Here is a 72,089-nt window from a genome sequence, read left to right as displayed (position 1 = left end):
AGGAACGGTCTCCAATCTTCACCTGCAACTAGCAACGCTATAAGAGGGGTTGAGCAAAGCGGTAACATAGCTAATCAACGGTTTGCTAGGACATGGTGGGTTAGAGGTTTGACATGGCAATTTGGGAGGCATGATGAGCAAGTGGTAGGCATCGTAGCATAGGCATAGCAAAAGAGCGAGCATCTAGCAAAGCAAAGATAGTAGTGATTTAGAGGGTATGATCATCTTGCCTGCAAAGTTGTCAGAGTTGACTGGATCCTCGAAAGCAAACTCAACGGGCTCCTCATTAGCGAACTCGTCTCCCGGCTCTACCCAAACAAGACAAACAAGCAACAAGGACACAATCAACCACGTGCAAAGCTCAAACAATATGATGCAAACATGGTATGCTATGCGGGATGCGATATGGGATGCATATGCAAGATTTGACAAGGAATGAATGAACCTGGCCTCAACTTGGAAATCCAAGTGTGCCACTGGAAAGGTGAGATGAAATCGCTTGAAAACGATATAAAGAACACCGGAATCGGAGTTACGGTTTGAAAATGGCATGCAATTCAAATATGGCACCGGTCTGCGATATACAGCAAGTAGCCATCTAAATGCAACAAGATGAACATGCTATAGCACTCAAACATGGAATCAAAATACATGACAGGGATTCACTCATGATGCTTAACAAAAGACTAGCACTGAGCTACGGCCAATTCATCCAATAACAGGTTCAAACAAGCATGGCAAAAATGCATTTGGTAAACAGATTTCAGACTTTGTGAAATTAACACTTGTCTGGAATTTCAGATCAGGTAGCCCACTTTAGAGCATGAAAACTATATGCTACAGGACCTGAACATGGCAAAGTAAACTATAGAATGGAGCTACTCAAAGAGCTTAACAAAAGTCCCTTAGTGACCTTGAGCCAAAAGGGATTAGAAAATACATTTGCAAGCATGTGAACATGGCAAAAACATAATCAGTTCTCAGACTTAGTGAAAACTGGAGCATGCTGAAACAGATATCAAGTAGGCATGTTTACGAGCTCGATGCACTCACTACAGAGCAAGTCATGACAATCTAAGCATACACCCATCAAGAATACACATTATACAAGCTAGACATGGCAAGAACAATAGCATAGCATGCACGGATCAACTACAACATCCTCGGCAAAATTGCTAACAAGTAGACAATCTGCCCAGATTCACGAAATGGCAAAAGTAGTGCTCGATTGACTCAAGGTAGGTTGCTCCATAATTGCAAACAAAGACATGCATGGATAGAGCACTACAAGATTAACAAAACATCCTTACTGATAATCCTCAAAAGAGGCACGGATCACTAGAAAACAACATGAACATATGGCATAATGAGATAAACAGACCAAGGACTTAGTGGAAATGCTAAGTCCCTGAAATCAGCATTAACGAATGCTCCACTTTGCAAGCTTGTGCTAGTCACCACACACATCAAAAAAATACATGGGTTGCACCCCTAGATAGATGGCAAAACATATAACAAAACTCATGTAGAGCTCAGGGGCATATCATGCACACAATAATCATGGCAAAAAATGACAAATATCTAACTGGAGCAGCAGATTTGACAATTATCTCAAATAGCATTCTTCTAACAGCATTTAGGGCATCAAGATGAACTCAAATGAAAATGATGCAATGAGATGAAATGATGCCCTCTTTGAGACGAACATTTTGATATGCTATATGTCCAAAACGGAGCTACGGATGCAAAGTTACGATGCGATGAACATAGCCAAATAATTAGGGTTTCGGGCAAAAAGTCAACCTGATCCAAAATTTCAGATCTAGATCCGGCCGGCGCGGTTTACGAGGTTCGACCTCAAGCTCGCCGGAGAGGAGGTGGGCCGCCGGAGTTGCTCGGGGAGGCGGCGTGGAGCTCGCCGGAGAGGTAGCCGGCGCGGGCTCTGGGCGCGGCGGGGCGGCGCGGCCGGTGGTGGCGTCGGGCGGCGCGGGCGAGGCCGGGCCAGGGCGGCGCAGGCGAGGCCGGCTGCAGGAGGTACGGTGGCTCGAGGAGGAGGCGGCCGCCGGCGCGGCGGAGCGGCGGCCGGAGCCGGGGAGGAAGCGGCGCGGCGCGAGGGGCCTCGGGGCCCAGTCGGGCGGATGAGAGGGCCGGCCCCGGGCCTCGCGGGCCGGCGGTGGGAGGCGGCGCGGCGGGCCACGTGGCGGCCTAGGATTGGCGGCGGCATGCGGCGGACGCGTCCGGCGCCGTCCGGACGTGTCCGGCGGCGGCGGAGATCCGATTTTTAGGGTTTGGACGAAGGGGATCCGGAATTTTGGAGGAGGGGTCTATATATAGAGGTAGAGGGAGCTAGGAGTGTCCAAATGAGGTGCGGTTTTCGGCCACGCGATCGTGATCGAACGCTCTAGATGATGGAGAGGGTTTTGGTGGGTTTTGGGCCAAAATGGAGGGGTGTTGGGCTGCAACACACGAGGCCTTTTCGGTCCCTCGGTTAACCGTTGGAGCATCAAACGAAGTCCAAATGATACGAAACTTGACAGGCGGTCTATCGGTAGTAAACCAAGGCCGCTTGGCAAGTCTCGGTCCAATCCGGAAATGTTTAATCCCCACACACGAAAGAAAGGTAGAAATGACCACCGGAGGAGAACGGAGAGCCGGAATGCAAAATGGACAACGGGGAAAATGCTCGAATGCATGAGATGAACACGTATGCAAATGCAATGCACATGATGACATGATATGAGATGCATGACGATGACAACAACACACAGAGACAAAAACCCGAACCCGAGAAAATAAAATAACTTAACGCCGGAAACGGCAAGAGTTGGATTACATATTGCGTAAATCATATCCGAGGTGTTACACACAATGTGTTGGAAAGATCCTGATATCAGTAGTAGAAAACGGAGCTTTAAAACCGGTTCGCAAGGGCCTTTAGTGCCGGTTCCATAACCGGCACTAATTAGTGGGCACTAAAGGCCCCCCCCCTTTAGTACCGGTTCGGCACGAACCGGCGCTAAAGTGCCACCACGTGGCGTGAGCTCGCGCCCTGGTATGGGGGACCTTTAGTACCGGTTGGTGTTACCAACCGGTACTAAAGGTTTTTTTTTTGAATTTTCTTTTTTGAAAATTTTGGAAATTTTTTTGATTATTTTTTTCGATTTTTAATTTTTCTGAATTATTTGGTGATTTAGTATCTAATCACCTCTCTTAACTGCTCAAGTGTGGATCAGTCATTCCAAATCATCTAACTTCTCGACCGGTCACCCATCCCTCTCACTACTCCAACCCGAGCACGCTTAACTTTCGGGTTCTATTCTCCTTCGTTTCCAAGTCTGCACTTGTTGTTTTCCTGACAATAGTAAGATGCCAATCCTATTAACCCTCAGGAGTTTAGCTTGAGCATGAAGTCACACATTTCACTGTTTGAGTTTGAAACTATTGTTCTAAAAAACAGTAATTTTTTAGTAACACTAATATTTCTTGAATAAGTAGTTTGACCATAGTTTGACCACAGTTTGACCATAGTTTGACCAGAATTGACCAAAATTTAAAAAATTGAAATAATTATTTAGTAACACTAATATTCTTGAATAATTATGTAGTAACATTAATACTTCTTGAATAAGTAGTTTGACCAGATTTAACAAAAAAAATAAAAAACATAAATTTGACCATATCTTTTTTTCCTTTTGGAATTTGAGGATTCTAAAAAATTGCAAACAGGCCGTAGGCGGTCTCCATCGGATGCAGATTTTCGTGCTGAATTTTTTGATATATTATACGCTTTTTTCCGACATTGTATGCAAAAGTTATAGCCGTTTTACATTTTCCCTACACTTTTTGCAAAACATGTCCAAATTTAAGTTTTCAAATTTTCCTAACTAGTAGATGTAGTAATATAACTACCTCTCGAAGGATTTTATTTTTTGAAGTTTTTATCATTTTCTTTTGATTTTTTCAGAACTGAAATGGCGACACACTAGGGGGGGTAGAGTTTGAAAATTGCCCTATAGTGCCGGTTTGTGTCACAAACCGGTACTATAGGGCAGACCCCTTTAGTACCGGTTCGTGGCACAAATCGGTACTAAAGGTTAGCCCTTTAGTACCGGTTTGTGCCACGAACTGGTACTAAAGGTGACCGTGGGGCCCCAGCCTGACGCTCAACACGAACCGGCATTAATGCATAGTTGTTCGAACCGGCACTAATGGTACCATTAGTGCCGGCTCAAATTCAAACCGGCACTAATGTGCTTCACGTTTGACCCTTTTTCTACTAGTGTATATATAGCTAATTGGATGTGAGTTTTCATGAACTATTATTGTTGAGATTACCCTTGAGGTAAAAGGTTGGGAGGCAAAACTATAAGCCCCTATCTTTCTCTGTGTCCGATTAAAACTTCATACCCATAAGTATTGCGTGAGTGTTAGCAATTGTGAAAGACTAAATGATAGTTGAGTATGTGGACTTGCTGAAAAGCTCTTATATTGACTCTTTCTGATGTTATGATAAATTGCAATTGCTTCAGTGACTGAGATTATAGTTTGTTAGTTCTCAATGAAGCTTATGATTCATACTTGAAATTGTGAATGAATTGTTACTTTAGCATAAGAAATCATATGACAATATATATATATATATATATATTTCTATTATAAGAATGATCATGATGTCCTCATGTCCGTATTTTATTTTATCGACACCTGTATCTCTAAACATATGGACATATTTTTTGATATCGGCTTTCGCTTGAGGACAAGCGAGGTCTAAGCTTGGGGGAGTTGATACGTCCATTTTACATCATGCTTTTATATTGACATTCATTGCATTATGGGCTGTTATTACACCTCATATCACAATACTTATGCCTATTCTCTCTTATTTTACAAGGTTTATATAAAGAGGGAGAATGCCGGCAGCTGGAATTCTGGGCTGGAAGAGGAGCAAATATTAGAGACCTATTCTGCACATCTCCAAAAGTCCTGAAACTTCACGGCAGCACATTTCAGAATATATGAAAAATGTTGGACGAAAGAAGTACCAGAGGGGGTCACCCACCATCCACGAGGGTGGGGGCGTGCCCCCCTACCTCGTGGGCCCTCTGGCAGCCCTCTGATGCCCATCTTTGGCTATATGGAGTCTTTCGCCTTGGAAAAAATCATAAGCTAGCTCACAGGACGAAACTCCACCGCCACGAGGCGGAACCTTGGCGGAACCAATCTAGGGCTCCGGTAGAGCTGTTCTGCCGGGAAAACTTCCCTCCGGGAGGGGGAAATCATCACCATCGGTCCTCTCATCGGGAGGAGGTCAATCTTCATCAACATCTTCACCAGCACCATCTCATCTCAAACCCTAGTTCATCTCGTGTATCCAATCTTTGTCTCAAAGCCTCAAATTGGTACCTGTGGGTTGCTAGTAGTGTTGATTACTCCTTGTAGTTGATGCTAGTTGGTTTATTTGGTGGAAGATCATATGTTCAGATCCTTTATGCATATTAATACCCCTCTGATTACGAACTTGGATATGATTTTGTTGGGGAACGTAGTAATTTCAAAATTTTCCTACGCACACGCAAGATCATGGTGATGCATATCAACGAGAGGGGACAGTGTGTCCACGTACCCTCATAGACCGAAAGCAGAAGCGTTTAGCACAACACGGTTGATGTAGTCGTACGTCTTCACGATCCGACCGATCCAAGCACCGAACGTACGGCACCTCCGAGTTCAGCACACGTTCAGCTCGATGACGTCCTGCGAACTCCGATCCAGCAGAGCTTCACGGGAGAGTTCCATCAGCACGACGGCGTGGTGACGGTGATGATGATGGTGCTACCGATGCAGGGCTTCGCCTAAGCACCGCTATGATATGATCGAGGTGAAATATGGTGGAGGGGGGCACCGCACACGGCTAAGATATCAAGAGATCAATTGTTGTGTCTAGAGGTGCCCCCGTGCCCCGTATATAAAGGAGGGAGGGAGAGGCCGGCCCTAGAGGGGGCGCGCCAAGTGTGGGGAGTCCTACTAGGACTCCCAAGTCCTAGTAGGATTCCCCTTTCCTTTCCGGAGTAGGAGAGAAGGAAAGAGGGGGAGAGGGAGAAGGAAAAGGGGGCTGCACCCCTTGTCCAATTCGGACCAGAGGGGGGGCGCGCGCCTCCTTCCTTTTGGCCTCTCTCCTCTATTCCCGTATGGCCCAATAAGGCCCAATACTTCTCCCGGTGAATTCCCGTAACTCCCCGGTACTCCGAAAATACCCGAATCACTTGGAACCTTTCCGATGTCCAAATATAGTCGTCCAATATATCGATCTTTATGTCTCGACCATTTTGAGACACCTCGTCATGTCCCCGATCTCATCCGGGACACCGAACTACCTTTGGTACACCAAAGCACATAAACTCACAATACAATCGTCACCGAAACTTTAAGCGTGCGGACCCTACGGGTTCGAGAACTATGTAGACATGACCGAGACACGTGTTCGGCCAATAACCAATAGCGGAACCTGGATGCTCATATTGGCTCTCACATATTCTACGAAGAACTTTATCAGTCAAACCGCGTAACAACATACGTTGTTCTCTTTGTCATCGGTATGTTACTTGCCCGAGATTCGATCGCCGGAATCTCAATACCTAGTTCAATCTCGTTATTGGCAAGTCTCTTTACTCGTTGCGTAATAAATCATCTCGCAACTAACTCATTAGTCACAATGCTTGCAAGGCTTATAGTGATGTGCATTACCGAGAGGGCCCAGAGATACCTCTCCGACAATCGGAGTGACAAATCCTAATCTCGAAATATGCCAACCCAACAAGTTCCTTCGGAGACACCTGTAGAGCACCTTTATAATCACCCAGTTACGTTGTGACGTTTGGGGAGTCCTGCTAGGACTCCCAAGTCCTAGTAGGATTCCCCTTTCCTTTCTGGAGTAGGAGAGAAGGAAAGTGGGGGAGAGGGAGAAGGAAAATGGGGCTGCACCCCTTGTCCAATTTAGACCAGAGGGGGGGGCGCACCTTCTTCCTTTTGGCCTCTCTCCTCTATTCCCGTATGGCCCAATAAGGCCCAATACTTCTCCCGGTGAATTCCCGTAACTCCCCGATACTCCGAAAATACCTGAATCACTCGGCACCTTTCTGATGTCCGAATATAGTCGTCCAATATATCGATATTTACGTCTCGACCATTTCGAGACTCCTCGTCATGTCCCCGATCTCATCCGGGACTCTGAACTACCTTTGGTACATCAAATCACATAAACTCATAATACAATCGTCACTGAAACTTTAAGCGTGCGGACCCTACGGGTTCGAGAACTATGTAGACATGACCGAGACACGTCTCCGGCCAATAACCAATAGCGAAACCTGGATGCTCATATTGGCTCCCACATATTCTACGAAGATCTTTATCGGTCAAACCGCACGACAACATACGTTGTTCCCTTTGTCATCGGTATGTTACTTGCCCGAGATTCGATCGTCGGTATCTCAATACCTAGTTCAATATCGTTACTGGCAGGTCTCTTTACTCGTTCCGTAATACATCATCTCGCAACCAACTCATTATTCACAATGCTTGCAAGGCTTATAGTGATGTGCATTACCGAGAGGGCCCAGACATACCTCTCCGACAATCGGAGTGACAAATCCTAATCTCAAAATATGCCAACCCAACAAGTACCTTCGGAGACACCTGTAGAGCACCTTTATAATCACTCAGTTACGTTGTGACGTTTGGTAGCACACAAAGTGTTCATCCGATAAACGGGAGTTGCATAATCTCATAGTCATAGGAACATGTATAAGTCATGAAGAAAGCAATAGCAACATACTAAACGATCTACTGCTAAGCTAGCGGAATGGGTCAAGTCAATCACATCATTCTCCTAATGATGTGATCCCGTCAATCAAATGACAACTCATGTCCATGGCTAGGAAACTCAACCATCTTTGATCAACGAGCTAGTCAAGTAGAGGCATACTAGTGACACTATGTTTGTCTATGTATTCACACATGTATTATATTTCCGGTTAATACAATTCTAGCATAAATAATAAACATTTATCATGATATAACAAAATAAATAATAACTTTATTATTGCCTCTAGGGCATATTTCCTTCAGATTTGTGAGTAGTTACGTTTGTTCCTGAGGACATGGGAGAAGTCTTGCTATAAGTAGTCATGTGAATTTGGTATTGTTCGATATTTTGATGAGATGTATGTTGTTTCTCCTCTAGTGGTGTCATGTGAACGTCGACTACATGACACTTCGCCATTGTATGGGCCTAGAGGAAGGCATTAGGGAGTAATAAGTAGATGATGGGTTGCTAGAGTGACAGAAGCTTAAACCCTAGTTTATGAGTTGCTTCGTAAGGGGCTGATTTGGATCCATATGTTTCATGCTATGGTTAGGTTTACCTAAATATTTATTTTCTAGTTGCGGATGCTTGCAATAGGGGTTAATCATAAATGGGATACTTGTCCAAGGAAGGACAGCACCCAAGTACCGAACGCGAATCATATGAACGTGATGTAAACTAGCTTGACGATAATTCCCGTGTGTCCCCAGGAGCGGTTTCCTTTATATAAGAGTTTGTCCAGACTTATCCTTTGCTATAAAAAGGATTGGGCCATCTTGCTACACCTTATTTACTTTTATTACTTGTTGCCCATTCCAAATTACCTTATCACAAAACTATATGTTACTGATAATTTCAGTTCTTGCAGAGAATACCTTACTGAAAACCGCTTGTCATTTCCTTCTGCTCCTCGTTGGATTCAACACTCTTGCTTATCGAAAAGACTACGATAGATCCCCTATATAGTTGTGGGTCATCAGCTAGCGTTAAACTTCAACAATCCTTTCCTATTGATGCAGGAGCGTTCTAAGTAAAACACTGCGGAATTTCAGAAGACCGCTTTACGTGTCAAAATAAAGCACCGAGTGTCATATTTTTGTGCGACAAATGTCGCTCCGTACACCACGTGGACAAGCACATGTATCCCTTTACAAAGATAGACACTACCAACCAAACTAGATAAGGGCTAGCGTTAAATTTCAATAATATATTCTCAATAATGCGAGGGTGTTATGAGTAAAACACCGCATAATTTCAGAAAACGCTTTACGTGTCAAAATAGAAAACCAAACGTCATATTTGCGTTTAACAAGTGTCCCTGCGTACTCCACGTGGAAAAGCGCATATATCCCTTCACAAAGATAGACACCACCGACTAAACAAGATAAGGGCTAGCGTTAAACTTCAACAATCCTTTCCTATTAATGCAGGAGCGTTATGAGTAAAACACTGCGGAATTTCAGAAGACCACTTTACGTGTCAAAATAGAGCATCGAGTGTCATATTTTCATGCGACAAGTGTCACTGCGTACTCCACGTGGACACGTACATATATCCCTTCATGTAGAACGACAACACGGAGTACACCGACCAAACCAGATAAGTGTTTGCGTTAAAGTCCAACAATCTTTTCCCATTGAAAACGAGAGCGTTGCGAGTAAAACCGTGCGAAATTCCGGAAGGTGGCATTACCTTACATGTTAAAATACAAAACCTAGTGCCATATTTTAGTGTAGACCGAGTCCACCTCGATTGAATTCCATCCAGATGCATAGATACATAGCGAGACGACCAAGAAAAAGAAGAGAAATACAAGCGTTAAATTCCAACACCGACCAAACTAGATAAGGGCTAGCGTTAAATTTCAACAATCTTTCCCATTAATGTGACATCGTTTCGAGTAAAACACTGCTTTGTTTTTTAAAACCGCTTTATGTGACAAGCGTCATATTTTTGTGCGACAAGTGTCCTTGCATACTCCACATGGACATGCCCATCTATCCCTTTACGAAGATAGACACCACCGACCAAACTAGATAATGGTCGGCGACATGGCGTTAAATCTCTCCAATCTTTTCCTAGTAATGCGAGGGCGTTACGAGTAAAACACTGCGTAATTTCAAAAAACCGCTTTACGTGTCAGAATAGAAAACCGAGCACTATATTTTCGTGTGGCAAGTGTCCCAATGTGTACTCCACGTGGACAATTACATGTATCCCTTCATGAAGAACGACACCACCGAGTATCGACCAAAGCAGATAAGTGTTTGCGTTAAAGCCCAACAATCTTCTCCCATTAAAAGCGAGAGCGTTGCGAGTAAAACCCTGCGTAATTCCGGAAGGCGGCATTACATAACATCACATGTTAAAATACAAAACCTAGTGCCATAGTTTAGTGCAGACGGAGTCCACCTCTCTTGAATCCCATCCAGATACATACATAGATACATAGCTAGACTACCAGAAAAAGAAGGGAAATATAATACCTTCCTCGTCTGGTCAGACTTGACACGCTTGGAGCAACAATGATTGGCAAATCGCGCACGCCATAAACGCGCTGTCACCCCGCGCATCCGCCGTCCGTTCCACCGTGCACGAATCTCGGCGCGCACCCGCCGCCTTCTCCTTCCTTTCGCAGCGCCCGGCTGGAATCCCCCTCCCCGAATCCCACCCTATAAAACCCTCGCCGTCGTCGCCCCAATCCCCCAAATCCAACTCCGACTACAGCAAAGAAGATCCATCGATCGATCGATCTTGGAGCCCGGCGCACCGCCACTCGATCCGATCACATACAGCGAAGAAAGATTAAACCGCCGCCGCCGCCGCGATGAAGTTGCAGACGGAGGCCGCCGCCGCCGGGGGGGAGGGGAGGCTGATGATCCGGCAGGTGTGGGCGAACAACGTGGAGTCGGAGTTCCAGGCGATCCGGCAGGTGGCGGAGCGGTTCCCGTACGTGTCCATGGACACGGAGTTCCCGGGCGTGATCCACTGCCCCAGCAAGCACCACGCGACGCTGACCCCGTCGGAGCGGTACGCGGCGCTCAAGGCCAACGTGGACGCGCTCCACCTGATCCAGGTGGGCCTGGCGTTCGCGGCGTCCCCCGACGCGGCGCCGGCGGTGGCGTTCGAGATCAACCTGCGCGAGTTCGACCCGCGCGTGCACCGCCACAACCCCAGCTCGGTGGCCCTGCTGGCGGGCCACGGGCTGGACTTCGCGAAGCAGCGGAGGCAGGGCGTGGACGCGCGCGTGTTGGCGGCGCTGCTCATGTCGTCGGGGCTGGTGTGCTCCGGTGGCGCGACGTGGGTGACATTCCACTCGGCCTACGACTTCGGGTACCTGGTGAAGCTGCTCATGGGGCGCAAGCTGCCGCGCACGCTGCCCGAGTTCCTGGGCCTGGTGCGCGTCTTCTTCGGCGACCAGGTGTACGACGCGCGGCACGTCATGGACAGCTGCGCCGGGCTCTACGGCGGGCTGGACGCCCTGGCGGCGCAGCTGGGCGTGCAGCGCGCCGCGGGGATGTCCCACCAGGCGGGGTCGGACGCCGCGCTCACCTGGGACGTCTTCCGCCGCATCCGGGAGGTCTACTTCGCCGGCGGCAGCAGGCAGGGCCAGGGCGTCGGCAGCTTCGCCGGCGTGCTCTACGGGCTGGAGCTGGAGCTCCACCTCGCCGCGCCCCTCGCCCCCGCACCCGCCGCCGACAACGGCAACAGGAACAATAAGAACAAGTGCGGCAACGGCAACGGCGCCGGCGGGCGAGGCAACAACAGGCGGGCCGTGGCGGCGCTGAGATGAACCGACCCGACCCGACCCGACCCGACCCGACCGATGATTAGTTGTAGAGCGGTTAACCTTGCGTTAATTGCTTATGATCTTCCGAGCCGATCCGATCCGATAGCTTAGCTCGTTCCTTTTCTGCGTGTTCTTTCTCTCTGTACATACAGCTAGCGGTTTAATCCGTGATGGTCTGATGGGCAATAATAACATGTCTTCGTTCGTTGGTTTATTAACAATTCCGTGTGTTGCATTCATAATCGTCGGACATTTGGTTTGGAGAATTGGGGAATGGCGATGGAATTCCTCAGCCGCAGAGGAGCAGAGGAGAAAATTACTCTGGTTCGCATCGCCGGCGTTGGATTCGAAAAGGGCGTCGGATCGGCACCCACACTTGAGAGTTGGGACCTCCACCTCCACTGTGGTGGAGCAGCCGGCCGCGTGCGTGGACCTGGCGTTTGACCGGCACACACTAGCTAGTACAGTAGCAATGGAAGAAGAAGAAGAAGTCGCGAGGGTGGTTGGGTTTGAACGCGTGGGGGGGAAGGAAAGAAGCCAACAGCAGGGGGGAGAAGAATCGCAGCAGCAGGCAGAATTCCACTACGACGACAAGCGCGTCTGAACTGGACACACAAAGTTGCATTGCAGGCCGACGACTCCACGGTGGTTTCTTCCTTGGTCAACACAGTGCATTTCCAGCTCATAGCCTAGTAAGAGCATCTCCCAGCAAATTTATAAAACTAGGAGATGTAGAATTTACATCATCAAAAGGTGCATTTTACATCTTCTATCTTAAAAAAGAGGTAACTCTAACGGATAATGTACATCGATGATATAAAAGTGCAACTCCAATATAGTATGATACAAATTGGAGATGTAAAAATAGAAACGGGGTGGCGGCTGGGCGGCGGCGGCGGGGGCTGTGCGTGTGTGCGGCGATCAAGGAGCGTTGGAGCGGCTAAGATGGTGAACCGGGGCGGCGGCGGCGAGGGAGCTTCAGGGTGGACGGCGGCTTTGCTTGGGGGCGACGGCCGAGGACCAACGAGGCGGCGGGGATGGCGAATCGGGGCGGCGATACGAGGCAAGGAGCAGCGAAGGGGTGGCAGGGGTGGTTGACGGCCGGATCAGGCGGCAGCGTGGTGCAGTGAGTGAGCGGCGTGGCGGCGGGACACACTCAAATCGACGGTCCTTGGCGGGCGGCGGGGATGGACGAACGGGCGACGGCGGTAACAATTCCAGCCAGAATTGTCGGCGACGGAGGCGGACGGGCGTCGGTCAAACAGGGGAATGAAAATGAAGGCGGCTGGCACACGACCGGCTGTTTTACATCTCTTGGAGGTGGAGATGTAATTTTTTTTTTACATCTACATCATCTGTTGGGATGGGTTTTTTAGCCTGGAAAAATGAAAAGGTTAGTTATTTTTGCATCTACATTATCTATTGGTGAGAGCATCTACAACCTAATCCTAAGGTCGGGCAAGCGTCTTCGCTCTAAAAAAGAGCATCTACTATCGTACCTAGCAAATTCGCCCACCCAAACGTCCGCAAACACTCCCGATTAGTGTTTGAGCGTGTCTGTTTTGAGGCCTTATTTGTTCGTTCATGCATTCATAGTCCTCATTTTTCTTCTCGTATGTCCAATCACTTGCATGTGATTGACAGAGATGAAGAGGGAAAAAGAGAAATGGTGGTTTCGGATGAGCCGCGTCCTACAAGGTGGACTGACCGGGCACGTCCACGCACCTTCATTTAGTCTGGTCACCGACCTGACGCGTCCATGGACATTTGAGGAGGTTCCCTATAGATGCTCTAATCTCTTCGTTTTCTTTTTTACTTACGCTTGTTTGACCAAGTTTGTACATAAAATTATTAACATGCACAATACATCCATTGTGAAATATATTTTTATATTATATTTATTTGACACTGTACATGTTGACATTTTTTATATAAATTTGGTCAAACTTTAGCAAGTTTCACTTCAAACAACCTAATACGCAGAGTAAAAAGAAACAAAGGGAGTACCACTAGCGGTCATCTGGAGTAGCAACAGAGCCGACCCACTCAGGAAAACGCCCCGCGTCACTCTTCGTCTATAACTTTGGGTGAGAACCCTAGTCGTCGGAAAGTCAACCCGCATGAATCCCTTCCCTTGTCACCGTGTGGGCTTTGTCCGACGGAGATGGTGGAGGGGGGCCTTCCCTTCCCACTCGTGAGGCAGGTTGCGTGGGGCATCTTTGCACACCGGTGGGCGAGGCGATGCGGCGTCGAGTCGGTGCTGGTCAGCGCAACTAGATGGCACGGTGGTGTCTACGCTCGTCGTTGGTGCATGGCCATGGGCGTCGGGCGGGAGCTATGGCCAAACATGTCCAGTGCATTGCGGGCTAGTGACCGGATGTCGTCACTCCCGCGGCGAGTTCAGCGTATATCCGCACGGAGTGGTGGGCCTGGAGGAAACAGTGGAGTGCACATGGTGGCCGACGCGGGATGGTTGCGGTAGTACAAGGGGCGGTCGCGGATGTGCCTGTTCTGGGTTGTTTTTAGCCCTGCGAGGTGTAGATTTGACAGAGGACTTGCCCTTACAATGGCGGCTGTCGGAAGGTAGTGGCGTTCGGTGCATGTGGGTGGTGTGCTAGCGCCGGAGAGCGCGATCAGACGAAGATCCATAGGTAGCAGAACCCAATCTGGGCGGAACCAGTCCAGGAGCCGTCATGGGTGGGGCGACCGTATTCGCAGGAGCCTCTCCCGCGCCCCACGTGACGACCACCGCGAGAGTACCCGGGGTGGCTGCGACGGCGACCGCGACGGGCGGCAGGGAGGCCGTGATGGGCGTCGCCACACCACGGGTGACCCTGCTGCCATCCCTCTAGTGGGCTCTGGCTCCTCATGTGATGCTGCTGCTCTGGCCGTCGAGCATGTGCCTATGGTACCTCTGGTGGATGCTGCTGTGCGTGGGCGAAGCCTGGCAAGGCTGCCCTCCCCCGCTACTGCCAGGTTGCGGTCCAGGGATGCTCTCATGCCGCCGTCTTCGCCCCCCTTGTCGCCTACATCGGTTTTGCGGACGCCCCCACCCTCCAAGCGTGATGAGTCCCGGGCTGTGCTGCAGAGCTTCCATGAGTTAAGCCCGGCGCTCATCGACTTCTGCTCACCGACGATCCTGTAGCACCCTTTGTTGTCGGCCTCACCACGACGTCCGCCTGGGTTTGATGCCTCCCCCACGCCACCCTTGGTTTGTGCTGGTGAGCTGCAGCGCACGCCCTCTCCTGCCCGGCTGCTAGATGATGGACTGCCGGCCTGTTTGGAGGGACTGGTGGTGCCTGGCGATGTTGTCGAGCCTCTGGAGCTGCTCTTTCCTGCGCGTCAGCCTGCTCTGTTGCCCTCGCCGCTGTCTGCCTCACCCAGGCAGCCGGCCTCCCCCCCACCCAGGCCGCCTGCGGCCAGACGAAAGACGCTGGCAGGGGTCAGAATCTCCACTAAGGGTAGTCTGTCGCTCCAAAGGACTAGGCCTTCTTCTGGAGCTGTTTTGGCTGCTCCTACGGCTAAGGTGGCTGAGCGCCTAGTTTGTCGCAACTTTGGCATCACCAAGGATGGAGCTGATGTTACTGAGGCCACTCTGGCTCAATTCATGGAGAAGTTCAAGGAGCAACTGCCCTCAGAAATTATAACAGCAATGAGAGATTTCTTCAAGCTTGATGACAGTGCTACTAAGGAGGCGGAAGATGCCCTGCTTGCCCATGGGGGTGTTGGCGCTATGGACCTGGGAGTGGACCAGGATGAAGCGGGGTCGTAGCTGGCCATCGTTTGAGTTGTTCCTGTGTGTGTTGCTGTAGGGCTAGTTAGTTCCATGTTAGTGCTATTTGCAGCTGTTGACCTGGGGTATGCCCCAGCTTGTATCCGGGTGTGTGCTGGTACTAATGTTGGGCATGGGCCTTGTATCAGGGGTAAAAGCATCAGACTTCAGGTCTGGAAAAATTATGTTTGTGCCGTGGATGGCCTTTGGTCAAATGCGAGGGTCGACTTTGTGTTCCCATGATAATGCAACCCATCAACACTTTGAGCTGGAACGTCCGCGGATTAAATTGTCCGGACCGGCGGGCCACGGTCAAGGCATCTCTTGACAACACCTCTTGCCACCTAGTTTGCCTCCAGGAGACAAAGCTTGCTTCGGTTGATCAGTTCATTGCTGCCTCCCTCGGTGGTACCCGCCTCTCTGGCTTCGCACAGCGGTCGGCTATCGGCACCAGAGGAGGCATCCTCATGCTGTGGGATGAAAACCTCCTTGACTTGACCAACGTAGTTGCTTCAACCTACGGCCTTTCGGCGATGGTGCGTATCCGTGCGTCTGACGTGTGCTTCAAGGCGAGTTCGGTCTATGGACCTACCGACTCATCTTGCAAAGAGGCATTCTTCGCCGAGTTGATCAGTCACAAGCCTTTGTCAGGAATGGCCTGGCTTGCTTTGGGTGATTTCAACCAAATCTACCGAGCCAGGGATAAAAACAAAAGAAACATCAACCGAAGTAGAATTACCCGCTTCCGTGCCGCTCTGCAATCCTGCGAGCTTAAGAAGATCCACCTTCAAAACCGTCGTTTCACTTGGAGCAACGAGAGGGCCAACCCAACTTTGTGCAAGCTTGATTCCTTTTTCTGCAATGCTGATTGGGTTACAACCTTTAATTCCCACGTGCTTCATGCCTTGTGTTCGTCCCTTTCGGACCACTGTCCTCTCCTTCTCGCCGATGACAAGGGTCCCAAGAGACCGCAGACTTTCAGATTTGAGAACTTCTGGGCTTCCCTGCCGGTTTTTGCTGAGATCGCGCGCAAGGCGTGGGATGAGCATGTGGCCCACTCTGAGCCTTTTCTGGTCCTGCATCACAAGCTCAAGAAAACCGCGTTTCGTTTCATCGAATGGAGCAAGCTGTTCTCCAAGGCCAAAATCCAGCTTCATGCGGCCGTGCTCATCATCCTTCGTCTTGACATTGCCCAGGAGGAGAGGCCCCTGTCTAATGAGGAGCTTGATTTGCGTTCACGGCTGAAGAGGAGGGTAATCTCCTTGGCGGTCCTCGAGAGGGCTCGAAAGAGCTAATGCGCTAGGATTGCAAACCTCAAGGATGGTGACGCTAACACAAAATTCTTCCACCGCCGCATCAATGCTAGAAGAAGAAAGAACCATATCTGCAGGATCAAGCATGACCTCGGATGGGTAACTGAGCATGTGGCAAAGGAGAAAATCGTCCATGACAACTTCTCCGCTGTCATGAGAAGGGGGGGTTTGAGCAGCAAGGATTTTTGCTGGGATGACCTTCACCTCGAGCAGCATGACTTGCAGGACCTTGATGCTCCCATCACCGAGGAGGAGGTGTGGGCGGCCATCAAGGAGATGCCGGCTGATAAATCTCCTGGGCCAAACGGCTTCACCGGATTATTCTTCAAGAAATGTTGGGGGTTCATTAAACCTGACATCATGAGGGTCATCCAAAACTTCGACTCTCTTCACACTGCCAACCTACAGTGGGTGAACTCTGCCAATGTTGTGCTTTTGCTAAAGAAGGATGGTGCAGAGGAGATAGCTGACTACAGGCCTATTAGTCTCATCCATGCTATCGCCAAAATCATCGCCAAGGTCCTCTCCTTGCGGCTTGCTCCTCGCATGGATGGCCTCGTCTCCAATGCTCAGAGTGCCTTCATAAAAAAGAGGAGTATCCACGACAACTTTATGTACGTGCGGAACATGGCTCGTCGGCTCCACAAGTGCAAGACCCCTGCCCTCCTCTTCAAGCTTGACATTAGAAAGGCTTTTGATTCCGTCAAATGGGAATACATTATGGACCTCTTGCAGCGCTTGGGCTTCCCAAGCAACTTCAGGGCCTGGATTGCTGCGTTGCTCTCCTCGGCTTCCTCGCGCATCCTTCTCAACGGGATTCCAGGCCCTCCCATCAGGCATGGCCAAGGGCTTCAGCAAGGGGACCCAATCTCGCCGCTCCTATTTGTCCTCACGATTGACCCGCTTCGTCGAATCCTTGATCTTGCAACACACCGAGGCCTTCTCCGCAAGCTTCGTGGTCGTGGTGCCATGGTGCGAACTTCTTTGTATGCGGATGATGCAGCTGTTTTCCTGGCTCCGATCAAGAGGGACATCGAGAACTTCTCTGCTATCTTAAGGAGTTTTGGCGAGGTCACGGGCCTCCACACCAACTTCCACAAAAGTTCTGTTGTGCCCATTCGCTGCAACCACCTTGACTTGGACCATATCCTTCATGGCATGCCGGCTGCAAGAGCTTCTTTGCCTATGAAATATTTGGGACTCCCACTCTCGGTCTGGTAGCTTAGGAAAGTGGATTTCCAATATCTTGAAGACAAAGCGGCTGGAAAGTTGGTCACTTGGGAGGGCCAAAATATTACCACCATCGGCCGTACGACTCTGGTCAAGTCGGTTGTCTCCTCCCAGGCGGTGTACACCATCACGCCCCTCGTTGTGCCGCCGAGCACTTTACGAAACCTCAACAAGATTGAGCGAGCGTTTATGTGGTCTGGCTCGGATAAGACGACGGGTGCCAAATGCAAGGTCAACTGGGAGGTGGTGTATCGTCCTCGCGAGTATGGTGGCCTTGGGGTACTAAACACTGACAAGTTCGCCCGTGCCTTGAGACTAAGATGGCCATGGTTTGAATGGAAGGAGCCCAGCAAGCTTTGGGTGGGGCTTGGTAACCCATGCTCAGAGGAGAACCTGAATTTTTTCTATGCCTCAACCACGATTACTGTTGGAAATGGTGCCAAAATGCCTTTTTGGGACTCTCCTTGGCTTCTTGGGCGCAAACCCAAGGACATTGCCCCGCTAATCTTGGGTGCCTCCAGGAGAAAGGATTGGAAGGTGCGTGAGGCCCTTAAAGGGAATGCATGGATACTGAAGGTCAAGATTGACACGCCCGTCACCGCTGCCATCGTTCACGAGTTCTTCTCTCTTTGGATGCTCGTGAATGAGGTCCACCTTGACGAGCATGCCGAGGATGATATCACCTGGAAGCATTCCAGCGTCGGGATTTACTCGGCATCCTCTGCCTACAAGGATCAATTCATTGGGTTGATTCTCTCCCCTATGGATTTCATGGTGTGGAAAGCTTGGGCTCCACCCAAAGTTAAATTCTTCTCGTGGCTGGCTCTACAAGACCGGATTTGGACTGCAGACAGGTTGGCCAGGCGCAGCTGGCCCAACTACGGCCTTTGTCAACTTTGCAAAAGGGAGCAAGAGTCTGGCGTCCACCTTTTCTTCAAGTGCCGCTACACTCTTAGGCTTTGGAGGATGCTCATTGACAAGTTGGGACTTGTGCACATGGACACCACCACTTGGCATCTTGCTGGCTCGGTGAAGGAATGGTGAGAGAAGCGAACTGACTTGCAGAATCCCAATAGACGAGCAATGGCCTCTCTCACTATGCTCGTCTCCTGGTCCGTTTGGAACGAGAGGAATGCCAGAGTCTTCCGCCACAAGAGTGCTCCACCGACCATCCTTCTTCAAATGGTCCTCGATGAGGCAAAGCTATGGATCACTGCGGGTGCTAGAAAGCTAGGGGACATTATATTGCGAGAATAATTGTCATGTCGTGCGTTCGGCTCTTGTGACAACTCTATCTTCTCCTTATTTAATATATGGGGCAAATCTTTTGCCTTCGTTTCAAAAAAAAATCTGGGTTCTCGACAGCCTGCGGTGGGAGGTCCTTGCTGCATGCTGTGTTGCAAGGGCGAGATGTGCACGGTGGCCGGCGTGTCATCGGGGTGGTAAGGCCGGATGGGCTGGCCGGGTCATAGAGTTGGGCGAGTGAGGCTGTCGGCGAAAGTCGTACGCTGGTTGTGGTTGGTGTCGTCGATGGCAGGACCTACAGGCACCGTCTTTGTTGGAGGCATTGGTGTTGCAATCCCCCGTCCCTACCCAACATGCTTCGGGGGAAACCCTATATTCACTCTCCTAGATCAGACGATGACGATGCTATTGTCTTTGCTCGACGCTGTTTTTCCTCTTGAGGACTTGGTATAGGAGTTGACTCGGCCACAGGGGCTCAGGGCTAACCGCAAGAAAGCGCCTCATCATTAGCAATGACTAATAATAGTCAGTAATTTAGCACCCCCTAAAGTGCTCATTAGTACTAGAGTATAATAACAAGCATTACGCACAATTATATGCAGAATTGGAGTAGTAGTCATATTATGGCATGTACAATGCATAGCTTCAAGGTGATGCCTCGTATGCCATGTAGGATCGGATATGACGTAAAATAGGTTCGGATAGGGAAGCGAGATCCTCTCCATGAGGCGGGTGCTTGAAGAGAAAAAGTGTAGCCCGGTGACAAAAACTGAAAAGATTGGAGTGAAAAGTAGAGATGCATGTATACTAGAGTCTTTATTTACTATTTCTTAATGAGGCCCACTAATGATAGCTTGCATTGGAGAAAAAAGTTAATATAGATGCGTCAAATTACTTTTTGTCATGAGACATATGTATCTATATGCCATCATTATACATGCCTTATTGTTCCGTCGACCACAACGTATGCCGCCAGCGTCTGTTTGGTTGAGAAAAAGTAGCTTGCCGAATCAAAGGGTTTCAGTCACCCATCATCAGCCTTTCTGAATTCAGGGGTGGTGGTGCGTGCTCTTCTCTTCTCCACAGGCCAGGATGGATATGTTTGGTGTTTGTCCAGGATTCTGGAACACGACGGACGCATGCATGCATGATTGATCACGAGGAGTCAATAAACAAAACCAGAAGAAACACGGCCACTCTGATTTGATCGTTGATTAAACCGAGTATACAATTTAACACCACTATCGTTGCAGACTGGAGTAGTACTTGTGTGCACGTCACCGGCCCGATTCCATGGAATCTGGAAGAAAACTGCTTATCAAATCTGCGAGCAGCTGGTTGTCTCGCCTGTCATGTCTCCTTGCTGCTCCTCGGAAACTCAATCCCCAAAACAAGTTTCTCCTGTCGCGGTAGCACCACCCATGCACAAGATTCGGTAGTTAGCTCTAGTTCATCTTTTTTTTTTGCTCACCACGATTATTTCAATTTCCAGATCGATCAATCGTTTAACTAATTAAATGAGAGACTGTTGAGTTGTATTTTGTGTTGCATGTATATTGAAGTTGTGCCCCATCTCCTAGTCTTGTATGGTTGAGGTCTTCGCTTATAATTATACTCCTCGCCGGAGTATATACGTGCACCAGCACCCCATCAATACAACGTCTATTGTATTGTAAACTTTCCTGTCTACATGGTATCATCTTGGTCGTTCCTCCCCTAGGGTTCGCCGCCGCCGCCCCGTGCCGGTGTTTTCGCTCCTCGCCGCGCCCGCACCACCTCCTGTGAATCATCGTCGACGTCAGTCATACGACCACAATCTATGGCTGCATGCATCAGTCTGATATAGAGGCCGTTGTGATCCTCCTTTTCAAAAAATAAATAAAAATAAAATACAACTGCAATCTGCAGTCTGCAGAGGAGGAAACAGAGAGAGCAGAGCAGGGAGACATCATGGCCGTTGGATTCGAAACGGGCGTCGACTCGGCAGTAGCTGGGCCTGGGCTTCCGGTGAGGTGGGGAGTGCGTGGACAAGGCAGGGCACACTATGAACTACAGTAGTGCCAGAACAAGTCACGCTAGAGAGTAGAGTAGGGAGGGAGGTTTGAAGGATGGCGTGGGGGAAAGGGGAAAGAAAAGACCAAGAAGAACCGCAGCAGGCAGGCAGAGCGCGTGTGAACTGGAGTCCGCAATGTAGTAAGTCTTGGTCAACACACTATGTTTCCAGCTCAGCTGGGAGCCAGACGAGATCAGCACTAGTAGGCTTCAGATTGATTAGGGCATGTCTGAAAACGGATCGCCGAATTTCCGTCTACAAATGTCCACCAACATTGTTCGTCTGGACAGACAGTCGGCCGGGTGGAGGAGTCCAACCAGAATCAACAAATGTTCGCATGAAATTGGGACGGAAGGAATTCAGCAAGTTTTTCAATATAAGTATTAACTACTGATTTAGTACTTGCGCACAATTAGAGAATTTCAGTACAGCAGTATTATTGTTCCGTCGACCAGCGTCTGTTTGATCGATAAAAGGAGAGGCAGCTTGCCGAATCAAAGGGTTTCGCAGGCTTTTTCTTTCATTCAGATTCAGGGGTTCGTGCGTGTACTCTTCTCGACAGGATGTTTGTATTTTTTTTTTCAGGCTTCTGGAACACGACCCATAATGAAGGACGAGTTATTATTAAACAAAACCAGAAGAAACACACTCTGATTTGATCGAATGATTAAACCGAGTATACAATTTAGCACAAGTATCGTTGCGGACCACTAGTGTGCACGTCACCGAATTCCAGCGAATCTGAAAGAAAATTATCAACTGTCTCCTTCTCGTCCTTGGAAACTCAAACCCCAAAAACAAGTTTGTCCTGTCGCATTAGCATTACCAATGAAAAAGATTCGGTAGCTAGGCGAGCCCGTTCTAGCTCCTTTTTCTTTTGTCGACACATTATTTCAGTTTTCAAGTCGGTCAAGTCAACCAGAGACAAAAGTTGTGAACCAACCAAACAGTTGTGTTCCCTCTTGAGTTGTGATCTTCCCAAAAAAACACAGGTCCTCACATACACTTACACATACAATTATATATACAAACGCATGCACACACATTTTATCCTTATGTGTGAGAACTAGGTCGTAGCCTAGTGGCAAAGGGCACAGTGGTGCACCCTTAATGCCTATGGATCTTTATTTTTATCCTTATGAGTACCTTCGTATGCAGAGTACAAATGATACGTGGTGCCTTTTCATAGGCTAGATGGATCTCCGGACGGCCGCAAAGTTCCATTTGTTTGTCTTTAGTTTGCAGGAAAACTGACGTTCAGACACGTTGGCGGGTCCATTCAAAACTGTATTGAATGACAAACTACGTCCGGACATCTACGACGCAACCAAACGACCGCACTAGACGGATGCATTGGATACGGAGGCCGCCTATGCTTCTCCACACGACCAAACGACCACACCAACACCGAGCGATCTGCAGCGACACCTCTACATCGAGCCGACCCTTTTCGTATGGACATCAAGATGTACATCAGGTCTAGAGAAAGAAAAAGAAACATCTTCATCGAGGACATCTACGAGAAATGACAACAACATGCACCAACCACACGCCAGGCCGGTGTGGAAGGATGTGCAATTTTTCATTGACTTCTCATGTACGACACGGCGTTGATGCTTTGTCGCCATAAGGGACGCCTTCAAGCGATGCATTATCATCGACATGCCGCTGCAACACCATCGTCGATACTTTATCGCCAAGATCTTCATCAATGTGGTGTTTACCAACATCTTTGTCAACACACCACTGCCACCTCGTCCACAAGTTAGACACATAGCGTCCTCTGATAGTCATTTTCGTAAGACGCGACTTCGTCGATGGCAATGACCGCGTTACGACGACGTCATTCATGACAGCACGACTGTATTGACACAGCGCCACTACAGTGTCAACACTTTCACGACCACACCGTCCTAGCAAAATCGATATGTGCTCGATGGGTTTTCTCATATCCTGGCAAAACCTGCGTTTTCATCATCGACAACACCGTCTGACGTCAATGCGTATTTTTTTTGCGCCTCAGGCTTTGTGCGGCTTAATCATCCATGACGATGTTTGACGTGTTTTTGCACTTCCTGCTTTTAGAAAATCTAAGTTCAATTTTAGTTTCTTTTTCAGTGCAAGTTATACACATCTATGATCGGGTGTACATGCACATACATATACGCAATAGGCAATCCTCGATTCGGCTGTACGTGCATGCATGCACTTTGAGTTTTGCTCACGTTACTAACTAATGTATACTTGCACTAGATACTCGGTGGTATAGTCTTACATACATGCAGGCTTACACTTTGGAAGGCCAAATCCACGTCTATACCATGCACGCGTGAGATAACTTGTAGATATATACGTAACTCTCTTTGAGTATCCGTATACGTGTATTTATACATCTCCGAATACCCGCATATTTACGCAACCAAAAAAGGAGAAGGGTAAGCAATACACGGGAGAAGATATTTGGTATGTATGTGGGGTTTTGTTTTTGCAGAAGTATGCGCCAAGAAAAATAATGAAGGGATAAGCAGCGAAGGTAGATGGATTAGTTGCAGTCCATATCCCGTCCAAGAATATCGGCAACAGCCGAACGGCCGTGGCCTTGCTGCGCGTCGCCATCCATCCAGCCATCCTGCTTCCTATATATACAGAGAGGAAGGCATCGAGAGACACGCAGGAGGAGACGCGCCCGTGCGGCAGCGTCGATGGAGTTGGCATCTTGCCGGAGGAGACGTACATAAAAGATGCTGCTGCGGCTGCGCCGGGGCCGATCAGACGACGAGAAGCGGCAACGCCCGGCAGGAGGACGACTCAGAAGCTGCCCGATCTTGGCCGGCACATCGGCAGTGGCAACGACACCCTCATCACCCTCTTTCTTTTCTTTGTCGTTGTTTTACCAGGGCTCACGGCACGGCCAGAGGGGGGAGATCCAGCCCACGAACACATCTCACGCACCAAAGCAAAGCAAGAGGCAGCCGGCGAAACCACGTGGAAGAAGACGCCCCCGTGGCGGCGGCGTCAACGACGAGACGCGCCCATCAAGCAATGACCTTTATGTTATCATCTATTTTGCAGGATGGCTAAGGACGCTAGGGGAGGGAGAAGCCAACACCAGAACCTCACACACGCAATGCAGAAACACCTGAAGAGCTCGGCGGTGATGGCAAGACGCGAGGGCACTGGCAACTCACACGTGGCCTGATCGAAGGACGCGAAGGTCGGTGTGAGACGCTCGTGGTAGCGCCATACCGGAGGCGTCGCCGACCGTGACGGAGAAGGAAGGAAAGAGATCACGCGGGGGGCAATACTCGTAGCTCTCGTAGGCAGGAGAAGCGAACCCTCGCAGGAGAGAGAGGCGCAAACACACAACACATATAAGAGAAGCCGACGAAGCGGGGATGTGTCCTGATGGCAGCGTCTCGTAGATCGGAGGACGCGCCCATGGCAGCAGCGCGTGCGTCAAGAGGGACGCAGCGACGACTACGGCAAGGACGTCACAATAATCTTTTTTTTTCTATGCGTTGTCAGCTATTTTGCAGAAATCCAGGTAACAAAGGAACCGGGGAGGGAGACACCGCAAGGCCGCCGCCATTCACCAACACACAGATCCATCCATCAGGAGATCCATCCATTCACCAACGCACACATTCATCCATCAGGAGATCCATCCATATTCACCAACGCACACATCCATCCATCACGTAGCACACATCCATCCATCATCCATCTACGCGCCCAGTACTCACGCCCGCACACCTCCTGTATCCAGAAATCGCATCTCATCCATCATCTATCCACGCACATTCAGGTACAGTGCAGGCAGCCGTGAGACGACGCACGCACGCAGATCGCATCAGGGAAACCACGGTTCATGCAAGCACACAAGGCCGGTGGCGACGCACGGACCGTCCACAACGACTACATGGAGATGAAGCTGATGTTTTCAGAGGATCACGATGCACAAGTTACAACGAACAGGACACCGGTGCACAGGTCCATGGTGTTCCAATCGCGGTGCACAGGTTTGGTGTCTTGCTTACCGGATGAGACGGCGGGGCGGAGCTGGAGCTTGGTCATGACGTGGCCCAAGACTCGCTTCCCCCTTCATGGCGTACAGATCTTTGGTCGAACCAAAGTTTGCAGCGACATAGTACAAGACCGGTCCCTCCTTCGAGAGGTGCACCTACCGTGGCGAACAGGTCCATGGCGTTTCTATCGCGGTGCACAGGTTTGGTGTCTTGCTTCCCGAATGAAACGGTGGGGCGGAGCCGGAGCTCGGTGATGACGCGGCCCGGGACTTGCTTCCCCCTTCATGGCGTACAGATCTCTGGTCAAACCAAAGTTTGCAGCGACACAGTACAAGACTGGTCCCTCCTTCGAGAGGCGCACCTACCGTGGCGAACAGGTCCTTGATGTACATGTCCACGGCATCGACGGCGTACAGGTCACCCTTTGGCGTAGCACCAGCCCAAGGCGACGCGGCCTCTACAACGCTACCTTTCCACGGCATCGTGAGGCGGCCCCCTTTGTCTTGGCGGACTGCCGAATACTCGGCGTCTAGCCGAGACAAGGTGCCAACCACCCCGGCCACGCCCATGTGAGCGTGTGTTAGTGTTTACACTGACGCCGGTCTCCCCAAACCAGTACTCCCGCAAGGTGTAGCCCCTCGCACACCCTGATGAAGTAACCGGTCGTCGAGAAGTCTAAGCTGAGCATGAGCCATGCTACCCCAACACCAACTACTCTAACGCCGCCAAGACCGACGAGGCACGACGGCGAGGGCGGGCGCGGCCACCGCTAAGGCCACGCTACATACGGCGCGTGTACCGACGAGGACACGGGCTCTGCCGTCGCCCATACACACCACCATCATCATGCATGAAGAACGCGAAGCGAAGACGATGAAGACGACCACACGGCTTAATCGAAGGTATCCCGTGGAGCAACCCGCGGGAGTAATTAACCGGGAGCCTTCCGAGGCTCCGGGAACCAGGAGACCGCAATCGCCACAGTCAGGCCGACCGCGCGCACTTTTTGTTTATGGGATCTTGTAATTTTGTTTCTCCAAAGAGATTAATGAAATACTCGTTTCCCGTACCTTTTTCTTTGTGTACTATGGTACACTGGCACGTCCGCAAATTTTCTTTTCTTCTTTCCCTGGCGCAAGAGAGAAATATGCTCCCCTTCCCTTCTCGCGGAGTCCTTAGATATTTTTCTCGTGTCAAACAGACGACTTACACTACCGACCACAACTACCTTGATTACGGCTACATCACCATGATCTGCTACCACGACATCAACATACAGGGCTACTTGTACAGTTACTTATCGGCAGCAATTCCAGTGAACAATGTCCACGTCGTCACTAGCGTACTCATGGGCGCGCCGGATGTGGACAGGAAGGACCCACCCGTGAGGTTCATTCAGACCCAGTCCAGTTGCGAACCAACGGACGTTCCTCGTAGTCGTAGTCCCAAGCCGAGCCAGCGCCGTTGTTTTTCCGGCCGGGCAATTGTCCGTCGGCAGGATGCAGGAATCATACGGCTACGTAACGTGCCGACAGCCGAGAAGATGGGTGGTCGAGAGAGCTGCACGACTCCATCGTCTCCGGTGAACTTGGCCGGGTGGAGCCACTGGCGTACGTACGTGCCACGCGCCAAACCTCGATGTGCTGGCCGGAGGGTGGAGACCGATCGGACGAGTCGTCAGCCAAGCAGACGCGGTCACCACACCAGCCCGTGCGTGCCACGGTGCCGCCTGGAGAGTCTGCACGCGTCGCCTCCGTCCTCAAGTCACACGAGGTGGCCGCGGTGAAGAGACGACGGATCGAACTCACGCGTCGGCGTCACTCGCTCCTCCCGTGAGTGCGCTCAACTATTCCTTGGCGAGCGGCTGGGCCGGGCCGGGCCTCCGTGGTTGACCCGACCGCTGAAATAACTGATTGATTAATCCACGCCGGTAGTTCCTTCCGCGAGTCGCCGGTCTGCTCTTCTCTCCTCTCCTCGGGCGCTCCTGCACCGGCACGGTTGGTGGCCGGCCCGTCAGACTGCGACGGACTAGTCTATAATTATTCAGTCAGTTCGTTATTCGTGTCTATCTAACCACTAGGCCACTACGAGTCGAGTAGATATTATTACAAGATAATAATCGCCCTAGTGTTGATCCGAATCTTGACGGCTCTGCTTCGTCCCGTGCAAATTGGATAGGCTCTGCTTGCTGCCAAAGTGCCGGCCGGCGGCCTCACAACAGAAGAAAGAAGAAGAAGCTTCCAAGAATAAACTCGATCAAGGAAGTGTCATTGTCCAACTCGAAAATAAAAATGGTGTTATTGTCACCCTGTAACAGTTACGCACGCACAAAGCATGCACTGAAACTGAAGCTCAAACGCTGGCGGTTACGTAGACGTAGTACTACTCTACAACATCCTGCTCATTGGTGATGAGCAGATCACACTACGACAGCAAGACGTTCTCTACGATCGATTTGGTCGCGTCTCTCCCTCTGTCTACGCGCACCCCTAGGTACTATATTTTGACGACAGACACGCAGGCATACGGCATACACACGTTCATGTGGTGGAAAAGACAACATTTTTTTTAAATCCACGTCTTGACTCTCATTCCCTTTTTTATTGCGGGACAATCAAGCCGGCGGGCCAATTCTTAACAATTTCCTATAGGTACACAGGCTGCTTTCACCTCGTCCGTACGTGCACCTCTCTAAATTCAGAATACCAATCTGTATGACCACGAGAGAGAGGCAGAGTTTTTTTTGACACGACGAGAGAGAGAGAGAGAGAGAGTTAATTGCACAAAATTGCTCTACTATAATTAGGGCTGGGAGCGTGAAGCTACTGTCGTTGAACATGGACATCGCCTGGACGTGCAGTTTTTTTTTTTTTGAGACAAACCTGAACGTGTAGATCTGGAGTCCTTTGAGCTTTGCATGGGGGGCCAGGCCAAAACGTCCAATCGTTCCATCCCTGCCATGCCAATGTCAGGCCTACCTGGAAAAAAAGTGAGGCCTCCTTTGGTTCATAGGATTGAAAAAATTATAGGAATAGGAAAGTCATGGGAAATAAGATGATATGCATCTCAAATCCTATGCATAGAAATAGAAAATGAGATGCCCTTTGATTCACACCATAGGATTTTTTCCATTGAGTCTAGGCTAATGTTTATTTTCCTATAAAATGTGGAGGATAGGAAGAATTCCTCCATAGAAATAGGATTTCATTCCTACAAACCAAAAAGCTCTAAAGGAATTTTTCCTATAAAAATTCTATCCTATGAAAATCCTATAAAATTCCTTCAAACCAAAGGAGGCCTGAAACACTGAACAAGTAGTCGTCGTCGTTACATCAAATTTGGTCTTCAAAAACCTACTGCAGCTACATTGATTCCCCACCTCTTCACTGCCACGAAAAACAACAGCATTGCACGTTTCTACACGAATGACTTGGTCGATTTGCCCCATCCCATCGCCATCGGGTGGCCAGACCAAAATCAGCAGCGGCACATTTGGATTTCAGCTACATTTTCTCCCATGGCTTGGCTTGTCGATCGAGTGCATGCATGCGCGAAAGATGCCCCTTTCCTTGTGGAATGCACTGCACTGCAGTTCATGTGGATGGCGGGACGCCAACACATGTCGACACAATTCCAGTACTCGTACGGCGAAATTAGGCGGCGATCCGATCAGATCGGGCTCTGTTTGTCTGCAAGCATGTGTGGAGTGGTGATCGACGCCACTGTTTGCATGGTGTGTTGGTGGCGGCCAACAGTGATCCATCTCTAACAGTGGCATGCATTCATGCATGCAGATCTCAAGCCGATCGAGTGATCCAGCAACGACGACCTTTCACCTCACCGCTGGTCGCAGTAGTGTTGGTGCCGCAGAGGTGATATTTGGAGGGCGTACTCACGTCCTGATAGCTCAGCTACTGATTACTGAATCTAGTAGTCAAGATTTGTATCTTCACTTGACGAACAGTTGCCCATTCTTCTGTAGACGTACGTACGTATACCAGCTGAAAAGCATGTATAATACCGCTACTAGTACTAGTATTATACATGGCCTATTGGCCTGACCAAGTAAGCGGAGTCATTGCCTCTATGCTGACAGATTGAGGCTGCTGTTGGCCAACATGGAACGAAATCGATGGATTGATCGTCAGTGAGCTTTCTTAAGTGCCACAATTCCATTCAGTGCACATCGATGTCTATTGATGATAGCCCAGAGGCATTAGCCACGCGTACGTGCATGACTGCATGCAGTTTGTTGTCTGGTGATCAGAGAAGCCGCATTCAATCGAGAGGCATCTATCAGCGAAATTCAGTGGGACATTTGATTTTCAGCACGCAGCAGGTCCATGATCACTGGACTAGCTTGTTGTCAGGTAGGTACACACAAGATAGATATCGATCTGCACTGAATGGCGAGACGCCAAAACACGTACTACATAACAAAAATCATCAGCTCGTTTCTATGTGCGCGCAGATGCAGTGCAGCAGCTGGATGCAGCAATCGATGGACGCCACTGTGTCCGTGTTGCGCGGTGGTGGTGGCCTGAATCCAGAGCCCTTCCAGACACTCCAAACTTGCGATCGCTCTAACAGTAGCATCAAGATAGCCAGTGAGCAACGACCTTTCAGCTCACCGCCCGTGTAAGGCGCGCGCGTCTACGTCATGGAGCAGCAACGCCTACGATAGCGACGACGAAACAATACTGTCCAAGCAACGTCGTGTCTTGGACATGTTCGCTGTTGTCCAGCAATGACGGAGAAACTATGCCCAAGGTTCTTCGTGTCCAGCAATGTTCGCAGGTAATTGCATAGATCAAAACTTCGATCTATGCATATGCAGTTACTAGCGAACCTGATCATTCGCGTTGAGAAATCCACAAGCAGTCAAATCAAAGGAAGTAAGGAACCGGTCCACCCGTGTAGGCATACCATTGGTCTTATACGGTTTTGCTATCTGCTGGTGTGATTTTATATGTGTGTGTGTGTGTTATTGGTGTTGGCTATGTGCATCCTAACTAGTAACTATGCAGAGGCCGAGTGTATGCTTATGGTGTTTTGTATACCCTTGATGCTTCATTATGAATTAATAAAGAACGACCTTTTTCGAAAAAGAAAGATAACAAGATAGCAGGCCAGAAACTGCATAGATCGTCATATGCTGCAATATGAACCGCTGGAGTTAGTAGCCCGCTCGCTGTGTCAGTAAACAGCAAGGCGTCGATCGAGCACCAGGATCAAAGGTTTCAGTGCAAAGGTCACCGACCACCGTCAGAGATACATACATGGGATGTACATACACTCGTGTACTAGTTTCACAGGACAAAACTCAGAATTCTGACCGACCGTGTGAATTTAACACAACCTATGTAGAAGAATAGCATTTATACGAGATCGCAGATTAGGTGCACCCGCGACGGTTTCCAAGTTCCAACAGAAAAATCGTGCTCATACTAGCAGATTCAGTTCGAAATATGAGGATAACATAATTCGAAATTCATAGCAAGAGACTATCTCAGCCCACCCAAACCTTTGCTATGTTACAATGAAGAAAAAGGACGGAAAAGAAGTGATATCTTCACTTCCAAAGTCGGTCAGAATAAACAAGTTCTCTTGTGCAATGAGGAACTCGCCCAAACTCATGTGATCCAAAAGCAACAGAAAAAACAATGGATGATTCAGCATTAAAGCTTAGCTTTTAACTGGGCAAAAAGAACTAGAGAGTTGCAAGCAGCAAACAAGACAACAAGAACATCAGCAGAGCTTCACAATAGATTGAACAGTTGAAGTCCTTACTACTAACTACTAAGTACTAAATAATATTGGAAAATAGAAAACATAGGCGATCCATGCCGAATCAATCCCATTCTACTTGCATTATAGTCATAGATAGATGCCATTTTTTGGCCAAGGCACACGTGCAACCATACAAAGAGAACTAAGTTGAAGCATGCTTATATACTAAACTAACTTATGTGCGATGATCGTGAACCAAACTACTAAATGGTCATGATAATATCCTTGGCCGCTTTCATTATATCCGGCAGTAGCCTAGCAACCAGCTCTTTGAGGACAGATGGACAACTGGTTTTCAGATGCTCGTAGCCATCACTTGCAATCATCGCCTCCAAATTGGTGGGAGAAGCGAGGAACTGTAGACAAGCTTCCTTGAGTCCAGTACAACTATGCTGCTCAGCTAATGCCAAACTGGTTGCCACCATGTTCCTATCAATGTGGTTGCATAACTTGTGCTCACATATCAGTTTTAGCCTCTCGACGTTGTACCTATCCGCTGCCACGAGGAGATGGCTAGCCGTTGTCACATCTAAACGTGCTTTACTTGGGTTGCTAGCGATCTCAAGAGGAGGCAGCGAGTCGGTGTATATGAAATAGAGCAAGGACTTGAACACAACAGCTTCCATCTCATGGATTTCAATCGGACTGCCGAGTTTCTCCTTCATGGCGCCGAGGAGCTCCGCCTTGAACACGGATGACCTAGCAGCGAGCACAGGACTATGAGCCATGAACTTCTGACCACCGACATGAAAGGTCACGTCGGCTCCATCCATGCTCTCTAGAGGTCGCCGAAATGCCGGTGCAAGTTGCTTGACGGAACCACAACAAATTGATGACCCATTGTTTTTCAACAAGAGTATTCTTGATGACAGTTATATCAAACACCACGTTGAAACAGTCACCTATTACATACATCTCAACAGCATGCAGCGCGCTCAAAGAGGCCGCGAATGGAGGAACCTTTGAGTGGGAAGATGTGATCATATATGTCAAGATTGAATAGCTGCAAATCGTTTACAACTATAAACGATCGGATTTTCACCTTCACACTCATACTATCTGAATCAAGAACCAGGTGAACAACCATGTAGTAATCACCATCTTCTGCCAAGTCACCGTTTGGGTAAAACCTTACAACCCAGTTATGCCCTCCGGCACTGAAAGGTGGAGAAGTGACACACTCGATCGCCGCACTTGAGTAGCCTCTTTGCACTTGAGTATCCATATAGCTTCAACACGTAGGACCTCCCTTCATATTCAGCTACAGCAGCAGCTCAAAGCTTGCACTGATCTGCCATCCTGGAGGCCGGCTAGGTGGATGATACGAGTCGGGACTCGGGATTGTGGGTCGATCTCCCGTCAAAAAAACCCTGGACCCAGATCGAGGGCCGGGGATGAGTCTCCGGAGCGAAGCGGGTCGACTGACGACTGAGACGTGAAGTGATTTCGGATGCCACGGTGGGTCGGAGAGGTGCACCGCTGCCTCCGCTCACTGTCGTCTGCTGGCGTGGTCGTAGGTCGGCGGAGCAGTAGCAGACGGAGGTGGGGAATATGCGGCGGCGGAAGTCGAGGCGTGCGTGAGGTTTTTCCTTTTTTTGGTAGCTCAAGGGCGTGAAAGAGAGTTGTTGTCGGGCCTGCGTGGGCTTCGGAGAGCAACAACCAGTAGCCCACGTACGCTTTTCTCTAAGGTAACATCCCATGCGTGTGCATCTCAAACTTGCTTCAGTATCCCCACAAAAGAAAAAAAATACTTGCATCAAAATAGGACTGCTAGATTAGGTGGTCACATGATGCAACATATAAACTGCTAAAAGTTCAAACTAAGGATGTCAGAAACTAGTCGTCCGATCAATACAAAAGGAATGGGGCACCATCAGATGTATGAATACTATAACTATAACTGCTCTTACATGGGCTGGCACGGATAAAACACCGCACACCATGATCTAAAGAGAGGATACCTGGAAGGCGCTCAAACACCGAGGTTTCTAGGGTTATGCACCTTCGTTCGACCGCTTCAATGGCGGCGGGAGGGAGAAACCCGGGACCTTCATCCTCGTGCGTTCAGTGCTCAAGGTTAGGTTGTGTCTCCTCCGATGGTGACTGAAACAGGCCAAGAAACAAATTCTTTCTAGGTTGTCTGTTTTCTCTTCTATTCTGTTTTTCTTGACAAAAGTGATTTGTTTGTTGCTTCGGTCATCGTGCAATACTTTTCATTGAAGAAATAGTAATTCTATAATGTCTTTCAAATCCTACTAGCCTGTATCCTATTGCAATAATTTTTGCTAAGAAGAATGTCCATGTTGTGGCAATTCCACCCAGAAGGTGGGGGCATGGCTATCGTTAGCTCATGTGCCGTAATGTTGGGTTAAGTCTCGCAACGGGACGACTTGGTGGAATTGGGGGGAGAAAGTGATTTTTAGTTCGTAGATTTGGTAGAGGTGGACAGTCAAATGGACTCCATTTTCTGCACATTTCCGAAGATGGGCGTCGTGCGGCTCCTGGATGACTCCTCAATGTGGAATCTATGCCTAGTAGCTTGTATGCACTGCGTGTAGATAAGCATACAAGTAGATGGAGCCCAACAATTAGATGAGTGTATGTGGACGTCGATGGGCACTTATATAGCAGACGATCCAAGTAGAATTGTATGGTGTGCCTGTGTGGTTAGTATTCTTGCTTATCTTACGTCTGTGATCAAATTTCCAAAGTGGGCGATCAATGTTATCAATTCCTAGATGGCCCACTTCTTTTGGGGGAATTTGGGTGATCAACACAAGTACCATTTGGCCAACTAGGGTTTGATTACTAAGAAAAAGGAATTTGTGGGCTTGGGCATTCCCAACATAAAAGAATTTAATATGGCCTTGCTGGCTTCATGGGGAAAAAGATTTTTTGATAATTCTGAGGCAGATTGGAAGAAAATTATCTTGCATAAATATAGAATGAATTCTCCCAATATCCTCTGGGCAAAAGGTGAAGTGGGCTCAATCTTCTGGAAGAGCATCACTTGGGCCCTGTCTGCGGTCAAAACCTTCTACAGGTGGAAATTGGGGAATGGTGAACTCATTAGTTTCTGGCATGACACCTAGGTAGGGGATTGTTCCCTTAAGGTGCAATTCTAGAACCTATTTAACACATGTAATCAGACAGGTCTGAAAATGACTTTTAGAAGTTGTGTTGATCAGGCTGGTATGGATCTATGGGAACAACTAATTACTTTGATTAAACAATATCCCCTGGTAGATGATATTGACACACCATCTAGGCCTTAGAGCCTAATGGTGTATACTCAGTAAAATCCTTTTATTCTTAGATTAATTTTGGTGGGATAGCTTCTGCTATCAGCGACAAGCTGTGGAAAAATTTATGCCCATAGAAAATCCATGTCTTTCTTTGGTTATGTGCATATAATAAGATTCTTACTAGGAACAACCTAGCAAAAAGGAGGGAAGTAGACGATCCCTCTTGTTTATTTTGTGCTGAAAATGAAACTGTCCATCATCTTTTGTTTGACTATGTGGTGGCCCGTCACGTATGGGGTTTTATCTCTGAATTCTTTGAAAGTGACATGATTTCTAGCTTTGAGAATATCTTTGCCTTCTGGCATTCACACAAGAGGATTGTTATGTTGAATTTGGTGTTATATGCTCCTTGTGGAGCCTGTGGAGATTGAGAAATGATTTCTATTTTCAGGGGCGTAAATGAAAAAAATGTGAAATGCATTCTTACCAAGCTAAGCTGCTATCTGCACCAATGGGAGGTTCTCTGCGACGATGCACAAGCAACATGGCTACAGCGCTACATCCTCCTTTTGCACAAGCGACATGGAGAACTTCTTCGGATTGCGTGGAGATGATCAAAGAGGGGGGCCAGTTGAGTAAGGAGGAAAAAGGACGAGTCATGTTCCCGGACGAGATCTATATGCTGCTTGTTTTTCCTTTTTCTCATTTGGGCTCTGTAATAAAAATCTGAAAAAGAGGGTTATGTTTTAGAACCTATCTGGGATGGTGAGAGAACTTCTGCTCTCGGTCATGTTGGCTGTAGGAGTTTCAGCCCTAGTTTCATTTTAGCATATTTTCGTAGTTGGTACTGACAACTGGTTGTACTGGGTGTTTTTCTGCGTCATGCTATAAAAATGGGGCAGGGGGAAACCCCTTTCGTTCTAAAAAAATAGCAACTTGCTTGGGACCTTTTTTTGTAGAGAATTTAGAGCTTTATTCAAAAGAAGGCGTTTGCTGGTAGAAACAGGGATACGCACGGCGACGATGCCGGCCCGAGCCGTGCCGCCTCCGCCTTGCTCCTGTGTGATAATACAATCCTCCGGGTCATCATGCCCTGGGTGGTGGTGGCCTGAACCTGAATCACCAGCGGTGCATACACGGCCACTGTACTGGGAATTAGGCATGGCAAGTTTTGTTTGTTTGTTTGCATGCATGTGCATACGACCACTGTTGATGTTGGGTGGTGGTGACTTGAACCTGAATCTCCAGCGTCCAGTGCTTCCTTCGCCCATCCTTCGCCATTGCTGCTAGCCGTAGCCGGATACTCCAAACTAACATTGCTCTCTCTAGCCGTGCAAGTGGCATCAAGATACCAAGCCGAGTGAGTGAGCAACGACCTTTCGGCTCACCGCCCTGCTGCTCAAAAAGATGATGCTGCCAAAGTGTAATGGACAACTGTCCAGTATTGCCACCAACACCTGGCCTAGAGGATCATGAATGCTACCCCAAAAAAATCGTTCTTAGCAACCATGGCATGATTTCCCTTTTTCTTTTCATAGGCTGGCCATTACCATTTTTTCAAAGAAAAAGGGGGTGGCAATTAATGGCAGGCTGCTGGAGCAAACTAACATTTGGGCCTTGTTGCTGGACCAAGGCCTTCACCTTGTTTTGCCCTTCTGCACTTCTCAGCCTTTCCCTATATTTATTATGGGTATAGGCACTATTTTAACTAGATGATGTCCTACGCGTTGCTGCGGAAAGTTTATAAAAAATGCATAAATAGTCACTACAAAAACATCTATAACGAAGGTGATGCAAATATAAGCTTAAAAACAATTAAAAACCACAAATGCAGTTAAAAGAATGTCATTTCTAACAAAATGCGAATGGAGAACTACATAGGTATGCAATAATTGCCAAACAACTGTATTGTCAATACAAAATCCAATATAAACAATAAAACAAATTGATCATGTGGTAGCATTACATGCATAGATTAATGCAAAAAAATGATTTATGACTTGTATGCATGACTTGCTTATGTGGCATGGTTGCATGATTAGGAAGAGCAAGTAGTGGGTTGTAGCTGTTTAGGAATAGAATATTCCCTCGGCTACATACCAATCGGCCTGTGGTAACGCGCCACCTGGGTCGAATGGACCAGGAAATAAATGCTTTCTTTGTGCCTTGTGTTTTCACGTACAAGTGTGTGTGTTAGTGTCGTCATCGAGCATGTGCTTCAACGCAGAAGTCATGATACATGAATATGAATTTCATTCTCCGTCATCGACCCATTTGTTCATTAGAAGTTTCATTACAGATCTAAATGTCGCGGAAGGGAAGTCGCAGCACAACTCCATGCCTAGTGCTGCAAGGTGCAGCTGAGGAGGCTGGTTTCCTTCTACGGAGAGGCTCTTCAAATTTAATGTTGATGTGGAGGTATCGAGGAATGGCCATACTAGAGCAGTAATTGTCATTTCATCGAATCAATCGGGATTATTTCTGGCATATTCGGCGATGATCTTCCAAGACCAATCCTTCAACTCTTAAAACACTAGCATGCAAGGAAGCTCAAGCATTAGTGATGGACCTCAATATTCCTTGACTTTTGTCACGGCTGATTGCCAATCAGTGGTTGAGGACATTGCGGAAAGAGCTGGTGGACTGAACAGAGCCATTGTGATGGAGACTAACGCTAGAATGGAAATTTTCAAGTGTGCCAATTTACCCATGAACGGAGAAATAGTAACCATAAAGCTCATAATCTAGATAGATTTGCTCTTTCTTCCCGGTGATGATAGCCCGATTGAGGACAAATATCATGGATAGCCCCTGCTGATTTGGTTTCTACCCGATTTCTATCATAAGCGATGGATGGCTACTGCGGCGACATCAACGAGAAGTTTCTCTCTACAAGTTTATGTGTGTGACACAACTATTGCTCTTCCCATCTTCGCTCTCTCCTCCGGTGATGCAATGAAAACCAAGGATTACCCTATCATACAGTATGGAGATGATACAGAACTTGTTGCAAATGTTGATGCCTAACAACTCACTCACATCAAAAACCTCATGTTACACTTTGCTGCATACACCTGTCTAAAAGTGAATTATTCCGAATCCATAATGATTCCCATCAATACCTCTCCTGCCAAGATGAACTCTCTGTCCAACCTGGTTGGCTGCAAGATAGGAACTTTGCCACACACTTATCTTGCACTACCCCTCAACACATCCAAGCCCATAATGGAAGACTATGCCCCCATGATGCAAAGAATTGAAAACATACTACTTAGCTGTTCCACTCTCCTGTCCACTCGTGAAAAACTGGCCCTGATCAAGTCTGTCTTCTCTAGCATGCCTATTTTTCTTCATGTGCACCCTGGTGATCCCAAAAATAGTGGTGAAACAAATCAACATTTACCTAAAACAATGCTTTTGGAGAAAATATGGTACACTTGACACAGAGCCAACACTTATTACTTGGGAGAAGGTATGCATGCCTAAGGACCAAGGGGGGCTCGAAGTATTGGACATTGAGACTCACAATCAAGCTCTCCTTATGAAATTTTCGGATAAATTCCTTAACAAGGAGGACATCCCATGGGGTTAACATTATCTGGGAAGCCTATTCAAACTTCTCTACCAGGGAATATGAGGTTTGGCTCATTTTGGTGAAGATTTGTCATCAAACAGCTACCTAGATTTAAGCAAATTGCCATTTGCCAGGCATGCACAGGAAACACAACTTTGTTCTGGGCTGATAATTGGTCCGGACAGCCACTCCACCTCACTCATCTAGAATTATACTCATTTGCTATCAACAGAGATATCTCATTAATTATCTAAGGTTCTGGAAGACACAGATTCCGGCCATCTCTTCAACAAGGCTTTATCACTCCAAGCATATCAACAATTCAATGCTCTGAATGATCTGATTGGTAACAGAATGGTTACAGATGAACAAGACAGATGGACATATGTAGGGAACACCAAGAATTACTCACCTATGAATATGTATAAAGAACTGATGGGAACAAGCATCACCCATCACTTATTCAAACTCCTAGCTATGGAGCACCTCATGCAAACTTAGACACAAGATATTCATCTGGATGTTACTTCATAACAGGTTGAATACTAGAAACATGTTGTCCTGCAAAAGCATGTATCTAGAAGATTAAAAATTGTGCTCTTTTCTCGCACAAGACTGAGGAAACTCTTTTGCATCTTTTTTTGGGACTACTCTTTTGCCCTCAGATGTTGGGATTTCCTATTTCATGGCAAGCCTAGAGGTATTTCAGCCTATGACGAGATCACCCTTGCACTGCCCCACCTCGCCGGTGAAATCGCGTTGGACATCATCATATCTGCCTACTGGAGTATATGGTCAGTGAGGAATGACAAAATCTTCAGATTAGCAGCACCTCATATTAACACCTGGAAATACTACCTCAGAGAAAGTCTATGGGCAGCAGAACTCAAGGCAAAGCACAGTAAATCTGACAGGATCAGAAATTGGATAGCCTAGTACCTGGGTCAGGAACAATCTTATGATTTTTTATGTTTCCTGGAGCAGGCATTGGTTAACTGTTGTATTTGGAATACTTTGTATTTAGTTTTTTGATTAATAAATACCGTAAAATGATTGTTCTACGGTTTCAACTCAAAAAAATGGCGGAGCCAATTCAGAAGGATTTTTCTTTGGGGCTTAGATATATACTTCTAAGTTTTGTAAAGGTCTTCTCTATAAAAGTGGGGTCCAACACTCTTAGATATGAATTTTTTACTTGTGTTTTTTTAATTAATACCCAAACATCTATTCCAGCCAAAGTTTTCGCCGTGAGAATCAGCCACTTGGGTGAAAAAGACACATGATGTATTGTGTATGTGCCGCGTGGTATTAATTTGGTATGTGGCGGTGTACAAACGGCTCGTGGATCCACTTATTTCATTGAAATTTTTTGAACGGGTGTGGCATTCGGTTTAGTTGATTTAGCGTTTTTTGTTGGCTGGGCGGTAGTCTGGCGTGGTCGTTCTGCTTCCTTTGATTTCTATTGGGTATTCGCCGTTGGGTTCCGTGTATGTCGCTATCGGTAGATATGGTCGTGCCGCTGTTTGCGCAGTTCTTACGTCGCTTTCCGTTGGTATTCGGCCCTGGCTTCTGCTTCTGTCGCTGTCGGGCGGTTCTGTGTTGTTTGCATGGGCGGGCTTCTTTCATGTCGCTCTGTAAGGCCGTTTCTTTCCGATCCACGTGTGGTGGTGTGCGTGGTCGGTCCGCTTTTACCGTAAAGAAATCCCTGCTGCTTCGGTCGTGTAATCTAGAGGACGCTGGTTCTTCTTATCGGTGCCGCTTCCGTCGTCTAATCTAGAGACCTTGCCGCATGCATCTACCGCCTTCCCGTAAGGTCCCGTGCGATCACTGCACCGCCGTATATGGCTATATATAAGAATCGTCTCGCGGGAAGGAGCCGACTACTACGTCCTGGCCTCGCTCGGCTCCTCGTGCAGCGTGCACCATGCGAGCGAGAGTCGGCTGCTACATCCTCGCCATACTCCGCCCCTCGTGCCGTAACCACCGCGTGGGCCGCTCCAAGCGCGTCAGGAAGGCCGCGGGGGTGCAGCCACTGCTGATGTCGCGGCCTTCATCCGAGGAGGCCAACCTCAAACGTCTCCTATCGAAGGACCTGCCGTCCTTGGCCGCCGGCGTCGGGTCCCTCTGCTAGAGGCTCACAGGTGTTGTTCGCCCGGTGGGGCTACGAGGCGCGGCACCAGGAGCTCCAGCGGCAGCACGAGAGGATGGAGAGGTACATGATTTGTGCCGACACGTAGGTACCTACTCCCGCCGCTCCTTGACAACCCATGGACGACACTCTGGCCTGCCGGCTCCTCCCGCTGCACCGGCTGCGAGGCGGCGGCCGCGACATACATGTGCGAGCCGCCTTTCCACTGGTGTGTGACGCGGTCACCGTCGGCGTCACCGTCGGCTTCCGTTCCCCGTTCGGCTGCCCGCCCAAGAGACGCAACTACGTCCTCACCAGTTGGGCAACGGCGCAGCTCCAGGCAAACGGCCGCAGGTATATTCACCATCGCCTCGGTTCCTCCGATGCGTGCTCATTCACTTTCAAGAGGATGGATCCACTTAACCGCAATTCAGTGGTATTTGTTGTTGATTGATGTGCACGAGTTCTTTTTTCTTTTTCAAGATTCATTTGTGAACTGCCGTCTGCATGCTTTACAAATTATGTTGTACAACTGTGCAAGTGAAGCCCTATTTCAGAAAAACTTCACATAACAAATCTGGTGTTGGCAGTTGTCTCTGGCGCGCTGGCGTTTGTGCCGGCGAGTTTGAGGAAGGATGACAAGGCTCTGGGGATGCGCACGTATCAAGACCTCTCCGGCTGCTGCTAGCGGCGATGCTGAAGAAAGCCGCTGTTAGTTTGTGGGATTGCGCAAGAAGCGGCGAGGGCTGCATCCGCCCGACACCGGATGTTCCTTTTCCTAGCCTCCAGTCTCAGTCGCAGGCTCGCAGCACACAGCACAAAAGCAGCGGCAAGCGAGGAAGCCGCGGTGTTGTTGGTCGCCGTAGCTGCACCGACGGTTCGTCATTGCCCTGCACCAACTCGATGGCCCCAAGGTGAGAGTTTCTGAAATACAATTTTCTCCAATTTCTAGATATAAGATCAGGAACACGTACTACGTGTAGCAAACTAGCAATTAATAAATTTCATTCATAGAGACATAAGCATCAAATTATTGAGGCTTACATGATTGTGTTTTCTTGACATGATAGCAGTTCCTACTCCAAAGCAGATCAAAAGGAGCTGATGAAGGTGCAAAGCCTGATAGACGAAGTGAAGAGCCATTTCCGCAAGTAATTTCGGACGGCGGGGGTATATATAAGTGTTCTTTCTCAGGGCATGTATTCGATTAGCAGAAAATTGGTGAACATGTAGTGCCAAACATCAGGAGTGCAATGATGAGTTTTGCCGTGGAGGTGGGCGCGAAAAAATTAGCAGATGATGGGGTCATATCTAACGAGGAAATTGCACAATAGATTTTCAATGGTGTCGATATTGAGGAGGAAATATTTGATGTATTCATCAAAGCTTTGCTCCCATGGTTCAATCTGGAATATACTGTGTAGCGTTGGAGGTAGTGTGTTCTTTAAAAATTCTATATCACACTATAGGTTGTTAATTCCCTACGATGCAGTTATGTTGTAGACTGACCGGATGTTCTTTGGAGCAGGTGCTGCTGGCGATGACAGTAGTTGGCAGCGGCAAAGCTTGACCTGAAAGAAGGCATGCTTAGTTTATTTTTAGTTATGTAATACAGTACATACTCTACCACTAAATACACTTTGTACTGTAGCTGTATTCATCCTACAAAGATACGTCCCTTCTTGCTGTCTTCAGGTCATCTTAGTTTGTTTGACGTGAAACCTTCATTGTCCATGGAAGAATCATGATTAATTAGCTCCCTCCTGGACTTTTCCGAGGACTTTGATATGAGATACTGGATACCTCCTAATTAACTCTTAACCACGTGCAGCATGTTAGGGTGTCTTACGCGTCATCGCTTGGAAGAAAGTGAGTACTATTTGTGTTTGTACAATTCGACGAGAAAATAAATAGCTGTTTTTCATGAACTGATAATTTTCTTGGCACTTTGAAGAGAAATGTTTGCAACATCTTCAAAGTTATGATCACTTACATTTATGCATGATAAAGGATAATCGGTGATCTACATGTCGCATTGCGTTCTACGTGAGGTAGTCAGTCTCAAAGCCAAACTGTAGATCCATGGCTATGACCACTAGACACGATCTCATGATGCCATAGAAGCCTGGGTAATGGTAGACCTCCCATGTCAACCAGCCCAGCATGAACAACAGAAAGCTACATTCATCGGTACACCAGCTAGCAGAAGTAACGCTACAACATGGCCATCAACGACCAAAACTACCACCCCTAAAAAAACCAAAACTATCAAACTTTTGAGGTTGTTGCAAAGAGAAGACTATTTACGATGCAAGAATTGATTCAGGCCAAATATTGGCAGTCCAACATGGGAGTCCAACAGGTGACCTCTCAGCAGAAGCAATTGGCAAGGCAATATTCATACGTCATATAGCAATATACACTAGGATTTACATCACATGTGCCACATGTGCCAAAAATAACATACACACAAGTACCATATCAACGGGGCGCGGCATGCCGCCGCGCGAGCTATGCTAGTATAATACAATTACTAGTTCAAAAAGTGTTTTTATTATGTAATCTAAAATAACTTGAAAGGAGCTCAGAGGGTTTGAGAGGGAAGCTGGGTGGATTTTTAGGGCAGTTTTGCTAAAGCACATCTAGATGTGCCATAAGTATTGCACATCTAAGTCATATGTCATTGATTTTACATTAAGATTCGTGTGAATATTTTCTTTCTCTTTTTTTTTTCTTTTATGCTTGATTCACTTACTTAGATGTGCAATAACTAGAGCACATCTAGATATGCCCTAGACATATCCTTTTTAGGGTATTCATCGACAACGTTCTGCGAACGGTGCGATACCGTTGAGAAAAAAAATACTGTATGATTCTTCTCCTATTGTGACTGTCTTCTCGGATGGTGAGTCTGTGTCTTTATAGGTTTTGTGTGCTCAACCCTTATGGATTTTAGGTGCATGTCCTCGCAAATTCATTCATACGGATCTGGTTAGTTTGTGTTCGTCCTTTTTTCTTGATTTTGTTGGCGTGATTCGTTGTAACTTTGAAGACCTTCTTTGGCTTTCTGGAAAGATTTTGTTGTTCGACAACCTATATCTTGAGGGGATCATCCTGACTCAAGTACGATGAATGCTTAGAGCATCTCCAGCTGCGTCCCCAAGAAAACCCCTCAGGTGTTTTTTCGTTCGTCGGCGCTAAAAAATCAGACCAGTCGCGCCCTCAAGAGCCCAGTTCTCACTGGCTTGGGCCGAAATTGGCGCCGGCGGACTCAACCCGAACCCGGCGCGCTGGGGGTCGCTCGAGGGCGCCGGGCGAATCGTTTTTGGCACGAAGAGTCGGGTCCCGCCGCGTTAGCGACTCTACTCTCTTCTCGCCCCTTCGTCGTCCTCATCGCCTCGTTTCCCGCGGCGAATCAATGCCAAAGCTGCCGCGCCGGTCAGCCTCCATTGATGCCTCACGGGCGGCGCAGTGAAGGCTGGGCGACGCGTCCCTCGGCCGCCACGCAATCACGCCACGCGTAACGCGCCGGTCAAGCCTACCACGCGGCGTCTCCGCCTATAAAAGCCGACCGCAAGCGCGCCGGAGAGACTCACCCCATCATCCACCGACGACGCGCTCATTTCTTCCCCTTTCCTCCTCTCGCCGTCACCAGTTGAGAAAGCATGGCCGAGCGTTTCCCAGGCGACGGCGCGGCGGCGAACGGATTCGGGCGCCGTCATCTGCACGAGGACGAGGCTCGCCTCCTTTTCGAGGCCGAGTACCCGGTCCCGCCGGACATGCGGGTGCCCGGGGCGTGGAGGATCAGCGCCGGCGGCGTGCCGGTGCCCCCAGTACCCACCGGCGCGGCGCCGCACGCATCCGCTCGTCCCTGCCGCGTGCAGCGAGGAAGGGGCCCCGGTACATCCCCGACAGCCCAATCTGGGAGCCGTACTTCCGCCGCCAGCACGACGAGCAGCTCGAGGCCACCAACGGCGTCGTGCCCTCCGGCAGGTTCAACGCCGCTGGCCGGCATCGGTGGTGGGGCGTGGCCGGGCGCACGTTGGAGTCCGTCCTCGAGTACATCAAGGGCGGCAACACGCCGCGCTTCGAGTACCCCGCTCCCCCGTCCTTCTCACGCCGCCGGGGAAGCTCCTGGACGCCGAGGCGCATGGAGACCGGGGTGTCCTCCTCCTCGTCCGGCGGCTCTCCATGCCTCCACCTCCGCCCTGTCAAGCCGGAGCCCCAGGACACGCCTGTCAGCGCACGTACCCGCAGCTCCGGTGCCCTCGTCGAGCCCAAGATGGAGTCCAGCCTCCCCCCCCCCCCCGGAATACGAGGAGATAGCCCGGCGTGGCTTCTCCGACGAGGACGCTATGCGGTGGTCGCGCGACGACTACGTGCGCGAGGAGATGGTCCGGCAGCGCCGGGCCCTGGAGGAGATCGCCGCCCGCAAACGTGGGCGCGAGGACGAGGACGGTGTCGTCGTCCTCGATAGCGACGACGACGACGCCCCCGGACCGTCCAACCCGCCGCGCCAACCGGGGGTGGGATGCAGCAGGGACGGCGGAGGCGTAGGCGGGGGCGACGACGACGACGACGACGGTGGTGACTACACGCGGTTCTACAGCCTCGGACGGCGAGGCGGGCGGCGAGGGAGACGGCGGGGATAGCCCGCGGTAGTTTTTTTTCTTTTTTTTGTAAAATATGTTTAAATTTGAATAAACTCGCCCGTGTTTGCGTTGTGGTTGTGACGAATTTGAACATTTTAAAAACTCATGAGGGGCCGCGACTGGGGGCATCACGCCTCCAGTGTACGGTTTAGCGCCGGTGCGTTTCCAGAGGGCGATTTTTTGCCCCTCCTGAGGGCCAACGGCTGGAGATGCCCTTACAGGTTCGATCATTGCAGGTGTACGAGTGCTATAGTATCATATGGTTCGATCGAAATGCTTTCTTTTTTCCTTTGAAAATGGTCACTTCCCGCCCCTGCTGATTCTGAAGACAAGGAGTGTGTCCCTCTGCATCTGGATATGGATTCGGCGCCGGCCACCCTTTGTTTGCGCATGATTTTCACTGAGGGCCGCACGCAGCTGATGTGTGTACGTACCTAGTTGGGGCGGGCATGGTGGGTAGATGTACACTGAATTCGGCCGGAAATAGCACCATCGTCTCTTTACGGCAGTGTCAGCTACTGCCTTCCCGTTCACACGCATGAGATCGCCGTCCTTGGATTGGATGTCTTTCTTCATTGTGAAAGGAAGAAATTTACACGATCGATCGACTAGCTCGCGCTGTCTGTCAGTCACCGCATCCTCCTATAGTCCTATTCCTTTCCAGTAGCAAAGCATAGGAATCCTCTAGATGATAAGAGCATGTTCAACAGACGCGGTAAAAGACGCGTCGGCGCGGTAAATCTTGGTTTTAGCGCACGCCGGCTGATTCCGCGCGCTCCAACGATGGCGAAAACTTACCGCGCGTGGAAAGCGTTTGCGCGCGGGGGAGAAAGCGGCACGCGGCGCGGTACATTTGGCGCGCCGCTTCTCGCGCGCCTATAAAATCCCGCGCTCGCCACACGCACAGAACACAGCCACGCGCCCTCCCCTCACAACCTCGCCGCTTCGCACCATCGGCGCTTCGCCACCTCGCCGCTTCCCCGCTTTCCGCGCCACCATGCCGCCGCGCCGCCGGGGTTCTTCGGGCTACCGCGGCGTCCGCGAGCGCCCCAACGGCTGGTACTCCGCCGAGATCCGGTCCGGTGACGTCCGGCTCGGCCTCGGGTCGTTCCGGAGCGCGCATGAGGCGGCCCGCGCGTACGACGCGGCGGCGTGGCGCTTGGACAGGCCCAGATCGCAGATGAATTTCCGGGACGTCTTCACGCGCGAGCAGGCGCAGCGTGTCGCCCTTCCGTCGCGTCTCATCACCGACATGGACCGTGCCGACCACGCTCGGCGGTAGCGCCGCCTCCTCATCACCGAGGAGGACGAGCGAGCCATGACGGAGTGGCGCCGTCGCCACCCGGAAGTCGTCGCCGACGAGCGTGCCTACTGGGCGGAGATGACGGCAAGGCGCCGCGCGAAGCGGGCGGACCGGCGTCGGCGGAAGGCATTGGCGAATGCGCAGTCCGATGTCGTTGCAGCAGGTGGGAGGTCGATCTTCACGTCAGACAATGAACGTTGGTTGGACATATGGCTCGATACCTCGGACGACACTGACGAGGATGATGATGGTGATGATGGTAGCGACTTGGAGTAGTTTCTATCTATGTATGCCGTAGTAGTTTCTATCTAGTTGCACTGTAGTTTTATCTATCTATGATTTCGAACTATCTATCTAGTTGCACCGATGTAAAATACCTTTGTATCGTTTTTTATCTATGCAATCTATCGTTTTATCTACGTAAAAATGTTGTTGTAGAATGAACGCATGTGCTGCATTTTTTACGCACTGCTGGAGCGGCGCGCGCGCTACATTTTAGCGCGGCTACTGGAGCCAGCGCTGCGCGCCGCGCCATACCAGACGATGGGCACGCGGCAAAGCAGTTTTTAGCGCGCGTCGCGTTCGGCGCCTGTTGGAGATGCTCTAGGGTGGATGTGTGCGTGCATGCCGGTGCATGAGCGTCAACACTGCGGACCCGACCGTGTCTGAACAGTCACGGACGACCGGAGAATTTCTTTCCTTGGACGTCGATCGGTCGGAGCAGAGGTGCACCGCCCGTTTGTCCGGCCACGGTGACCGACAGCCAGCCTACGCCTACTCGTACGCACGACGACGATGGCCACCGCACCGCTTCCTTCCACGCGGCACGCGCCGTGCCGTCTCCGTCGTGCGCCCGTGACCCATCAAGTCCAATCCAGTCCAGTCCAATCCAATCCTTCGGGTCATCATGGCCATGGCTCCCCACCGTCTGTCCCTCCCTCCAACCCAAGCAAGGCACATATACTCATCTCTCAAACCCAAGCAAAGCAAGCCCAACCCAGCCGCGCTCTGCTTAAAACCCACCCAAACCCCCGTGCATTCGGCACTCACTCATCGCCATGCCGATGCCGCCGCTGCTCCCGTGCTTGCTCCTCCTCCTGTTTCTCGCCCCTCTCCTCGCGACGCCCACCACGATCCCGCTCTACCGCCACCTCCCGCCGCTCCCGCCCGCCGCGGCGCAGCACCACCCGCTCTCCCGCCTCGCGCAGGCCTCCCTCGCGCGCGCCTCCCGCCTCAGAGCCGGCCGCGGTCACCACCAAGGCCAAGGCCAAGCCTCCGCCTCCGCCTCCTCCCCCGTGCGCGCCGCGCTGTACCCGCACTCCTACGGCGGATACGCCTTCTCCCTCTCCCTCGGCACGCCGCCGCAGCCGCTGCCCGTGCTGCTCGACACGGGCAGCCACCTCACCTGGGTGCCCTGCACCTCCAACTACCAGTGCCAGAACTGCTCCCTCGCCGCCGCCGGCTCCTTCCCCGTCTTCCACCCCAAGAGCTCCTCCTCCTCCCTCGTCGTCTCCTGCAGCAGCCCCTCCTGCCTCTGGATCCACTCCAGGTCCCACCTCTCCGACTGCGCCCGCAACTCCGCCCCCTGCAGGCCCAGCACCGCCAACTGCTCCGCCACCGCCAAGAACGTCTGCCCGCCCTACCTCGTCGTCTACGGCTCCGGATCCACCGCGGGGCTCCTCGTCTCCGACACGCTGCGCATGTCGCCACGGGGCGCCGCCAGCCGCAACTTCGCCGTGGGCTGCAGCCTCGCGTCCGTGCACCAGCCGCCGTCGGGGCTCGCGGGGTTCGGCCGCGGCGCGCCGTCCGTGCCGGCGCAGCTCGGGGTCACCAAGTTCTCCTACTGCCTCCTCTCCCGCCACTTCGACGACGACGCCACCGTCAGCGGCGAGCTCGTCCTCGGCGCCTCCTCCGCCGGCAAGGCCAAGGCGATGCAGTACGCGCCGCTGCTCAAGAACGCGGGCGCCAGGCCGCCATACTCCGTGTACTACTACCTCTCCCTGACCGGCATCGCGGTGGGCGGGAAGAGCGTGGCGCTCCCGGCGCGGGCCTTCGCGCCCGTGTCCGGCGGCGGCGGGGGCGGCGCCATCATCGACTCCGGCACGACCTTCACCTACCTGGACCCGACGGTGTTCAAGCCGGTGGCGGCGGCGATGGTGGCCGCGGTGGGGGGCAGGTACAACCGGTCCAAGGCCGTGGAGGAGGGGCTCGGGCTGCGCCCCTGCTTCGCGCTCCCGGCGGGCGCGAAGACCATGGACCTCCCCGAGCTGTCCCTCCGCTTCACGGGGGGCGCCGAGATGCGTCTCCCGGTCGAGAACTACTTCCTGGCGGCGGGCCCGGCGTCCGGCGAGGCCCCCGAGGCGATCTGCCTGGCGGTGGTGTCGGACGTGTCGAGCGCGAGCGGCGGCGCCGGGGTGTCGGGCGGGGGCGGGCCGGCCATCATCCTGGGCAGCTTCCAGCAGCAGAACTACCACGTGGAGTACGACCTGGAGAAGAACCGGCTCGGGTTCCGGCCGCAGGCCTGCTCCTCGTCGTCCTAGGGTCGCGGAGTGCTCCGTGGCGCGCCGGAGCTCCATCGGTGGTCTACCGTTGGCCGGCTCCTGCTTAATTAGCCCACGATGGAGTGCTGGTGGCATGCAGATGCATGCTCGCGTACGTACGTACGTACTGTACGATCTACCGAGTTGATTAATTACTCCACAGTGACCACGCAGTGGAAAAGTTAGTGACAGATTAAGCTGCCTGCCGGCTCGTGCAGCTTTCGAATCCAGATTCAAGAGTAGTAGTACCGCGGTTAGATTTGAGGATTTCCAATTAGCAATAAAAACAGCAGTTGTGCACGCGTGTTTGCTTCAACACTTGTTCAATAATCACCGCGGGTGAGGAAAGGATCCATCCTGCGTTGCCGCTCGATCGGCCGTCCTTTGCATTGCTTTGCTTTGCTTTTAGGGTGAGGTGAAAGAAAGCATGAAAGAAGGTGGGACGGAGAAAGACGGCGCTCAGTTTGCTTTGCTCTTTCGCTTGCTTTTGAATCAACAAAGCCATGCCATCAACCGTTCAGGATTACAAACTCAGGACAAGAAAGAAAAGAAGCAGCTCATAAGCTTCCTACACACCGAGCTAAAAAGATCAACAGGGAGAAGCACCGCTCGGCGATGAAGAGGTCCTCAACGCTGATGGATCGACCGTTGATGCATGCTTTCGTGAACAGAGTTAACCAAAGCTTGTACTAACACTGCCTACTGTCGATCCGTTGGTGGTTAGTAGATGCGTCATGGGCGGAATGTCCGTGGAGTTAATTAAGGAGGGCTTTGTCGTACGTGGCGTTTGGTTGCTGGGTGTTTAATACTCTCACCTACTAGAATTAGATGCCCTGTGCCGTGCCGGTGTGAATGAATGAATGGGCATGTGATGCACTGATCCGCCACAGCCGTGCCGGCGACCCATGCATGGAGTGATGGCGTCTGCTGCTATGTTCAATGTGCACAGTTCGGTATTTACAGCCCGCTCTGACCGCCACCCGTGCATCGCCTTCTCCAGGATGGATCTCTGCACGTCTCCAACGACACGCGACGGACGTGTTAAGTATATTCCAAACTTCTTCGTGACTGATTGGACGGCCGCGCAGAGGTTTTTCTACAACCGCAACCGGACTCGGCAATTCTGCCCCTTTATACGTCCACGGATGCGTCCCCGCGCGCCTGCGGACATATCCAGACAGGTCCTCATATTTCGCTTCCGGCATCCATATATCTCAAATCCAGACTCTTAAATTTATATATGTCGATTATATAAGACTTCTTTCAATTCAAAGGTGCTTACATGGGTGCGAAATGCATTAACTAGCTTAGCAACTCAACACAACAATGCATAGGTGCTTACTTGTTGCTAAGCTTGCTTTTATTTAATGATTTAGCACCTAAATCTTCCGTGCATTGATCACCTTCTTTCATTTAAGTGGTTTGCCTAGGTTCATGCGCTTGGCATTACTTCTTCCTGGGTTCATCAAAGTGCTCTTTCTCTCCTCCTTAATTGTTATGGCATGTCATTATTTCGCTTATGTGGCAGGCTTAGCACCTGTTCACAGTGGAGCACTGGAAAGGGCCTAAGTCACTGTTGCGCGTAAATAACAAATGTTGGTACCGAGTATAAATAGTGTTTACATAATATTTATTTGAAGTGCACAACTCAAATATCAGCTCTTTGTTTTCCATTATGGGTCCACATATGCTCCACAAGATTATTGAGTAGCTACGCGTGCACCTGATGATCTCAAAGATTCTGACGCATTTGCAGGAAGTTCATAAGCTGAGTTGTATCTTGATTTTCTGGGATTTCAACTTGTTCTCTAGGTGCTTCAACATCTGGTTTGGGCTACACAATCACCCTCATCCTCGACAATCATATTGTGTAAAGCAACACAACATGTCATGATCTCGACAAAGTTTCTACATCATTGCAGCCTCACGAACAATTCCCCAACGAGTTTGAAGCACACAAAATGCCCTCTCCACATTCTTCCTAGCTGCTTCCTGTATTGTTGTAAAGTGGCTCTGTTTATTGCCATGCAGTTTGGATACGGTCTTCACAAACGTCGCCTACTAAGAATAGATGCCATCGGCAAGATAGTATCCCATATTGTAGTCTCGGTCGTGGATGATGTAGTTGCACGGTGATGATTCACAATTGCAAAGCCTCCTGAACACCGGAGATCGTTGAAGCACATTGATGTCGTTGTGAGAACCCGACATGCCAAAGAAATCATGCCAAATCCATAATCATGTGATGTCACTGCTTCTAGTATGACGGTGGCCTCTTTGGTGTGACCTTGATACATTCCTCGCAAACCTTTCGGGCAGTTCTTCCATCACCAATGCATGCAATCAATTGATACGAGCATTTCCGGAAACCTCCTGGCCTCTCCAATAGCCAACATCTTCTCTGTGTCCCGCGCATTTGGTTCTCTAAGATACTCAGGCCCAAACACCTCCACCACGGCGCGGGCAAACTTGACAGTTGTCTTCAACCATTTGCTCTCCCCCATCCTGACCATCTCATCAACGGCTTTTTCGGCAGTACCGAATGCAAGCATCCTCAGAGCAATGATACATCTCCTACGTATCTACTTTTCCAAACACTTTTGTCCTTGTTTTGGACTCTAACTTGTATGATTTGAATGGAACTAACCCGGACTGACGCTGTTTTCAGCAGAATTACCATGGTGTTATTTATGTGCAGAAACAAACGTTCTCGAAATGACCTGAAACTTCACGGAGCAACTTTTTGGAAAATATAAAAAATACCTGCAAAAGATGAAGGCCAGGGGGCCCAACACCTCTCCACGAGGGTGGGGGGCGCGCCCCCTACCTCGTGGGCCCCCTGGTGCCTCTCCGACTCCAACTCCAACTCTATATATTTTGTTTCAGGGAGAAAAAATTCAAAGAGAAGAATTCATCACGTTTTACGATACGGAGCCGCTGCCAAGCCCTAAAACCTCCCGGGAGGGCTGATCTGGAGTCCTTTCGGGGCTCCGGAGAGGGGAATCCGTCGCCATCGTCATCATCAACCATCCTCCATCACCAATTTCATGATGCTCACCGCCGTGCGTGAGTAATTCCATCGTAGGCTTGCTAGACGGTGATGAGTTGGATGAGATCTATCATGTAATCGAGTTAGTTTTGTTAGGGTTTGATCCCTAGTATCCACTATGTTCTGAGATTGATGTTGCTATGACTTTACTATGCTTAATGCTTGTCACTAGGGCCCGAGTGCCATGATTTCAATCTGAACCTATTATGTTTTGATCAATATATGAGTGTTCTTGATCCTATCTTGCAAGTCTATAGTCACCTATTATGTGTTATGATCCGTTAACCCCGAAGTGACAATAATCGGGATACTTACCGGTGATGACCGTAGTTTGAGGAGTTCATGTATTCACTATGTGTTAATGCTTTGTTCCGATACTCTATTAAAAGGAGGCCTTAATATCCCTTAGTTTCCGTAAGGACCCCGCTGCCACGGGAGGGTAGGACAAAAGATGTCATGCAAGTTTTTTTCCATAAGCACGTATGACTATATTCGGAATACATGCCTACATTATATTGATGAACTGGAGCTAGTTCTGTGTCACCCTAGGTTATGACTGTTATATGATGAACCGCATCCGGCATAATTCTCTATCACCGATCCATTACCTACGAGCTTTCCATATATTGTTCTTCGCTTATTTACTTTCCCGTTGATATTGCTATCATCACTACAAAATACCAAAAACATTACTTTTACTATTGTTACCTTTTGCTACTGTTACCACTACTATCATATTACTTTGCTACTAAATACTTTGCTGCAGATACTAAGTTTCCAGGTGTGGTTAAATTGACAACTCAGCTGCTCATACTTGAGAGTATTCTTTGGCTCCCCTTGTGTCGAATCAATAAATTTGGGTTGAATACTTTACCCTCAAAAACTGTTGCGATCCCCTATACTTGTGGGTTATCAAGACTATTTTCTGGCGCCGTTGCCGGGGAGCATAGCTCTATTCTTTGAGTTACTTGGTATTTATATCTGCTTATCATTATGAAGAACTTGAAAGATCCAAGAACCAAGATTTATCCCTCAACTACGAGGGGAGGTAAGGAACTGTCATCTAGCTCTGCACTTGATTCACCTTCTGTTTTGAGTAAGCTTGCGACACCTAAAACTGCTTCTGTTATTCGTTCTGATATGTCGCATGTTATTGATGATGTCACTTCTGCTATACATGATACTTATGATGAAACTACTTCTATGCTTGATACTACTGTGCCACTTGGTGAATTTCTAGATGAACAACTTGCTAGGGCTAGAGAGATTGAAAATATTGAATCTGATAATACTGATGAAAGTGATGATGAAGAATCACTTGTTATTCCCGAGGGTTATGTTTTTTTATCAAGAAGCCTCTTTAGCTATTTTAGCTTGTAAAGATAGATACGAACTTAAGAGATTACTAGCTAAATGGAATAAGCAATCTCTAAATGCTAGAATGAAACCTGACCCTGCTTTTGCTACTTCACCTATCTGTGCTACCGATAAGGATTATGAATTCTCTGTTGATCCTAATATAATTACTTTGGTTGAATCTGATCCTTTTCATGGTTATGAATCTGATCCTGATATAATGGCAGCCCCACGAACAATTCCCCAACGAGTTTGAAGCACACAAAATGCCCTCTCCACATTCTTCCTAGCTGCTTCCTGTATTGTTGCAAAGTGGCTCTGTTTATTGTCATGCAGTTTGGATACGGTCTTCACAAACGTCGCCTACTAAGGATAGATGCCATCGGCAAGATAGTATCCCAAATTGTAGTCTCGGTCGTGGACGGTGTAGTTGCACGGCGATGATTCACAACTGCAAAGCTTCCTGAACACCGGAGATCGTTGAAGCACATTGATGTCGTTGTGAGAACCCGACATTCCAAAAAAATCATGCTAAATCCATAAGTCATGTGATGTCACTACTTCTAGTATGACGGTGGCCTCTTTGGTGTGACATTGATACATTCCTCGCAAACCTTTCGGGCAGTTCTTCCATTGCCAATGCATGCAATCAATTGATACGAGCATTTCTGGAAACCTCCTGGCCTCTCCAATAGCCAACAACTTCTCTGTGTCCCGCGCATTTGGTTCTCTGAGATACTCAGGCCCAAACACCTCCACCACGGCGTGGGCAAACTTGACAGTTGTCTTCAACCATTTGCTCTCCTCCATCCTGACCATCTCACCGACGGCATCTTCGGCAGTACCAAATGCAAGCATCCTCAGAGCAACCGTGCACTTCTACTTAGCAGGGAAAGAAAGTTGACCGCAACAATCCCTCCTGAGCTTGAAGTAGTCATCATGTGCTTCCGTTCCCTCCACAATGCACAAAAACAATGGTTTCCGCATGCAGAAACAACGACAAAACCATGGATCATACAGAAAAGTTGGGTTTGGAGCAAAGTAGTCCTTCTACAATAACCGTGCTTCGGACACCCTATCCCGTTTGATCACTCTTCTCCCTTTAATTGAGCCCTTGAAGTTGACCTTTCGGCGACCTCCTAGAGAGCATGAATGGAGCGGGCTTGACCTTTCATGTCGGTGGGAGCAATTATTGGCTCATAGTTTTGTGCTAGCTGCTAGGTCATCTGTGTTCAAGGCGGAGCTCCTCGGCACCATGAAGGAGAAAGCCGGCAGCCCGATTGAAATCTATGAGATGGAAGCTGACGTGTTCAAGTCCTTGCTCTATTTCATATACACGGACCCACTGCCTGCTCTTGTGATGGATAGCAACCAAGGTGAAACACGTCTAGATGTGACGATGGCCGGCCATCTCCTCGTGGCAGAAGACAGGTACGACATTGAGAGACTGAAACAGCTATGCGAGCACAAGTTATGCAGCCACATTGATGTGAACATGCTGGCAACCAGTTTGGCCTTAGCAGAGCAACATAACTGCAGTGGACTCAAGGAAGCTTGTCTACAGTTCCTTGCTTCTCCCACACATCTGGAGGCGATGATGGCAAGCGATGGCTATGAGCATCTGAAAAGCAGTTGCCCATCTATCCTCAAAGAGCCGGCTGCTAGGCTACTTCCGGATACAATGAAAGCGGCCAAGGATGTTATCATGACCATTTAGTAGTATGGCTCACGACCATGGCACATAAGTTGGTCTAGTCTACATGCATGCTTAACTTAGTTCTCTATGTGTGGTTGCATGTGTGCCTTGGCAAAGATACAGAACCCATCTATGACAAAAATGCAGGTAGAATGGGATTGACTGGGCAATCATCTGTGTTATCTATTTGCCGAGACGCATCAGTTGCGAACCAGGTTTCTGCTTGCTGTAGTTTATCTATTTGACTTGGCATCGGTATTTGCCTATGTTTTTCAGTAGCAAGGACTTCAACTGTTCCATCCATGTTTGCCTATTTGACTTGGCATTGGTATTTCCGTATTTGCCTATGTTTTTCAGTAGCATGAATCCGTACGTGGTCCTTACTCACTCCTATGGATTCCAGGAAGCCTTTGGTTACTGGGTGCAACCAGTGAAACATGGTAGCACGGACTATATTCAACCGATTCGGATGGCGGTCGCATAAGAGGATAGAAGTCTAGGGAGCTTGTCCTTCACATTGTCATACCGGTTGTGATTTTGAGCATGTACTTTTATTTTCATTTTTCGCTTCACTTGCTAGCTGTAATACTTTCTGACTTTGTGCTACTTCGAGACTCTTTAATAAGATGGCTGCATGCATCGTCATGATGCAGAGGCCAAGGGCACGCCTCCATTCCAAAAAAAAACTGTTCCATCCATGTGAAACTCTGTTGTGTTAGTTGTCTTGAGTTCAGCTTGCAGTCCTCTAGTTCTTCTTCCCTAGTTAAAAGGTATATTGCTTGATTGCATAAGTTTGGGCGAGCTCCTCATTATAGAAGACAACACGCACATCATATATAATTCCTGTTTGTTCGGACTCGGGCTGACTTTGGAAGCGATGGTGCCATCCTTCTTTTTTGCCCCTTTTTTCTCTTCCTTGTGAGATAGAAAAAGTTTTGAATGGGCTGAAATAGTCTTGCGTGGGTTAGTGACGGTATTTCTATGAATTTCGAATCAGTTGTTTGCCTTTCACTAGTGCAGAACCGGGCAATAGCACCGGTTTGTAAGGCTCTTTAGTGCCGGTTTCATAACCGGCACTAAAGTGTGGGCACTAAAGGCCCCCCTTTAGTACCAGTTCAGCACGAACCGGTGCTAAAGGGAAACCATGTGGCACGAGCCAGCTCCGGGGGCCGGGAGCCCTTTAGTACCATCGTATAATGTTTGTGGGTGTTTGTTTTATTTTGTATTTTTCAATTAAATTTGTATTATCAATTAAATTTAGGATTGTTTTACGTTATAATGAGTTGTAGTCGTCATCATCATCATCATCATCGTATATTAATAAATAAATAAACTCTAACTAGCTAAAAATCATCATAGTCGTCTAATTACCACTATTTAATCATCATAGTCATTACCCCTAGCTATCTAATCATCACTAACACTGGCTAGCTTAAAGAGGAAACATTCACTTTGTAACAGAAGCAAAGATATCATCGAGTTCAACATAATCATCACCAACATCGAAGTTCAGGACACGGACATAAGACACTAATTAAGAGCATGAACTAGTGCTGCTCCCTCTCAGGTAGAATAGCATAGAACATGTATAGCTCTCCTGATTCATCATACTGGAGCATGCAGATGAATCTGTCTCCTAATCTTGGGTTGCGCTTCTCCTTGCTGCCCCCTAGTACTTCTCTGCGATCGTTAACAATTTTGCTCTAATCTTTCAGTATTAAGCATTCTTCGCTTTCAGAAATCCTGAATGCACTCATGTGCAATGTAGGATATCTTGGCCGTAAGCTAACCATTGACATGTCACCTTTAGTCTTGATCCACTGAGGCACAACTGTCATCGGAAGTCCCTGTTGAAGAACATCGTATAGTAATTAATATACTAAGCAATGAAAGTTTAGCTTCAAAAATAATGTATGCAAAAGATGCACTAATTAAGGACAAATAGTTAAAATCTTACCATCTTTCGATTATAGATGTGACCATACTTCAATACGATCACCATTGGTCGCATGTTTTGAGTACTAACATTTCTAAGTTCAGGAAAAAAATTTGTCTTGACAGTATTTAGATCCTCAAGCCATGAAACATAATGACTTCTCTCCTTGCAGTTTAGTTGAGCCCCGGGACAGTAGTAGGTCCTGTCTACCAAGCGCCGGACATGTTTGCTTGAACCGAAATAAGCTGACAATACAAATTAGTTGTCAACTATTTTTGAATAAACTGTATCAAAGACATAAACATATGCATGCATGGTTGAGAAAAACTCACATAATGGTAGAACTGGAGGCATTTGCACATCGACCAGATGTCTATATTATCTTCAATATCATCTTCCGGACGAATATCAAAGGTGACAACCATACCAGGCTCAAATGCATAAGCCTTGCATAGTGTTTGCCAAGTTTTGCATTCAAAATAGGTGTATGTGTCTCCATTATATAATTTGACGTTGAAAGTATACCCATGCTCCGTCTTCAAGTAAACTCTCTTTACCTCCATATCATCTATAGCACTAAAACCTATCTTATGCAAGACAAAAATTCTTACAGGGGATGCGCTAGTAGAATAGTGAAAATTTAAAATTATAAGTTGAAGCAAATGAAGCATAAGTTTTGCATTCAAATAATAATTGACAAAGTGACTTACTGTATCAACTTCGAATGTCTCATCCAGCTTGATACTGAAGCGCCTACCATCAACAAGGAAATTTCTGTCGCACAGGCCGCGCTGGTCTTCACAGTGTTCGCACATAATGAAATCTTTTTCGTCGTCAGATGACATTTCCTATGTTCATATAGGTGAAACATTAAACACCTATTACTATCTAACATTAATTAATATCTAGCCAAATATATATTCATCTAACATTTGACATTAATATATGTAACTATATTCATCTCTAACAATTGATATTACTATATATTTAACTTTTCTATCTAATTCATCTAACATTCGACATTAATCTAACATTTATATAAACTCAAAATATATAAAAAATTAAATAAACAGAAAAACTCATTAACAAACAATATTTTAATTAGATCAAATCTCAGATACCTAAATTTTCTTACTAAAAATAAACTACTTATATTAATTATTGAACTAGTTCAAATCTCATATACCTAAATAAACTAGTTCGACAATTTTCTTACTAAAAATAAACTAGTTATATTAATTATTGAACTAGTTCAAATCTCATATACCTAAATAAACTAGTTCAATAATTTTCTTACTAAAAATAAACTAGTTATATTAATTATTCAACTAGTTCAAATCTCTAGTTCGACAATTTTCTATCTATCTAACATTCGATCATCTAAGTAAAAGAAATGTGTGTGGGTGTGTGTGTAGTGTGTACGTATATATGTGTGTATGTGTGTATGTGTGTGGCCCCGTACGCCGCCGCCCCGTACGTACGAGCGGGGGCGCCGGCGTACGGGGCGGGGGCGGCGGCGTACGTACGGGGCGGGGGCTTCGGCGTACGTACGGGCGGGGGCGCCGCCGTACGGGCCGGGTGCGACGACGACGGACGGCGGCGCGGCGGGTATACGCGAGAGCGGGAGACGTACGGGACCGCGGCGGGACGACGACGGACGGCGGCGCGCAGCATTCGGGGCGGCGGCGCGAGACGGCGACGACGACGGGCGGCGGCGGGGACAGCGATGACGACGACGGACGACGGGCGACGGGCGGCGAGGACGGGTTCGAGCGGCGCGCGAGAGGTTGGAGACGAATTAAGTGGGGAGATCTAACTGAATTTTTGTAAGTGTTGTATATATAGGAGAGGCCTTTAGTACCGGTTGAAGCCACCAACCGGTACTAAAGGCCAACTTTGGCCAGGCCAAGAGGCGGGAAGTGCAGGCCTTTAGTACCGGTTGGTGGCTCCAACCGGTACTAAAGGGTGGTCTTTAGTATCGGTTGGAGCCACCAACCGGTACTAAAGGCCTCGCGCTGCCACCCCAAAGTTTAGTCCCACCTCGCCGGGCGAATGGCACCCGCACTGGTTTATAAACCCAGCCGCGGCTACCTCTTCGAACTCCTCTATATAGCAGGCTTATGGGCCTAAACTCTGCGCGCTGCTCTGTGAGTCTGCTGGGCCTTTAAGGCCTGTAATTGCACGCCTGTGGCCTAGCAGGCCCACAGGCCAGCGCCCCAATTTTTTATAGTTTTTTTCTTTTCTGCTTTATTTTCTTCTATTTATTTCTGCGTAGTTTTTTGTTTAGTTTTTACTTTTCTGTTATATTTATTTTCTTCTATTTTTTTGTGAGTAATTTTATTCATCTAGTTTGCCAAAATTCAACATTTTCAGAGTTCATTTTGTAGCGATTTTCAATTTCACGGTCATTTTGTGAACGATTGAAAAATAGCAAATATTTTTTTTCTTTTCTGCTTTATTTTTTCTTCTATTTATTTCTGAGTAGTTTTTTCTTTTCTGCTATATTTATTTTCTTCTATTTATTTCTGAGTAGTTTTTTATATAGTTTTTTCTTTTCAGCTATATTTTTTTTCTTTTCTGCTATTTTTTCTTTTCTGCAAAACTTGATGGTCAAAGTCTGGAGTTATAACCAAAGTTTTAAAAAAAGAAATGCCGACGTGCAATTAGTTTTTGCCATAACAGAAGAAGTCCGGAGTTGTAATAAGTTATTAAAAATAAAAAAGAGGTGCAATGCTCGTTAATTTGCTTCTATTTATTTCTGAGTAGTTTTTTCTTTTCTGCTATATTTATTTTCTTCTATTTATTTCTGAGTAGTTTTTTTATATAGTTTTTTTCTTTTCAGCTATAGTTTTTTTTTCTTTTCTGCTATTTTTTCTTTTCTGCAAAATTGATGGTTAAAGTCTGGAGTTATAACCAAAGTTTTAAAAGAAAGAAATGCTGACGTGCAATTAGTTTTTGCCATAACAGAAGAAGTCCGGAGTTGTAATAAGTTATTAAAAATAAAAAAGAGGTGCAATGCTCGTTAATTTGCTTCAAGCCTTTCGGAATAGTGTAAACTGCACTGCGCGTAGCTCCGTGCAATCTACCATATTCCTGAAGGCTTGAAGCTAAGCAACGTGAGCATTGAGCCTTTTCTTCATCGTCTCTGCACTCAGGGCTTATAAACCGTTCCTAGTCCCTCTCTCTTGGCGAGGTGGGACTAAAAACAGCTTGCCATAACCTCATTAGTACCGGTTCGTGATACGAACCGACACTAAATGGTGATGGTGGGGCCATAGCCTGACCGTAGGCTGACACAGCCTCTTTAGTACCGGTTCGTGGCATGAACCGGTACTAAAGGTTCGCCACGAACCAGTGCTATTGATCGCCGCCACGAACCGGTGCTATTGTACACATTAGTGCCGGCTGAAATTCAAACCGACACTATTGTGCTTCATGTTTGACCCTTTTTCTACTAGTGTTTGCTTCCTTGCTTAGTTTTTCTGTTGAACTTGAGAAACCTTAGCTGGTGTACCTCAATTCTTAATCATTTGGCTCATATAAATATGGCTATATCGTTCTACACATGTTGTGCTAAATCCTGACAAGGAAACCTACACTGTCCCAGGTGTACCAGTACACCTTCCAGAATTGGGAGTTCTATCTTGTGAAACTAGCAGGGAGGGTAATTTAGGCTATGGTGTAGAATTAGCACCGAAGTGGATTTGTTAGTTGTGAGCTGCTCATCACACAACAAGCCAGCAGCTGGCATCGCTGTGGCACTAGCCACGAAAAACTTAGTTCTCTATGTCTAGTTGCTTCAGCTTAGTTCTGCATGTATGGTTGCATGTGTGCTTCGGCAGAAAAAAGGGCATCTATCTATGACTATTCTGCAAGTAGAATGGGGTTGATTGGCATCGCCATGTTTTCTGTTTTTCAATACTCCCTCTATAAACTAATATAAGAGTGTTTAGATCACTACGGAGGGAGTATTTTTTAGTAGCAAGGACTTCAATTGTTCTATCTTTTGTGGAGCTATGCTGGTGTGAAGTTAAAAGCTAGCTTTATTGCTGAATCATCTATTGTTTATGCTGTTGGTTTTGGATCGCATAAGTTTGGGCGAGTTTCCCTTCTTGCTTATTCTGACCGACTTTGGAAGTGACGATATATATCACTTCTTTTCGGTCCTTCCTTCTTCATTGTGGCATAGCAAAGTTTTGGATGGGCTGAAACAGTCTTGCTTGGTCCATGACGGTGTTGGCCATTGCTTCAGTGTGGTTCCTAGCTTAATGTTTTTGATGTGATCATTGATGAAGCTATGTACCTAGGATAAGGGTATGGACCTGTCCTGAGTACCCTACCCAAAGACATCCCTAAAAGAAGTCACCTTTCAATCGACTTGGAGGTATCCCATTCGACAGATTCAAGACACTCGACCACGAAACAATCACTCGACCAAATTCTAACCACTCGACTGTCAGGAGATCTAAAGTCACCCTGCACGCAAACGGTCGGTGTTTAAGTAGCTTTTATGATCATCATAGCACTTTATTAGGGGCGTTACCAGTAACCCCCAGTCTTAATGTACTTTAAACCTTGCATTACTGAGGGCTGGAGGGGCCTGACGAACTCTATATAAGCCACCCATCCTCAGTATCAAGGGTTGGCACCCCTGTTATTCATACACACATAATTCAGTCAACCGCCTCCGGGCACCGAGACGTAGGGTTGTTACTTCCTCCGAGAAGGGCCTGAACTCGTAATCCTCGTGTGCTTACAACTCCTCCATAGCTAAGATCTAGCCTCTCCATACATACCCCCCTACATCACTGTCAGAGTTAGAACCACGACAGTTGGCGCCCACCTTGGGGCTAGGAGTCTTAGCGCCTAGTTTGAGAAGTTGCGATTTTTTCCGATCTCCTTGATCATGGTTTCAGGCGGAGCTTTGGTGGAGGGCCGCGAGATCCGTCTCGGCGCGCTCACATTCATCGCCGACGATTCCGCTTAGCTTCAGGAGGCTCCACTCGACGTCGACGCGCTCCCCGTCCACGGGGCGACGCACTTTCGCGCATGCGTCCGTGGTGTCCTCCTGCGGCAGCCGTCGACCCAGTATCGGTCGGCACCCGTGGCATCTCCCCGCCCTGTTTCTCGCCGGCGCAAGCGCTCCGGTCGGTCGAGGCTTGAGAGGTGGGTGAGGCATGCGGTGGCCCGCCAGTCGGCCACCCCACAAGTCGCGGCAATCGAGCCCGACGAATCCCTCTACGGCCTGTTCGACTGGCTCCGCAGAGACCGCATCCGAATGCGACAGCAGTGACCCAGCTGCAGAGGTTCTGGTGATCGATGGGCCACACAGTACTCCCGGTTTTCCCCGCGCTGACGGAGGCGCGGATGGGGGCGACCCGTCGCGTCCTCACGAGGAGTATCTCCCTGAGCCTCTCACGTCGTCGCGGCGGGAGGAACTTCACCGCCGGAACATGGATGCACTCCACACTCCTATCGTTGGAGAAACCCCCGAGGCCCGAGCCTTGGAGGACGCGCGCTTGGCTAATTTGGCCGAGCGCACTCGACTGGAGAATTTTCAGCGAATACTCGACGGGCGAGCGCGTCAACGGGCTCCAGAATCCAGTTGACGTCAACTATTTCCGCCCCCGCAGGTATATCGTACTCCGATTCAGAATTTGGCGGCTGCGGCCCGTATAGCAGAGTCGATTCAGCCCTCCCAGTCAGAGGCTGGCAGAGGCTTGTTGCGAATCAGAGTGTTGCTCCGGGCAGCGGGAGACCAGAATTCCGCTATTTCTCAGTCGCGGAACAGGATCCACAGTCGATCCATTGCAGCGGATACAGTCCAGTCGGCTCACAACCCAAGATCGCCTCCGAGGCGTGAGGGACATGGAGACCGGCGTAATCAGTACAGAAGGAATGAGCAGTATGATCACCGATTCGATCGTGATGATCGACGTCGAGTGCCAACCCCTCCCCCGAGGAGTGGATCATATGTGCCTCGACAGCAGGTGGACAGACGCCCTCATAGTGTTGGGCGGAGAATTCCAGTCGACCCCAGGGAACCAGGCTTTGATGCGAGATCCATTCTCGTTCAAGGTTTGGTCGATAGGAATAGAGCTCACCGAGAAGGCCACGACAGAGATGCGCCTACCAGTAGCAGAGTACATGTTTCAGGGCCGGAGTGTTTCAGTCGAGCCATCAGAGCCGCTGTAATTCCTCCCAACTTTAGGTTCGCGACTGGAGTTAGTAAGTTCACCGGTGAGTCCAAGCCCGATACTTGGCTCGAAGATTACCGAGTGGCTGTCCAGATTGGCGGTGGGAACGATGAGGTAGCCATGAAGCACCTGCCTCTCATGTTAGAAGGCTCGGCCAGAGCGTGGCTGAATCAGTTAGCACCCAGCAGCATTTACACTTGGGAGGATCTCTCCCGAGTGTTTGTCACCACATTTGAAGGAACATGCAAGCGACCTGCAGGCCTTACGGAATTGCGGTCTTGCATGCAGAAACCGAATGAAACTCTGAGGGATTACATCCAGAGGTGGATCACATTGCATCACACAGTTGAAAATGTACCAGATCATCAAGCAGTTTGTGCCTTTAAAGAAGGGGTTAAGTACAGAGAATTGAATCTGAAGTTCGGTCGAACCGGAGAGATGTCTGTGAATCGGATGATGGAGATTTCCACCAAATACGCTAATGGTGAAGGTGAGGATCGACTCCGGAGTGGCAAGCATAAAGTGGTCGCCCAGGAAACCGGAGGAAATTCCAGTCGAAAACATAAGCGGAAAGCTGAGCCAGCCGCTCCTGGGGAGGCCCTGGCCGTAACCCAGGGAAAATTTAAGGGAAAACCCAAAGGACCTTGGAACCCCAAGAAAGTTAAAGACCAAGATGGAAATGATGTTTTGGATCTACCGTGTCACATCCACACCAAGAAAGATGAAGAAGGTAAACTCATTTACTCAAAGCATACCACTCGACAGTGTCGGCTTCTGATCCAGCAGTTTCAGGGCAAGCGGTCCAAAGATAAGGAAAAGGAGTCGGACAAAGTTGAGGACAAGGAAGATAGTGATGATGGGTACCCCCAGGTCAATTCCACCCTGATGACTTTTGCTGATGTTGAGAGCAAAAGTCGACTGAAGGTTATTAACCGTGAGGTAAATATGGTTGCTCCGGCAACACCCAATTATCTGAAGTGGTCCCAAACTGCCATCACATTCGACCGGTCTGATCACCCTACGCACATTGCCACCCCTAGGAGGCAAGCTCTGGTGGTCGACCCAGTTGTCGAAGGCACTCGACTGACCAAAGTCCTGATGGATGGAGGCAGCGGTTTGAACATACTGTATGCAGAAACATTGAAAGGGATGGGCATTCCGATGTCTAGGCTCAGCACCAGTAACATGAGTTTTCATGGAGTCATTCCTGGGAAGAAAGCCGAGTCACTCGGCCAAATTGCTCTTGATGTGGTTTTCGGTGATTCCAAGAATTACCGCAAGGAAAAGTTGACATTCGAAGTTGTGGATTTCCAAAGTGCTTATCACGCTATTTTGGGCAGGCCAGCTTATGCACGCTTCATGGCTCGACCATGTTATGTGTATCTCAAATTGAAGATGCCTGGTCCAAAGGTGTGATCACTGTTACAGGCAATCGGAAGAAAGCAGAAGAGTGTTTCCAGAAAGGCTCAAAGATTGCTGACGCTCAGATGGCGGTGGTCGAGCTGCAAGAGTATCAGAAGACTGCAGATCCGAGTGAGTTGCTACGAGCTAAGAAGCTTGCTTCAGAATCAGCTTTTCAGTCGTCCGGTGAAACAAAGGCAGTTCACATTCACCCGACCGATCCAAACGCTGCTCCGACTCACATCTCAACGACGGTCGACTCCAAATAGGAAGAAACGCTCATCCAGTTCCTCCGTGAGAACTGGGACATCTTCGCATGGAAGCCTGCTGACATGCCTGGAGTTCCCAGGGGGCTGGTTGAGCACCGTCTACGAGTCGACCCAAAATTTAAACCTGTGAAAGAACATCTTCGACGGTCCGCCGTCCAGAAGAGGAAGGCCATTGGCGAGGAGGTGGCTCGGCTCTTAGCAGCGGAGTTCATCCGAGAAATTTACCATTCCGAGTGGCTCGCCAATGTTGTCATGGTCCCCAAGAAGGACAAGTCACTTCGCATGTGCATTGATTTCAAGCATATCAATCGGGCCTGCCCGAAAGATCATTTTCCTCTCCCCCGCATCGACCAGATAGTCGACTTGACTGCGGGATGTGAGCGTTTGTCTTTCCTAGACGCCTATTCCGGGTACCATCAGATCCGTCTGTACGGGCCTGACGAGATCAAAACAGCTTTCATCACTCCATTCGGGTGCTTCTGTTATGTCACCATGCCGTTCGGCCTTAAGAATGCCGGAGCCACGTTCATGAGGATGATTCAGAAGTGTTTGCTCACTCAAATCAGTCGGAATGTGGAGGCATACATGGATGATATTGTGGTCAAGTCACGAAAGGGTTCCGACCTGCTGACTGACCTTGCTGAAATCTTTGCCAACCTCAGGAGGTATGATATCAAGCTCAATCCGTCAAAGTGCACGTTCGGAGTTCCAGGTGGGAAGTTACTCGATTTTCTTGTTTCCGAACGGGGAATCGACGCCAATCCTGAAAAAATTGGTACTATACTCCAGATGAAACGTCCTGTGCGTGTGCATGACGTCCAGAAGCTTACAGGATGCTTGGCCGCTTTAAGTCGATTCATCTCTCGCCTCGATGAAAAGGCATTGCTTCTTTACCGATTAATGAAGAAGTCCGACAAGTTCGAGTGGACTCCTGAAGCTGATGCAGCGTTTACAGAGCTCAAAGCTCTGCTCTCCACCCAGCCAGTGCTTGCTGCCCCAATCAGCAAGGAGCCTTTGCTGCTTTACATTGCAGCCACAGGACAAGTCGTCAGTACGGTACTTACGGTCGAGCGGGAAGAAGAAGGAAAAACCTTCAAAGTTCAGCGATTAGTATATTATATTTCTGAAGTGTTGACCCCATCGAAGCAAAGATATCCTCATTACCAGAAGCTTGTATATGGGATTTATATGACCACGAAGAAGGTTGCACATTACTTCTCTGATCATTCCATTACAGTCGTCAGCGACGCTCCACTATCAGAGATTTTTCACAACAGAGATGCAACTGGTCGAGTGGCCAAATGGACGATTGAACTTCTTCCCCTAGATATCAAGTTTGAGGCAAAGAAAGCTATCAAGTCCCAAGCAATTGCAGATTTTGTCGCCGAGTGGATCGAACAGCAACTTCCGACTCAAGTTCACTCGGAGCACTGGACCATGTTCTTCGATGGATCTAAGATGCTGAATGGTTCCGGTGTTGGGGTAGTATTGGTTCCCCCCGAGGAGATAAGCTCAGATATGTTCTCCAGATTCACTTCGATTCCTCCAATAACGAAGCAGAATATGAAGCACTTTTGTATGGGTTGCGCATGGCCATTTCACTCGGCGTCCATCACCTCATGGTCTATGGCGACTCAGATTTGGTGGTTAATCAGGTGATGATAGAATGGGACGTCAGAAGTCCAGCTATGACTGGTTATTGCAATGCAGTGAGAAAGTTAGAGAAGAAATCCGAGGGGTTAGAGCTTCATCACATCCCCCGACTGAAAAATCAAGCGGCTGATGATTTGGCAAAGATAGGCTCCAAGAGAGAAGCCATCCCCAGCAATGTGTTTTTGGAACACATCCACTCACCATCAGTCCAAGAAGATCCTTTTATAGATGAAGCCCCGCAGCCAAAGAGTGCCACAGATCCGACTGAAGTTGAAATTCCGGCAGTGGTCGACCTAATCATGGAAGTTTTGGCAATCACCCCTGACTGGACGATACTGTACATCGCGTATATCCTGAGAAAGGAACTCCCGGAGGACGAAGAAGAGGCTCGACAGATCGTCCGTCGATCCAAGGCCTTTACAGTCATAAAGGGACAGTTGTATAGAGAAAGCGCGACTGGAGTCGGTCAGAAGTGTATAACACCAAAAGAAGGTTAGATAATCCTTGATGATATCCACTCAGGGACCTGTGGTCATCATGCGTCCTCTCGGACCATTGTGGCTAAAGCATACCGAGCGGGATTTTACTGGCCAAGAGCGAATGAAATGGCAAAAGAGATAGTCGACAAGTGTGAAGGGTGCCAGTTCTACTCCAACATGTCACACAAGCCTACATCAGCCCTGAAGACCATTCCACTCGTCTGGCCCTTCGCTGTTTGGGGACTGGACATGGTTGGCCCATTGAGAACAGGCAGGAGCGGTTTCACACATGTGCTTGTGGCAGTCGACAAGTTTACCAAATGGATTGAAGCTAAGCCTATCAAGAATCTTGATGCTTGCACTGCTATCAGTTTCGTTAGAGAGTTAACATTCAGATATGGAGTTCCACATAGCATCATCACCGACAATGGGTCAAACTTTGATTCAGACAAGTTCAGAGCTTTTTGCGCCTCTCAAGGCACACGAGTCGACTACGCATCGGTCGCCCACCCCCAGTCGAATGGACAAGCAGAAAGGGCAAATGGTCTGATTCTCAAAGGACTAAAGCCTCGGCTGATGCGTGATCTCAAGCACGCAGCAGGCGCTTGGGTCGACGAGCTTCCGTCGGTTCTGTGGGGATTGAGGACTACCCCGAATCGGTCGACTGGAAGAACTCCGTTCTTTCTGGTTTACGGAGCGGAAGCAGTCCTGCCGAGTGATCTACTTCACAATGCACCCCGAGTCGAGCTTTATACCGAAGATGAAGCAGAACAAGCCCGGCAAGACGCAGTCGACCTCCTGGAAGAAGAAAGAGAAATGGCTATGATTCGATCGACCATTTATCAGCAAGACTTGCGTCGATTCCATGCCAGAAATGTGAAGAGTCGAGTCTTCCAAGAAGGAGATTTGGTCCTCCGAGTGGATCAACAGAAACCACACAAGCTCGCTCCTACTTGGGAAGGTCCCTTCATCGTCACCAGAGTCCTCCACAATGGAGCGTATCACCTTTACAATGTCGATCGCCAGATCGATGAGCCACGAGCTTGGAATGCAGAACTGCTCTGCCCCTTTCACACTTGAATTCTCACTCGGATGAGATGTAATAAGAAAAACTTCTGTAGTCTATTTATCAAAGAAAAGAGTGTTACAAATTTTCCTATAATTGTTGTTGCTTTTGTTTGCGTGTGAAATCCCCCAGTGGGTGGCTTAGGTGCGAATCCGTTTCGCCTAAGTTTGTAAAAAAAATCCTACCGAGTGGCGAGCCAGACTCCCACTCGGAGGCTTAGCTGCAGCCCAGTGCTCGCCTAAGTGTTTAAAAATCCTACTGAGTGGTGAGCCAGACTCCCAGTCGGAGGCTTAGCTGCAGCCCAGTGCTCGCCTAAGTGTTTAAAAATCCTACCGAGTGGAGAGCAAACCTCCCACTCAGAGGCTTAGCTGCAGCCCAGTGCTCGCCTAAGTGTTTAAAAATCCTACCGAGTGGTGAGCCAGACTCCCACTCGGAGGCTTAGCTGCAGCCCAGTGCTCGCCTAAGTGTTTAAAAATCCTGCCGAGTGGAGAGCAAACCTCCCAGTCGGAGGCTTAGCTGCAGCCCAGTGCTCGCCTAAGTGTTTAAAAATCCTACCGAGTGGTGAGCCAGACTCCCACTCGGAGGCTTAGCTGCAGCCCAGTGCTCGCCTAAGTGTTTAAAAATCCTACCGAGTGGAGAGCAAACCTCCCACTCGGAGGCTTAGCTGCAGCCCAGTGCTCGTCTAAGTGTTTAAAAATCCTACCGAGTGGTGAGCCAGACTCCCACTCGGAGGCTTAGCTGCAGCCCAGTGCTCGCCTAAGTGTTTAAAAATCCTACCGAGTGGAGAGCAAACCTCCCACTCGGAGGCTTAGCTGCAGCCCAGTGCTCGTCTAAGTGTTTAAAACTCATACCGAGTGGTGAGCCAGACTCCCACTCGGAGGCTTAGCTGCAGCCCAGTGCTCGCCTAAGTGTTTAAAAATCCTACCGAGTGGTGAGCCAGACTCCCACTCGGAGGCTTAGCTGCAGCCCAGTGCTCGCCTAAGTGTTCAAAATCCTACCGAGTGGAGAGCAAACCTCCCACTCGGAGGCTTAGCTGCAGCCCAGTGCTCGCCTAAGTATTTAAAAATCCTCCCGAGTGGTGAGCAGACCTCCCACTCGGGGGGCTTAGCTGCAGTCCAGTACTCGCCTAAGTATTTAAAAATCCTACCGAGTGGTGAGCAGACCTCCCACTCGGGGGGCTTAGCTGCAGTCCAGTACTCGCCTAAGTTTGAAAAAATCCTACCGAGTGGAGAGCAGACCTCCCACTCGGGGGCTTAGCTGCAGTCCAGTACTCGTCTAAGTTTGAAAAAATCCTACCGAGTGAATAGCAGACCTCCCACTCGGGGGCTTAGCTGCAGTCCAGTACTCGCCTAAGTTTTGAAAATCCTACCGAGTGGAGAGCAGACCTTCCACTCGGAGGCTTAGCTGCAGCCCAGTGCTCGCCTAAGTACGGAACACATCCCAATCCGCAAGGACGACGAGGTGCAAATCGACTGCTACCTTATCCTTCGGAGTTGCACCACAAATACAAAGTTATTTCGAGTGAAGAACAAGTTCCACTCGACAGATAATTCATAAAGATATTCAACGATAAATCAAGTTCAGATAAGATCCAAAGGTTCTAGACCGCAGATCAAAGTACTCGAGCCTCCAGCTCGACAGAGTTTAACGGTTACAAAATCCACTCGGCATTCCGAGGCAAATTTAAAGTGAAGCATAAAAGTTTTTATTCCTCATGCGGAGGACTGGAAGGGGCGACGAACTCGTCCAAGTCGATCCCGTCTGCAATGCGAGTGGCAGCAGCAATGAAACTCTCCATGAAGTCTTGAAAGTTGTGCTTCCTGGTATTGGCAACTTGGATGGCGGCCAACTTCTCTTCTCGCGCCTCCTTGCAGTGGACGCGGACCAGAGACAGAGCGGCGTCAGCGCCACATCTAGCAGAAGATTTCTTCCATTCCGCCACTCGACCTGGGACTTCATTCAGTCGAGTCATCAGGGACTCGAGGTCATTCTGAAGCGTCGTCCTAGGCCAGAGTGACGTGTCGATCCGTGACATCGCAACCTTCAACCGAGCAAGATAGTCAACAACGCCGGCAACACGAGATTACAGTTGGAGCACGTTCATAGCAGCCTCGTCCTTCACTGGAGAATTGATGGGGTCCAAGTCTGTCTCCACTCGACTGGTCTCCTCTTTGAAGTTCTGGCAGAATTCTATAAACACAATTCAAGGATAAGTTAGTGGCTCTACGCAGATTTGGTAACTGCAAGTCAGTCGGGCCGGAGTAATTACCCTCGAGTATGACGAACAGCTTCTTGGCGAGTCCATCGAGATAAGCCTCCAGATCGTTCCTCTTCCCCGCCAGTTCACTTGCCTTGTCATTCAGAGCTATATTGCCATTCTTCAGACGGCTGGCCTCTCGATTAGCCGCGTCGAGAGCAGTTTTCAGCCTGGAGTTTTCCTTTTCAAGAGTACCGACTGAAGCCAGTTTTTCTTCAGCAAGCTTCGTTTTGTTCAGGGCCTCCTTCTGCGCTTCGGCAAGGTCTTGATCCTTCTTCTTCAGAGCCTCCTCCATTTTGTCTGCGAAACAGCAAGTGAGATCAACATCGAGGACGGCCAGAAAGAAAGAACAGTCGACAAAATCTCACCAGCCATACCTTTTGCTTCGTCCCTCGCCTTCTGCAAGTTCTCCTGAGCAAGCTTCAAGTCAAGGTTCAGCTGGATCTGTTTGTTCTCCAACTCAGTGTAGCGAGCCACAAGTTCGCAGGATTTCTGCAAAAAATCAGTCGACAGACATCCAAGATAAGTTGCTTCCGAGTAACCAAGAGACAATGATGGCGTTTCTAAGACTACGGCCGAATCAAAAACATTCGACAGTAGTCTCGGGGACTACACCCAGTGGGTGCACTCAGCGTGCCCCCACTGGTTCGACCAAAAAAAATCGACTGCCCGCAGCTGACCGTGTACAGTTCCATTCGACATGGCCTGACCAGACCGAGTGAAGAAGTTCAGCTAAAGCAACACAATATAAAGACTATAGTCGACTGTCAGCAGTCCACCGCAGTCTCGGGGACTACACCCAGTGGGTGCACTTAGCGTGCCCCCACTTGTCAAAAAGATTAATAGACACACCCAGTGGGCGTACAGATATAAAGATCTTCGGAAAAGAGATTCTTCAGATAGCATATCCTAACAGAACAAGCGGTGAATTGACTGACCTGGACGTTGCTCTGAAGAGCTGAGCTCGCGTCATAAGCTGCTTGGCTGGCTTCCCGAACAACCTTCACTTGCTCCATCATGATCCCCGCCTGGCGTATAGCCTCTTTAGCGGCACCCACTTGGTCCTCAGGGACATGGTGTGTGGCAAAAAGCGAAGGCAGATTTGCAGTCGACGTCGAAGGCTGGACACTCGTCAGAGGTTCAGCGAAGGTCACAGAAACCCGAGTGGTATCACCACCCTCCCGGACTGCGGGCTCAGGCGCCGGAGTAGTTTGTGGGGTCTTGCCAGCCGGCGCCCTCCTGTTCCTTCGCGCCGTTAGCGGCACTTCGTCGTCGTCATCAGGGAGGTCAATGACATGAGGAGGAGCTACAAGAAAAATCCAATCGACCGGAATTATAAAAAATCGTCAGTCAACTAAAAGCAGAGCATCAGCAATCGTACCGGGGTTGGAGGTAACAGCGTCTTCCATCTCTTGATCATCGTCCTTGGCGGAGATCTCCGAGGTGGCAGCACTGCAAATTTCGAAAGTCAGTCAGCTTATTCAATGAGTCGACCAAGAATCCGTCACGTTCGACAAAGGAAAACAAATTCTACTATTACCCAGAAATGGTGGGGACAGTCATCTTCATCTTGGGCAGAGCCTTGGGCGGCTTGGACGGCGTCGCGCGTGGGTGCTTGGGAGCTTTTTCTGTCGGCGCTGGAGATGAGGTCCGAGGGCGCTTCGAGGACTGCCCAACAGGGACAGTCGCCTTACCACGTTCCCGTGCAGGGTCGTGTGTAAGCTTGGATCGCCGTTCCGAGCGGGGAGGTTCGACTTGTTCCTCCTCCTCTTCACTGGAGTCGTCGTCATCCCTCTCTCCTTCGCCGTCAGATTCCTACTCTTCTCCCTCGTCTCCACTTTTGCCTCCACTCGCCTCTCCTTCCTCGGCCTGCTCCTGTGCTCCATTGGGTGTCGAGTACATCTCAGTAGTGGCCTAGAGGACAACAAACGAGACAAAAGTTAATCGAATGATCCAAAAAGAACAAATAAAGAAAGCAAGATCACAGTCGGAAACGCAAGATCAGACCTTGTCCACTTCGTATGTTTGGTCGAGTGGAGGAATCCTCCTGGCTCCTCGGGGGTTGTCCTTATTCCCTGTGATACTCGACAGCCACCCTTCCAACATCTTGTCAGTGACCTCCTCTGGGTGAATCCGAGTGGTGTCTTCGAGACCCGAGTACAGCCACATCGGGTGGTCACGAGCCTGAAGCGGTTGGATGCGCCTC

The 72,089-nt window shown here is 49.0% G+C and overlaps 2 protein-coding genes, 1 long non-coding RNA gene and 4 pseudogenes across 3 annotated transcripts; 6 read left to right on the top strand and 1 right to left on the bottom strand.

Moving 5' to 3' along the window:
- The first annotated feature begins 10,554 nt into the window (after positions 1-10,554).
- Positions 10,555-11,875, top strand: LOC147987788 (putative CCR4-associated factor 1 homolog 11 pseudogene; annotated as a pseudogene).
- A 3,790-nt stretch (positions 11,876-15,665) lies between these two features.
- Positions 15,666-16,721, top strand: LOC147987787 (uncharacterized). Its single transcript, XM_087542504.1, has one exon. It carries the CDS (start codon positions 15,666-15,668, stop codon positions 16,719-16,721), a length of 1,056 nt encoding a protein of 351 aa, XP_087398630.1.
- A 14,564-nt stretch (positions 16,722-31,285) lies between these two features.
- Positions 31,286-32,380, bottom strand: LOC125531770 (BTB/POZ and MATH domain-containing protein 1-like; annotated as a pseudogene).
- A 7,340-nt stretch (positions 32,381-39,720) lies between these two features.
- On the top strand, positions 39,721-41,707 carry LOC147987786 (uncharacterized). The gene is made up of 3 exons (XR_015617721.1): positions 39,721-40,383; positions 40,620-40,943; positions 41,103-41,707. It is a non-coding gene; the product is annotated as an uncharacterized LOC147987786 (long non-coding RNA).
- A 3,971-nt stretch (positions 41,708-45,678) lies between these two features.
- Positions 45,679-46,260, top strand: LOC147987785 (uncharacterized; annotated as a pseudogene).
- Positions 46,261-46,952: 692 nt separating this feature from the next.
- Positions 46,953-48,840, top strand: LOC147987784 (putative aspartyl protease At4g16563). The gene has a single exon (XM_087545468.1). It carries the CDS (start codon positions 47,043-47,045, stop codon positions 48,522-48,524), a length of 1,482 nt encoding a protein of 493 aa, XP_087401594.1. The 5' UTR covers positions 46,953-47,042; the 3' UTR covers positions 48,525-48,840.
- A 5,225-nt stretch (positions 48,841-54,065) lies between these two features.
- Positions 54,066-54,646, top strand: LOC147987783 (BTB/POZ and MATH domain-containing protein 1 pseudogene; annotated as a pseudogene).
- The last annotated feature ends 17,443 nt before the right edge of the window (positions 54,647-72,089 follow it).

Source organism: Triticum urartu, chromosome 2A, assembly GCF_056163025.1.
Source record: "Triticum urartu cultivar PI428250 chromosome 2A, HENAU_Tu73, whole genome shotgun sequence".
In the NCBI taxonomy this organism is placed as follows: Eukaryota; Viridiplantae; Streptophyta; class Magnoliopsida; order Poales; family Poaceae; genus Triticum; species Triticum urartu.
Note: the sequence above shows the minus strand (reverse complement) of the source record. Positions and strands in the feature narration are given on the sequence as shown.

Bases quoted from the DNA above. Each gene is read 5' to 3' on its own strand.
- LOC147987787 (XM_087542504.1), top strand. From the start codon at position 15,666: ATGATAATGCAACCCATCAACACTTTGAGCTGGAACGTCCGCGGATTA.
- LOC147987784 (XM_087545468.1), top strand. From the start codon at position 47,043: ATGCCGATGCCGCCGCTGCTCCCGTGCTTGCTCCTCCTCCTGTTTCTC.